Source organism: Rousettus aegyptiacus, unplaced genomic scaffold (assembly GCF_014176215.1).
Source record: "Rousettus aegyptiacus isolate mRouAeg1 unplaced genomic scaffold, mRouAeg1.p scaffold_m13_p_9, whole genome shotgun sequence".
In the NCBI taxonomy this organism is placed as follows: domain Eukaryota; kingdom Metazoa; phylum Chordata; class Mammalia; order Chiroptera; family Pteropodidae; genus Rousettus; species Rousettus aegyptiacus.
Window position 1 is genome coordinate 49,100,171 of NW_023416312.1, and position 72,089 is coordinate 49,172,259.

Consider the following 72,089-nt stretch of genomic DNA (forward strand, 5'->3'; position numbering starts at 1 on the left):
GGTGCTGAGATTTGCTGTGTTTGAAGTTTTTTGATTAAGAATTAAATCTCCTTACTTTTTACTGGTCTGTTTAAATTTTTGTTATCCTTTCTGATTGTTTTAGTAGATTATATGTTACTAGGAATTTATCCATTTTTTCTAGGTTATTCAATTTTTTGGCACATGATTATTTATAAACTTTTTATGATTCTTTGATTTCTGTAGTATGACTTATAATGTCCTCTCTTTCATTTTTGATTTTTTACACATATTTTCTCTTCTTTTTCCTTAGTCTTGTGAAAGGTTTGAAATTTTGTTTATCTTTTTGAAAAAATAACAGCTCTTAGGTTAATTTTTTTCTGGACTCTATTTTACTTATTTCTGCTCTGATCTTTGTTATTTTTTTTGTGCTAACTTTAGGCTTAATGTGTTTTTTGTTTACCTAGTTCCTCGGGTGAAAAATGGGTTGTTTGAGATCTTTCTATCTTCTTAATATATCAATTTATTACTATAAACTTCTCTATCAGAACTGATTTTGTAACATTCTATAAATTTTGGTATGTTGTGTTTTCATTTTCATTTATTTCAAGATAAAAAATGTTTTAATTTCTGCTTGGACTAATATATAATTACAATTATTATATTGTTATATTTTATTGATGAATTAACACCTTTATTATTATACGTTGACCTTCTCCATCTCTTGTTACTGGTTTGGCTTCAAATCTATTTTGTTTGCTATAACTATAGCTATCCCTGCTTTCTTTTAGTTTTATCTTACATGGAATATCTTTTCCCATCCCTTTACTTTGAGCCTATGTGTGTTCTTTAGGCTATCAGTGTATATCGTGACTGCCTTATCTCCATCTTAGTGCCTCAGTGAAGGCGATGAGTTCTGCCTTTTGAGCAGAAGTCCTATGGGGAAGGGCTTGTGACCAGATAGTGCCAGTTAGAGTTATGATCCCTGCCCCAGCATACCTCCTTCCTTCCTGCATGAAGCTGCTCCCGTCCATGAACAGAACTTCATTGGCCTCAGTCAGAGGGGAGTCTTTGAGGTCTGGCCGTGAGGAATACACAGCATCTGTGAAAGCTGTGCAGTCATAAACAGGGGTCTCGGGATCTGAGTCTGGCAACAGTTTGGCTGGGTTGATGACAGTAGCTTTGGATTTTAGCCATACGTTTCGGGTCATCTGGTGCCTCCCTGTTGTTGAACACCTTCTGGGTTTTCTCAACAAGTTGGGACAGGTTCATCCTTGCAAAACCTTCTAATTTTTTGGATATTAGGGGCTGCCTGAGTAGCAAAGGCTATATTAATTTCCTGCTGGTTCTCAGGGGCCTCAGGATCAATGGGGGTGTATACCCGGTACGCCTCATTCAAGAGAGGCTCCAGGGGATTCCTGAGGTCTCTCCCTGTATAACTTCATTTACCTTAGAAAGGTTAGTTGGCTGGCAAGCAGCCATCCTAATTCACCCAATTAGAATCTGGTGGTACCGATCTAATGCCGTTCTCCCTGCCTAAGAATTGTGTCCCTAGTCTGGGCGGGTAGAGAGAAATTTCTCTTTAATCTGTTCACCTGCTTCCCCAACTCTCCTCCCTCCCACAGCTATCTTTTGTGTTTCAGTCTGAATGCATCCACATTCTTCTGAGGGATCAAGGGGGTAATTAAAAGCTGTTGGCAATTGTCCCAGGTGGGGCAGTGAGTCTGAAAGACACTTTCTAAGAGTTCCATTAATGCCTGTGGTTTCTCAGAGAATGGCGGATTCTGTACCTTCCAGTTGTACAGGTCACTAGTCGAGAAAGGCACGTAAACCATAAAGGGCCTGTTAGTGTGATGACCTCGGGGTGGTGCTTCTCACAAGGGGAGGATGGCCAGAGTGGTGGTATCGGCTGATGCCTCACCCAGAGCAGGAGGCCCGTAGGGGTTACCTGCTGGCCATCTGAGGAGGTAAGGCAGTGCTATTTGGTCTCCATTGTCCTGAATTATAGAGTGGGGAAAGGTCACTGTCCTCCGGTGGAGATTGGAGGACTGAGGGACTGGGCTGTCTTGGAGATTTAGTTGATGCATGTTTCAGGGTGCCCACAACTACAACCTGCTCCCCCAGAAAAAGAGCACACCAGCGGAGTCAAGGAGGGGGATTCTGAACAAGGTTTAACCATTGATCAATGTAGGGAAACTGATCAGGATGTCCCAGGTCTCCCGTGACAACCTTCCAAATATTCCTCACCAAACCTTTGTCAAAAGAGCCCTCTGGAGGCCAGTTTACATCAGAAGACAGCCACTCAACTTTACACAATGTCCTTAGTCTGCCCGGAGAAAACTTTATGTCATAGTCAGCTCCCTCTACAAACCCTTTTCTGAAATGTCGCAGGAGACACCCCAAGGGTATCTTCTGTGAACTCAGGCTTCCCCCCATCGCTTGCGCAGAAAACACAAAACAGACAACACAAAATTGACACTCAGACAAGAACAATTACTGAGGTGCAGGTGGACCCAGAGAAATCTGCCACCTACAACCTAGACAGGACCAGAGACAATAAACAGAACCCACCAACAGGGCACAGGAGGCAGCGTCCCACGGCCTGGCCATGGTCCGGGAGATATGACTGTGTCCAGTCTCTCCACAGACCCCCAATAACTGGTCAACAGAACCAGGAAGGTACCTTTTATCCAGACGCCGAGGCCTCAGAGATTCCATATTTCCATCGGGACCAGGAACAAAGGGTGTGTCTTAAAAGTTGCATCCTTGACTACTGCATTAACCCCGCCACGGCATTCAAGGGCCCTGGAACGTCTCAGGTTGGCCACCCCTTTGAATCCGTAACAGGGACATCAGTTGCTTCGGAGGCCGGTCTGGTCTTAGATCTCAGGGCCCCTCCCAGAGATCTCGCTGGGGTCTCCAAATGTTGCGGCCACCAGCCCCTGAAAGACACACAGACCACAGGAACTCAGTGTGTTATAGGAAACACTCTTTATTCATCCAGCCAGGTCTGCCAGGGATATGCAGACCCCAAATTAAGCAGCCCCGAAATATAGAGGTACAGGGGTTTTAAGCCCAAAATCCTATTCTTCATTCTATCTAAACACAAAGGGCTATCTTTCTTCTATTCATTACCTGTCAACTCACAGGTCAGGTGTGTAAGTTGGGTTACAGAAGCAGAAAGCTCGTTTAGAATGTTATGTTCCTATGGGTAACAGCCTATGTTCCCATGGACACAGCCAAGCAGTAATTTTCCTGCAAGTAATAAATTTCTAGCAGTCATTGTTCAGCCAATATAGTTACAGGTAAATACTGTGGTCTACATGGGAACCCCTCCCAAGTGGATCCAGAAACAACACACCTACCTGAAGGCTAATGTCAGACCACAACAGAGCATAATATGATTAGCCCCACAAGTGACAGCCCCCACACAGCAGTTCACACATTGTAGGTGTGGCCAGTCCTCACAGCCAGTCAGCTTGAAAGACAATCCCATCCACTTATGTGCCTAAAGCAATCAAGGCTTAACTACAATAGGATAAAACATACAATCCGTTTAAGAGACACTCCTGGAGCACCAATTGCAAGTGACAAGAGAGACTGTATCACTGGGTCACATAAGGGTACCTACTACATAAGGTCACCCAGGGAAAACTGGGAGATGAAACAGATCTCCCTAATATATAGCAACAAACACAGAGAGGCAGCCAAAATGATAAAAAAAAATCTATCTCAAACAAAAGAACAGGAGATAATTCTAGAAAAATAACTAAATGAAATGGAAGCAAACAACCTACTAGATACAGTGTTCAAAACAATGGATACAAGGATGCTCAATAAACATAGGAAAAGTATAGATGAGCTCAGTGAGAATCTCAACAAAGAGATAGTAAGCATAAAAAAGGACATAGAAACCATAAAAACAAAACAGAAATGAAGAATACAATAACTGAAATGAAAAATATACTAGAAAAAATTAAGAGTACGTTAAATTAAGCAGAGCATAAAATTTGTGATTTTAAAGACAAGGTAGCAGGATATACTCAATCAGAACAGTAAAAAGAAAAGAAAGGCAAAAATATTTGAGGAAAGTTTAGATCTCTGGGACAACATCAAGCATAAAAACATTCTCATCATAGGAGTACCAGAAGGAGAAGAGAAAACAAGAGATTGAAAACCTATTTTAAAAAACAATGACTGAAAACTTCTCTAACCTGGTGGAAAAAAATAAACATACAAGCCCAGGAAGTACAGAGAGCCCCAAACAAGATGAACCCAAACAGACCCACACTGACACATTATCATTAAAATGCTAAAGATTAAGAACAAAGAGTGAATTCAAAATGCCGCAAGAGAAAAGCCATTAGTTACCTGAAAGGAAGCTCACAGAAGACTACCAGCTGATTTCACAACAGAAATTTTACAGGCCAGAAGAAATTGGCAAAAACTACTGAAAGTGATGAAAAAAAAAAAGAACCTACAACCAATACTACTCTACCTATCAAGGCTATCAATTAAGAGTAAAGGTGATATAAAGAGCTTCCCAGTCAGGAAAAAACTAAAGGAATTCACCACCACCAAGCAAAAATTACAAGAAAAGTTGAAGAGATTTCTTTAAAAAGAAGAAAAGGGAAATCATAACTATGAATAATACATGATGATAACTATGTAACTATTAATAATCACTTTAAATGTAAATTGATTAAATGTTCCAATCAAAAGACATAGGATAGCTGAATGGTTAAGAAAACAAGACCCATATGTATGCTATCTATAAGAGAGCCACTTCATATCAAAACACATGCACACGCTAAAAGTAAAGGAATGAAAAAATATATTTCATGCAAATGGAAATTTTAAAAAGCTGGAGTAGCAATGCTAATATCAGACAAAATAGACTTTAAAATGAAGGCTCTAATAAAAGACAAAGAATGACATTACATAATGAAAAAGAAGATCAATCCAACAAGAGAACATAAACCTAGCAAACATTTATGAATCCCACATAAGAGCACCAACATATATAAAACAAATATTGACAGACATAAAGAGAGAAATCAATAGTAATATAGTCAAAGTAGGGGGCATTAAGACCTCATTGACCCTAATGGGCAGATCTTCCAGAGAGAAAATTAACAAGGAAGCATCAACAGTGACATAAAAGTCACAATAGACCAGATAAATTTAGTTTATATTTTTAGAGCATTTTATCTCAAAGCAGCAGAATATATATTTTCTCAAGTGCATGTGAAATATTTTCCAAGATACACCATATGCTAGGCCACAAAACAAGTCTCAATAAATTTAAGAAGACTAAAATTGTATCAAGCGTCTTCTCAAAACACAATGATATGAAACTATAAATCGACTATAAAAATAAAACTAAAAAAACAAACATATGAAGGCTCAAAAACATGCTACTAAACAATAAACAGATTAACAATGAGATTAAGGAAGAAATCAAAAAATACCTAGAGACAAATGAAAAAAAAATACAATTGAAAATCTATAAAACATGACAAAAACAGTCCTAAGAGGGAAATTTATAGCAATACAGGTATGCCTCAAGAACACAAGAAAAATCTCAAACAAGCTAAGCTTACACTTTAAAGAATCTAGAAAAAGAACAACAAAGAAAGTCCTATGCAAGTAAAAGGAAGGAAATAATAAAGATCACAGTAGAAGTAAACAAAATACAATCTAAAAAAAAATTCAAAAATCAATAAAACCAAAAGCTGTTTTTTTTAAAAAAATAAACAAAAAACAATAAACCTTTATCAGCCTCAACAAGAAAAAAAGAGAAAGGACCCAAATAAATAAATCAGAAATGAAAGAGAATTGACAACTGATACTACAGAAATACAAAGAATTATAAAATTGAACAAACACTATGAACAATTATATGCCAACAAATTGGACAATCTGAAAAATATGGATAAATTCTTAGAAACATAATATCTCAAGATTGAGTAAAAAAAATAGAAAATCTGAACCAATAAATTACTAACAAAATTGAGTCAGTAATCAAAAAACTCCCAACGAACAAAATTCCTGGATTGGATGACTTCGCAGGTGAATTTTACCAAACATTCAAAGAATTAGTACCTATTCTTCTCAAACTATTTCAAAATATTTAAGAAGAGAGAAGTCTTCCAAGCTCATTCTATGAGATTACTGTTACTCTGATTCCCAAATCAGACACAGATATTACAAAAAATAAAAAACTATAAGCTAATATCCCTGATGAACATTAATGAAAAAAATCCTCAACAAAATATTAACAAACTGAATTCATCAATACATTTAAAAGATCAAACACCATGATCAACTGGACTATATTCCTGGGATTCAAGTTTGATTCAATATCAGCAAATCAATTAATGCGATACACCACATTAACAAATTAAAAAATAAAAGTCATACGATCATATAAATAGTTGCAGAAAAAACATTTGACAAAATTTGGTATCTATTTATAATAAAAATTCTCAGCAAAACAAGAATATAGGGAACATCCCTCAACATAATAAAGTCCATATATGACAAACCCACAGCTAACATTATACTAAATGACAAGAAGCTAAACATGTTTTCCTTAAGATCAGGAACAATACAAGGATGTTCACTTTACTACTCTTATTCAACATAGTATTGGAAGTGCTAGCCACGACAATCAGACAAGAAAAATAGATAAAAGGCATCTAAATTGGAAAGTAAGAAAAAAAAAATGTCATTATTTTCAGGTGACATGATACTATACACAGAGCACCCTAAAGATTCCACCAAAAAAAAATAAAAACAACAACCAAAAACACAGAACTGATAAGTAAAGTAAAATAGCAGGATACAAAAGTAATATTCAGAAATCAGTTGCATTTCTATACACTAATAATAAACTATCGGAGAATTTAAAAAAAATTTAATTTACAATTGCATCAAAAAAAAAATAGTAAAATATCTAGGAATAAATTTAACCAAGAAATTCAAGGACCTGTACTCAGAAAATTGTAAGGCATTGAAAAAAGAAATTGAAGATGATAAAAATAAATGGAAGCATATGCTGTGCTCATGGACAGGAAGAATTAACATCATTAAAATGGCCGCACTACCCAAAGCAATCTGTAGATTTAGTGCAATTCTTATAAAAATACCAATAGCATCTTTCACAGAATTAGAACAAACAATTCAAAAATTTATATGGAACCATAAAAGATCCTGAATAGCCATGGCAATCTCGAAAGTGAAGAACAAAATTAGAGGTATCACAATGTCTGATATCAAACTGTACTACATGGCCATAATAATCAAAAGAACACAGTACTGTCATAAAAACAAACACATAAACAATGGAACAGAAAAAGTAGCCCAGAAATAAATTCACAACTATATGGTGATTTGATCTATGACAAAGGAGGCAGGAATATATAATGGGGCAAAGACAGTCTATTCAATAAACAATGTTGGAAAAATTCAACAGATATATGCAAAAAAATAAAACTTTCTTACACTATAATAATAAACTCAAAATAGATTAAAGACTTAAATGTAAGATATTTTAAGGTAACAATTCCATTCAGTTGCAGCTCTGTATTTAAGATATGTGTTTAATAATAAAAAAAGTGTTTATTTTTGGTTTTCTTTTTATTTATTTGAAGCAGAGGTTAACCTGACTAAAAGTAAGACAAGATTGGATATTAGCTTTAAAAATGCCAGATCAATGGTCATTGATTTTTTCTTCAATACTTAACAAATATTTTCCTTTGTCAACAGAAATGCATTCTACATGTTATTTTAACAACTAACTTTACATGATTCTAAAAGAGCTAGTATTTTGGTGAGAAACAATCTTAAAATTTCAAATTCTGTTGAAACATGCAAGCAACTAGTTGTATTTGATTAAAATATATCTGGCCATCCATTTCAAGTATAGCCACCAATCCTATAATTAATTATACCATCTCTATTAAAAATTCAAATGGTAAATAGGAAACAGAAACACTAAAATAATACCAACAGGCACCGCAAAAATTCTGAATGAAACACACAGACGCACACACACACACAAAGATAAAATATAATTATCTACCAATAAATGCAGCCAAAATAGTGAGAAATAGATGTTATAGTAAAATATATCCATATATTTATATTTGTCTGAATATTTTTATTAAATGTAACATGGGATCTCAGTAGGAATGGGGAAGAAACCCAGAACTACTCTTCCATAGCATAAAAATAAACCAGAATTATAAGACAATGCCCAAATAAGATCATCTCTAATTAAAAATAAATTCTATGTCGATATAATTTTTTTTTTTGCCAAATCAATTAATCTTAAACTGGAATATTGATTTTGTCACCCTAAAGTAGCAATTATATTTTCAAGCGGCATTTTAAAACACACACGTAAATGCCAAAGTATATATTTTTTCTAAGAAGTATTATGCTATTCAATCATCTCTCTTATATTAACAATATTTATATATCTGAGTGAAAATCTAGACACTACTATTCCAATATTCTTGAAAAGAGTAGAAATCTAGACACTACCATTCAACTGTTCTTAAAAAGGTAAACTAATCTTTTGATTTATCACTCAACTTTCTGCTGCTGGGATAGGGGCAGGGAAGAAGAACACAAAATAAGAAAACCAGTCTACGGCCATGCTACCCTGAACAAGCCCGATCCTGTCTGATCTTGGAAACTAAGCAGAGTTGGGCCTGGTTAGTACTCGGATGGGAGACCACCTAGGAAGACCAGGTGCTGTAGGCATAAAAAATAAAAATATAAAAGATTGTAAGTTGACAAGGTCCTTGCAATCTGTGAGATCTACCAAGGGTTGCCTCGCCTAAAAAATAAAAAATAAAATAAATGAAAAAAATAAAAAGAAAACCAGCAAAAACAGGCCTTCTAATTTCAAAATTCCAAGCCTGTTATTTTGTGGATATTGCCAAACTGATCCTAAAGTTCATATAGAAAAGCAAAAGATCTGGGAGAGCCAACAAATTACTGAAGGAGAAGAAAGAAAAAAAAAAATCACAGGACTGTATTACCCAAACCTCAAACATTACTACAATATTATAGTTATCAAGACAGTATGGTAGTGGTTAAAAAAAAATAGACACAGAGATCCCTGAAATAAATTTTATACAAATATAGTCAACTGAATTTGATAAAAATAAAAATTAAAAAAAATAATAATGATAAATAAATAAAAGGGAATTTTATGAAGAAAGGATACTCTTTTCAACAAATGGTCTGGAAAACTGGAAATTCTCATTTAAAAAAAATGAATCCTGACATAGACCTTACACCTGTCACAAAACCAACTCAAAATGAAACATAGACCTAAATGTAAAAGATGTAAAATCCAAAAAATATAAAACTCTTAGAAGATAACAAAGGAGAAAATCTAGATGACCTTGGATTTGGTCATGACTTTTTTAGATACAACACAAAAAGCACAATGCATACAAGAAAAATGAAAAAGATAAAGTAAACTTTGTTTAAATTAAATACTTCTACTCTGCAAATTATATTATTTAGAGAATGAAAAGACAAGCCACAGAAGGGAGAAAAATCTTTGCAAAACACATATTGATAAAGGATGGGTATCCAAAATATACACTAAATTCTTAAAACCCAAAAATAAGAACACAACTCAGTTAAAAAATGGGCAAAATCTCTAAGCAGACACCTGACTAAAGAAGTTTTGCAAATGACAAATAAGCACTTATTAGAATGGCTAAAATAAAAAACTAACAATACCAAATTCTGATAAGAATGTGGAGTAACAAGTTCTCCACATTTCTGGCGGTAATATAAAATGGTACAGCTACTTTGGAAGGCAGTTTTTACTAAACTAAATATATTCTTACCATATGACACAGCAATGACACTCTAGGAATTGATAGTTTATGTTCACAAACAAATGAACAAACAAACAAAACACACACACAAATATTTATAAGTTTTCTTTATAACTGCCAAAACTTGGAAGCAACCAAAATATTCTGCACTCAGTTAAGGGATAATCAAACTGTACAATGGAGCATTATTCAGCAATAAAAATAAACAAACTGTCAAGCCACAAAAAGACATGGAGCAACAATAAATGCATATTTTTAAGTGAAAGAAGCCAACTGAAAATGCTGCATTCTGTATGATTCCTACTATGTCATATTCTGGAAAAGGCAAATCTATGAAAAGAGTTAAGATTTGTGCTTGCCAGGGACTTGGAGGCAGATAGGTAAGAATAAATAGGTAGAGCACAGGTAATTTTTAAATCAGTTTAATTGTTCTGTATGTTATTATAATTATGGATACAACTCATTATACATTGGTAAAAATCTATATGATGTACAATGCAGAGTGAACCATTTGTAAACTATGAACTTCACTTACTAATAATGTGTCATATTGGCTTATCCATTATAGCCAATATAGCACACTAGTGCAAGATATAGGGTAATAGGGTAAATTTCTGGTAAATGGTTATATGGTCTATTGACACTGTATTTTTCACTCAGTTTTTCTATAAACCTAAAACTGTTCAAAAAATATTCTATTAATTTTAGAAATTGCAATCTGTTATATCAGTGATTTCTGGTCACTGAATCAGTGGACTTCCTTGTCTACAATTGTGAAATAACATGTATATAACATTAATTTCATTTTTAATAATTATAAAAAGTCATCTATACTTGAAATAACTAATTGCTTATTAATGAATATATTTGGGGGATCTGCAAACATAACATTTTGTTCTCAATGTTTTGAGGGACTGTATGTACTTGAATATTATTAAATATTTCCATCTTCTTATTTTGTGAATTAAGATTTGTTTACCAATTATTGATCTCTGTTAGGTACTCTGATGATGTATTTGGGCATTTTTATATTCTAGATAGTGTTTCTAAAAACACCATTTTTCACAGTTGGATCATGAAAGTTATTTAAATAACTCAAGATTTGATCTAAAAGTTTAAATATTTTTTCTCATATTTAAAAGAAAATGATGCATAATTTTATAAATTTTATATTTTGTCACATGACTAAAGACTAAAATAATTAATTAAGGTTAATTCAGTGTAACTTCCAAAAATAGCTTTAACATTTTTACAAAAAGCACTTTACCTACCATTCAATTTCTGTATTTAGTAAAAAGTTGGCTGCTATGAAGGACTTGACTATATTTTAAAGCTCCTACTGAATATGTTGCCCATAGATAGTGTAAGTCCCCACTATTTTTGGATGTTTCCACCATATTTGTTATCACTGTATTTTTAAATTGGTTATGTTTGTCAATTTCTATTATTTTTATTTTTATGTTGACATTCTTTTTTGTTATTTATTTTTTTATTTTTCAACTATAGTTGACATATAATATATTAGTTTCAGGTGCATAACATAGTGATTAGACATTTATATAACTTATCAAGTGATCACCCTGATAAGTCTAGTACCCATCTGACATTATAAATAGTTATTAGAATATTACCGACTATATTCTTTATGCTGTACTTTATATCCCCACGACTGTATTTATAACTTGAAATTTGTACTTCTTAATCCTTTCTCCTTTTTCACCCATTCCCCAAGTCCACCTCCAATCTAGCAACCATCAGGATATTCTCTGTATAGATGAGATTGTTTCTGTTTTGTTTATTCATTTATTTTGCCTTTTTATATTCCACACATAAGTGAAGTCATATGATATTTGACTTTCTCTGTCTGACTTATTTCAGTGAGCATAATACCCGCTAGGTCCATCCACATTGGTGAAATGGCATGATTTCATTCTTTTTTATGGCCAAGTAATATTCCATTGTATATATGTACCAATTCTTCATTTATCTATCTTTTGATGGACACTTTACATTGCTTCCATATCTTGGCTATTGTAAATAATGCTGCAATGAGTATAGGGGTGCATATATCTTGTTGAAATAGTGTTTTGGATTTCTTCAGGTGACTACCCAGAAGTGGAATTGCTGGGTCATAGGGCAATTCTATTTTTATTTTTTTAGAAATCTCAATACTGTTTTTCATAATGGTGGCACCAATGTACAATCCCACCCACAGTACCAAAGGGTACCCTTTTCTTCACATTCTTTCCAACACCTGTTGTTTGTTGATTTATTAATAATAGCCATTATGACAGATGTGAGGTGATATTTCACTGTAGTTTTAATTTACATTTCCCTTATGATTAGTGATGTTGAGCATATTTTCACATATTTATTGAATATTTATGCATTTTTATATAACTAGAACAAATAATTGTAAAATTTATATGGAACCGCGAAAGACCTCAAATCCCCAAAGCAATCTTAAGAAAAAAGAACAAAATTGGAGGTATCATGCTTCCTGATATTAAACTATACCACAAGGCTATAATAATTAAAATAGCATGGCACTGGTCTGATAACACACATAGATCAATGGAACAGAATAGAGAGTCCAGAAATAAACTCACACCTATATGGTAAATTAATCTCTGACCAAAAAAGGCAAGAATACAAGGAGGTTAAGACAGTTTCTTCAATAAATGATGTTTGGAAAACTGGACAGATAGATGCAAAAGAATAAAACTGGATCACTTTTTATGTTGACATTGAATTCTATAAGGTTTTACTTTTATTTTTATGCCATTGTGTTGGCACTATTTTTATTAATATTTTTTTAAATTTTCCAATTCTTTGCTACCTACCTTTTTTGTTTGTTTGTTTGTTTGTTATTTGTTTGTTTTCTATGTGAAGTGGCAATAAAAGCGTGGATTAACCTTGAGACTCATGATTGTAGGCTTCCTTGGATTATTTTCAATTTATTAGCCCAAACTCAAATTTAATTAAGGCTTTGGAATTTTTTAATAAAACATCTTATTCATCTTTTTCTGTCTTTAATAGTGCAGCATAATTTAATTTGATTTGATTTGATCTTAATTTTCTTCAGACTATTCTAACTTCTGTGTTTTTATCAAAGGTATCATAAATCTCTCAGCCAACTTTATTTTATTAAATATTAGATGATACTACTCTTCTCTCATATTATTTTGCTAATCTTTCTCTGTTTTCTGATTTGCTCTTTTACTCATTCTGACCCACAAACAAAATAGAATGATTTAACTAGTTGATAAAATGGCTAAGAATAACTTAGCTTCAAATTATTTTCTGCGTGGAACTTTATTACTTTTCCAGAATAGTACCTATTTTATGCATATCAGAAATTCTCTAATCTAATACTGCCTACCACTGGCTGGGTAAATCTCTGTAATTCTGAGTTTCAATAGGTTACCATTCTAGATTTTATGCTAAACTGCATCCACCACTTTGTGATTTTTCAGCTATAAAAAATCATATTTGATTATTAAACAGCAATGTCTATATTTCTCAATGTGTTCAGAAATTAGACAGAGGAATATAGGTGTAATTTATGGGGGCCTTACTGAGACTCCTCTGAAAGGTCTCCTGGTGAAACTAAACAATTTATTTTCTAAGAAAACTATTTCTTTTACATTTTAAACGAAAAGTCACAGATTCCCCCACCACACACACTTTTCTCAAAATTTAATATTAGAATAATGGAAGGGGGCATTCAAGAAATCCAATATTTCCTATGGTAACATTGGTAAATGATCTGATGTTCTAAATCTGGTAGTAGGTGTTGTTCATAGACAAGAGCTGGTGAAGACTTGTTCACACTGGCTGAAGGACTTTCTACAATTTGGATTACAACACTTAATAACTATTTTAGATTTTACTCTAACATGCTGATTTTATTCATAATCATCTTGAAAATACTACCCATAGCTTACTATTTTTCTTACCACTTTTTACTTTTCTTTCCCAAATATTCTAATACAGCATTTTCTTTTACACTATAAAAAGAACCAAAATAATTTTACTTATATTTGACAATTACCAGAATGCTTTCAAATAATCATCTTCTTTAGAGACTACTGACGTGAATCAATGAATGTTAGTGCATTCACTGTATCTAAGACCCAGAAGAAACTACCAATTTTTATGCCAAAAGAAAAAGAAATTCACTGGTATTTTAGGATACAAGAATTAAATATTTAACTATACAATGTATGTTCTTTTTTATAGTAATTCTTGATGAAAGCAATTTACTTCTGATGTACATTGGTAGTCATCTAATTTTCTACTATGCGATTTTTGTTTATCTGTATAGATGAGCATATGCAATGAAAGACTGCTCTTAATTAGATTTAAGACATAGCAAACTGTTGTTCAGGCAACTTTTCCATTAACTTCTTAACATATTTATGGGCAGCAGGGGAGTATAAGTTATTTCTAACTAGGAGCCATTAAAAATAGAAGTTTACAAAATCAATTCTTTAATGCTACAATTATATCAAATTACCTTTCTTGACTATTAGATGTCAGGACCCAGGTATGTGCCTTTAATGCCAGTGATGAAAGACATGCTTGTGTGAGTAAAGCTGTTTATCTTTCAGGAAGGCCTTAGAGTACAGACAACTGCTTCTACAATTTAGTGTCCACTTGCTTTACCTATTTCCTTACTCTTCTTTATCAATCTCATCCTTAGCTCCAGATACTAGCTTTGCCAAACTGCGTGCATTTTCCCTGGAATATTTTCAACTTCATAGCTCCCATATAAATGCTACTAACCCAAGCGGATATCACCTGATAAATATAATATAGCATACCAATTATGTTTCCTTTACTCTTTCAGCTCAATCTTCCTTATAGAAAAATCACCTGATTAAAATTTGAATCTGGAATTTTCTGATATCAGTTCATGATAGTATTTAGGTTAGTGCTTATATTACTACAGATGGGCCTTCTTTGTAGAATATATATACATCTTGAAAATTGTGTGTAGTTTGCGTAATGTTACATATCTTTAAAACATACCCAGATATCTTAAGACACTCATTAGTAAATGCTTTTGCACAGTTAACAGTCCTATAAATGAAAAATAACTCCCAATTTTCTTCTCATTATCTCTAAATTTAGATACTTGAATATGAGATGTCCTAAGAAAAATATACTTGTGTTGTGTTTCAGTGTTCATACAGAGTTAATACCAAAATTCTAAGCAATTTAGGCTAAATTTTGAATATATATCTTTATTTCAGAGTTGACGGGAGCACTGATATAGCCGCCATTGTTCTAAACATCTCTTAGAATAAGCCTGGAAAATATTTGCCATAAATAAAATAGACAAATGGTAGACAGTAGAGTGTGGCAATACCCTCAGTTATTTTTTAATAGCACTTTACGCTGATAAGTGCATATACGATTAGTCTCTGCTCCACACCTAACTCCGTCTATCAATGGCAAATACTCATTTTTCTACAGCTCTGGGCCCTGCGATGATAAATCTAGCACAGGACTCTCTATAGGGATACCTAAAACTACAAAGAACTAGCCCTTATTTTGCTACAAATCAGACCAGACAAAATTACATTTAGAGATACTGCAAAGTCAGTGTGAAAGATAAGTCAAATTAAATTTTTAGAGCTTTGTTGCTAATTGCCAGCTCACATCATTATTATTATTTTTTATTTGTGACCCAGTTCCTAATTATACTTTTCTCTTGTACACATAGTAGGAACTCTATAAATACTATTGATTAACGTCAGTCTCTACCCTTATCTTGGGTTATGACAAACTCAGTCCTGATATATACTTTCCCTCTCTCTTAACTCTAATAAAGTATTCCTGTTGTAAACTTTTTATTCTCTAGAAGCTTAATATTTTCCAATCTAGCCTTCTCTAATCTAATAGTGCCGCTCTTCACCAACCCTAATTGCTCTCTCCAATCCTTTGCTGACTGATCTCATTTCATCATTCTTCTAGCCTCATTCATTTCACCTAGGCCTTAAATAGGAATTTCTTTGATCTCATAGGAAGGCCTTATAGGCTATTTTAGATTTCCCTACATACTTTTTTAGTTTAATAATTACGCTCTTTGAGGAAAGACTATTCACTGCAAGAGCAGCACAGTGAACCTAGTGTCTATCATAGTGTCGATCATAAGACTTCATTAAATTATGCATTCATTACTAACTCATTCACTAGTTCTGCTTTCAGACATTTACTAAGCAACGACTACTTGTCAGCCATGCTGATGAATGCTCCAGGGAATATAAAAATGACTAGAATTGCATCCTTTCTCTCTAGTAGCTCTATCTTAAAGAGATACACGTCCACAGATAACTAGAGTATGTAAAATTCTATAATAAAGATATGAAAAAAGTCCATGGCAAGGTAACTTTCACTCTTTGAAGGAATGAGGGAAAACATGTCAAAAGAAATATTTAGTTTATCTGAAATATCACAAACTGTAATACATAAGCATCAGGGAAGGGCTTATCAGCCAAAGAAATTGCATGTGCAAAGATTAGGTCATTAAAAATATGACTTTTGAATATACTCAGCCATAAGAAGAGTTGAAATACTACCATTTACAACGACATGGATGGACCTTGAAATAATCATACTAAGCAAAATAAGCCAGACAGAAAAAGTTGAAAATCACATGATATCACTTATATGTGGAATATAAACCTAAAAGCAACAAATGAATGGGACAAACAAACAGAGACTCGTAGACATGGACAATAGCCTAGTGGTTATCAAAGGGTAGGAAGAGAATGGGGAGGTGGAAGGAGATGGGGGAAAAATTAAATCATTTCTTCAATTTAATTAATTAATTAATTTTTAAAAAGAATGCAACTTTTTTAGGAAACCAGGAAAAAATATTGGTAGCTGCAGCATGAGGTAAAAAGAAACAGTATTTGTAGATAAGGCAAATAAGTCAGCTTTTGACATTATTACAGGGATCTTCTATGGCACTGAAATAATTTGACCTTTATGCTATAGATTACAGATAAGCAATGGAAGTTGATTTGTTGCTTGCCTTTTAAATTTTTTTATATTTTTATTTTTTTTAATTACAGTTGGCATACAATATTATACTGGTTTCAGGTGTACAACACAGTTATTAGACATTTATGTAACTTATGACTCTAAAGTTTAGTACAGAGGATAATTTAAATTAGGAAGAGATATTTTTTTAGAAAAAAAATAAGATAAAATAATTTTGATCTTTCTCAAGCAGGAGACTACGGGCAAATGCCAAGTTCCAAAGTTTGTCCTAATAATACTTTTATTATGCAAATAAAAATAATGGTGATTAAGCAGCAATAGGGAATTTTGTTTAGAAACATTCACTGTGGGGATAATGTGAGCAGAAACGAAGAGGGAAAGCAGCAACCAGAAATAATGAATTAAATGATAGCAAAAAAGGAAAGAAGATCAAAATGATCAAAGGAGATATGATGATTTCCCATGTTCTGATTTTTATTTGTTTTCTATCCTTAAGTCTGGAATGTTTCTAAAAAAGACTCAAGTATTTCATATTGTTAGAGCAAATGCCCCAAAATGTTAAGAAATATCCTTATGTCTCCCTCTATTTGCCTAATGGCATTCCACCAACAACCAGTATAACTTTTATATTTTAATGAATACTTCTAAAATAATAATTACTGTTATTACAGGTATTTATGGAAGACAATACATTAGGTACTTTGCTTACATTATTTCAGTTAATTTTTATACTAACACATCAAAGTAGTTTTTGAGCTCTTTACCTTCTTATCTAATTGGTTACCAAGTGCTCTGGGTGAAATCTTAAACATGTCTATTGACTCTCATTCTTCTTTTCACTCCCACTGTCATTTTTGTTGTTTTTGTTGTTCATGTTATTCTATTTTTTTCTCATAAACTATTATAACAACTTCACAAATTATCTTTCTACTACCAATTATTTTTTTTTGTTTGTCTCAGTCTACTTTTTATATAACTGTAGTATTATTCTTGTAACAAAAGTTTGACCACTGCTTAACAGACCTATGTTAACAAGCCTTTTACTAGGCCCTTTCAGCCTATGTCAATAAAAAATGTAATATTAACATTCAAAAATATAATTTCTTTGGTTCTATAACTCAAATTTAATGCAAGACATTGAGATTCTGGAAAGTAACTTTCACCCAGTATTTTTAAGAATTCTCTAAGGAAAGCTCACATGATAGCTCACAAATATTTTATCCTCATGCAAGCTTTACTATTTTACCAGATTATGCTTCTGTAGCAAGCATAATAGGCTCTTCTCTTAAATTTTCCTGTAGGCTTAGTTTCCTTACAGAAGACTAATCCACAGTGCCTGGTTACTTCATTAATTTTCTAGGTATGCAGAATCCCCAGTACAGTAAACTTCAATACATGAATTGTTTACCCATCATACAATAATTGTTTATAGAATTAATAAGTGGCACATGATGGTTAAAAGCACTAAAAATAAATGCATTAAAAAAATATATATATCTTTATATCCTATGGTGTATGTATTATATATACATATATTAAAATTATCTATCTTTAATGCATTTCACCAAAATTTATATAATATCATTAACCAATGTTTCTATTAATTAATTAATTAGTTAATTAATTAATAATAGAAAATCCCACAACATTTGGGAAGCTGGAAAGTAGATGGATTTAGCACTGTCCTTAAGTTAGCAGAGTAGAAAGAGCTGAAACATAATTGCTACCAGTGGGAACCTAATAACACACAAGTTATTTGTACATGATGACCACAGAAAAGTTCAATATTTGGGAGCATCTAGCCCTTGGGAAAATATGAAACAGAAGCAATTTCAAGTCAGCCTAATAAGCAATTGACTATCTAAATCACTTTCTTCACCCAAGTGACTTCACTCCCTAGTTTGGTGAAATATAGTTTTCTGTCTGAAGAGGTTGAATCATAGGGCTTATGGGTATGGGAAAACTAGGCATAGCTAAGAAAATGAGTATCATTCTGAATATAGAACACAGGTGGATGTGAAATTCTTGGAACTGGCTGCTTATACGGCTTTGGGAACAATACCCATGGATGAAAGAAACTTGTGGAAGTCCAGCCCTTCTGAGGAGAAATTCCAGCATGCTACTGGAGGGGAAAAAAATGAGCTTGGATGTACTGGAGACAGTAGGAAGAACTTTACTAATGCTACTCTTCTTCCCCAAGACAACAATGCACCAGGCTGAACCATCAAATGACAGCAACCTGTCCCACAGGGGAATAGAAGTGCATTGAGTAAGTACCCAGGTACAGGAGGCAACTGGAGAAATTATTTTCTCTCCAGCATCATCCAGAGTACTAAAGCAGACCTGGATGTCTGGGAGAAGGAAGGAGATCAAGAAAGAAACAGATAAGGGAATTAAAAGGACTATGCTCAACAGGAAGTCCGCCCAGAGACCGCTGTGTGTGTACAACACCAAGGGACCTCACCATCAGGTCTGTAGTCACCACTTCCAATGCCTGGAGTGCTAAACCATACCCAGAAATCCCTTGTGGCTGGCTCCTAGTGAGTGCTCCTGAATGCGGCGGAGATGAGGTGTTTTAAGAAAACTCAGAACAGCAATTCATTTAAAATACATATTTTTAAATACAAGTTTAAATTGAGATAGTACCAAAGAGAAACCATAAAAAAGAGTCAAGCAGAAATTCCAGACCTGAAGAACAAAAGAATAACATGAAAAATGCAATGGAGAAAAACTGAAGGGTAGAGCAAATGAAAACAGAATGACTAAGAAGATAAGAATTTTGAAATATTCTAGTTAGAGAACAAAGAAAAAGAATTTTAAAAACAAACAAACAAAAAGCCTACATAATCTATGGTAATTCATCAAAAGAATAAATAGAATAATTAATATTCCAAAAGAAGAAGAGTGAGAGAAGGGCGCAGAGAGTTTATTTAAAGAAATAATAGTTGAGAACTTCCCAAACCTGGGCTGAGACTTAGATGTTCAAGTTTACAAAGCTAATAGATCACCTTATCATCTCAATGCTAAAATAGCGTCACCAAGACACACTGCAATAAAAATGTAAAAATTTTAGGATAAAAAATAATTCTAAAAAATGCTAGGGAAAAAAATGATTGTAACCTACAAAGGAACACCCATAGGCTATCAGTTGATTTCTCAATAGAAACCCTACGGGGCAGGAGATAGTGGAATGACATATTCAAAGTATTGAAATGAACAAACAAAAATGCTCCCCTGAAGTGCTCTATCTAGCAAAGCTATTTTTCAGATTGAAGAAGAAATAAAAATTTCCTAGACAAACAAAAGCTAAGGGTGTTTGTCGCGACTACCTCTGCGTTTTAAAAAATGTTGACTTCTTAAGGCAGAAATAAAAGGCCCAAACAGTAACATGAAAACATATAAAAGTATACAATATATTGGTAAAGGTAAATTCACACCAGACTTAGAAAACTCTAATTGTCACAAGATTGCATGTTAACCACTTTACTATAGTATAAAGGTCAAAGGAAATAGTATTAAAAATAATTATAGCTACTATAATTTGCTAATGAATATGCAATATAAAATAGGTAAATAATGGCATCAAAAATATTAAGTGGGGGATAAATTAGTGAAGCTTTTGTAGATAATAAAAGTTATGTTTCTATCAATTTAAAATGGACTGTTTTGTTTAAGAGATATCTTTATGTAATCTTCATGGTAACCACAAAGCCAAAATCTAAAGTAGATACCCAAAGATTGAAAAATGAGCATACCACCATTAAAAATCACCAATTTGTTTTTTAACGCAGAAACAAAAGGAAAAAGAAACAAGAGAAATACAAAATGACAAGACACAATTAATTGGATAACATTAGTAAGTCCTTATATATAAACAATAACTTTAAATAAAAATAGATTGAAATCATCAATCAAAAGGCACAAAGTGACGCCTTTGCCACTGCACATGTACACGGAGCCATTTACAAGGAAAGAGAGCTTCTGACTTCAGCTAGGAAGGACTTTAAGAACAAAGAAGAGATCTTAGCCTTACTTGAAGCCACATAGATGCCTAAGGCTCTGGCTATTGTTCATTGTAAAGGGCATCAAAAAAAGAAAATAGTCCTGAGACTGAGGAAAACCATTGAGCAGATGCAGAGGCAATAAGGCCATAAGGCCAGTGGGGCCCCCACCACATCTACTGACTGTTATCCTTTACCCAGAACTGCCTCTGTCTCAAGATAAGAGAGCCACTAGGGTTGGTGGACGACCCCAGATAGAAATATTGGGCTCTCACAGGCCCTTGGAAATACTCTCCTCCACCAACTACACCAGACCACACACCTCGGGCAGACTAATATGCTGAAGAAGGGAGAAGAACTGCAGAAGAGATTGCCTCACGATGCCCAACTTGTGCCCAAGTTAATCCAAAGAAGGGGAAGATAGAAGAACCTAGGCATAGAGAAAGAAGAACTTATCCGGGGGACCACTGGGAGGTCGATTTCACTGAGGTAACCCCAACTGTGGGGGGCTACAAATATTTACTTGTTTTTACAGACACTTTTTTCAGGATGGGTAGAGGCCTTCCCTACCAGAAAAGAGACTATCTTAGTAGTTACTAAGAAACTACTACAAGAAATCCTCCCTTGATTTGGTCTCCCCAGAACTTTAGGGTCGGATGACGGGGCGGCCTTCTTAGCAAAGGTATCACAGCAATTGGCTAGCTACCTAACTTTGCAATGGAAACTCCATTGTGCCTACCAGCCCCAAAGTTTGGGCCAAGTAGAGAGAATGAATTGGACCCTAAAAGAGACATTAGTCAAGTTAAGATTAGAAACTGGTGGGACCTGGGTAGAACTCCCCTTTGTTCTTCTCCGAGCAAGTGTACTTTTTATATTAATAGATTCTCCCCATTTGAAATTTTCTTTGGAAACCCCCACCTTTAATATTTAGAATAGAAGATGAAAAAAAGGCAGAACTGCATAATCTTGTCTTACTTGAGTGTTTACAGGCCCTTCAAAGTGTACAGAAGGAGATTTGGTCCCAGTTTTGTGCTGTCCACTTGGCTCTGAGGGATGGACTTCCCCATCAGTTTCAGCCTGGGGACTCCGTTTGGATCTGGAAGTTCACTTCCAAAGGACTAGAACCCAAATGGAAAGGACCCTTCACTACCTGACAACGCCCACTGCAGTTAAAGTAGACAGCATCCCATCATGGATTTATCACTCCCATGTAAAGGCAGCATGAGAGCGAACAGCTCAAGAAGATGGACCCTTAAGACTAAGACTCAAGCATACATAAGTATAACCCTCTGTTTCTTCCTTTTTTTCTCTTTAGCCCAGGTATTCGACCAGCCATAACCAGAACTACAAGGAGCATTAATAACTGCTAATGATAATACACAAGGTCTTAAATAAGACCACACCAGACATAGGACAAGATTGCTGGTTGTGCCTTAACTCCAAAACCCCCTTACTATGTTAGGGCAGGAACTCCCCTAAACTTAACTGACTTTAGCAGGCTAGAATTTTGGGTTGATTCACTAGCAGAAGTAGTCTTTCAGAATAAAAGAGGTTTAAATTTATTATTCTTAAAACAAGATAGATTATATACAGCTTTAGGTGAAACCTGTTGCTTCTATGCCAATAACTCTAGAGTAATTAGAAAAAGCTTACTACTAGTACAGAGAAATTTAGATACCAGAGAAAAACAGAGACTAGAATCAACGACTGGTTTCATAGGATGTTCAATTGGTCACCACGGCTAACAATCTTTTTCTCTGCTGTAGCTAGACCTGTAATCATCCTCCTCCTCTTGTTAACTTTTGGCCCATGTTTCCTTAATTTTTTGTTTACATATATAAAAAAGAGAGTTAATTCTATTAGACTTTTAGCATTACAGAATAGAGCTATGAACAAATTCCATATAAAGAATCAAAGATTTGATTGTCTGCTAAGGCCAGTGGGGAATGTATTGGCTGAAAAATGACTGCTAGAAATTTATTACTTGCAGGAAAATTACTGCTTGGCTGTGTCCATGGGAACATGGCTATGTCCATGGGAACATAGGTTGTTACCCATAGAAACATAACATTCTAAACAAGCTTTCTGCTTCTGTAACCCAACTTATGCACCTGACCTGTGAGTTGACAGGTAATGAATAGAAGAAAGATAGCCCTTTGTGTTTAGATAGAATGAAGAATAGGATTTTGGGCTTAAAACCCCTGTACCTCTACATTTTGGGGCTGCTTAATTTGGGGTCTGCGTATCCCTGGCAGACCCAGCTGGCGGAATAAAGAGTGTTTCCTATAACTCACTGAGTTCCTGTGGTCCGTGTGTCTTTCGGGGGCTGGCAGCCACAACATAACCACCCGGGGATACCGGGTAGGAGCCACAAAGTGATCCATGTTTGGTCTCTGCCTGTGCTGGTCCCGAAGGCATTTGGGAGAGGCCTTGCATTGATATGAGGCAGGCTGCTCCCAGTACTGGGCCTGGGGCAGCTTAGCAAAAGGTTTGGGGCATCCCAAGGCCTGAGACTACTAAGAATTACCAGCTTAAGAAGGCTTGGGTGGCATGTGAGTTGGGCAAAGCAGGCTCACAGGGAGTCATCAGGGTGGAGCCAGTGGTGTTCTTCAGGTTAGTGCACGTTAAGATTTGGTACTAGAACTGAGCTTGTGGCCATTTGCAAAAGCCTCAGATCATACCAAGGCTAGATGGTGCCCACCTTGGGTATGAAGACCCCTGAGATTTGTTCAGGAAATACTGCAACTAAATACAGGGCTGATTTCCCACCACTTAAATTGTCTCTGAACCTCTTGCCAAGAGGGTGGGGTAGGGCTGGTTGCCTAGCCATGAATGTGCCTCTGGCAATTTACAAGTTGGTTGGGATAAGGTCTCAGTTAGTCACCAGGGTGAAGCAAGCAGATTTCACCAGGCCAGTGAAGATTCATATTTGACCATTGGAGGGGGGGGGGGTGAGTTCAACACAGGCAAGATGGCTCCCACCTGTAGGCGGCATGGGAGGAGGACAATGGTGCTATCCCTCTAGCCCTCAGCCTGAAGCCACAGAACTCAGTCTTTCTTTCTATATTTCTGGTACTTCCTGAGATGCAGTCTTTCTGCCAGAGCCCAGTGAAAGAATGAGTCTGTGCATGGTTCCTTAAAGGGACATCTGGGTTTCTAGTTTTTTTCCATCTCATCCATGGTCAAAATATTTACTGATTTTTACAGCCAGATTTTGTGGAGACTCCCATTTCCAGTACTGGAACTCTGGGCTGCAGAGCCCCAGTGTATGGTTGGGGCCCTTCACTCCTCCATGGGAACCTCTGTGGCTGAGATATCTTTTCCGATGCTCAACTGTCACATGTGGGTGTGGGGCGAGTTCATTTTGTATCTCCATTCCTTCTACACATCTTGATATGGTTTCTTCTTTATGGCCTTAGTTATAGGACTTCTGTTCAGCTAATTTGCAGATGGTTCTCCAGGTCGATCTATAATTTAGCTGTAATTTTAATGTGGTCATGGGAGGGGGGCAAACATAGCATTTACTTACACTGCCATCTTGACAGAAACCTAATCATGTATAACTTTTGATGTAAAGTGAGATATGTGGGACTCTTTCATTTGAACACTTAGTGGTTAATAATTGACCAAATTTTAATATTGTTGTGTCTAGGGAATAGGGAGACCTCAGAAGAGGGAGATAGAGATAGACAGTGGAAGGTCAGTCATGGAGCAATCAGAACACACAGAACATTTATCAGTTAAGTTTGCCCTCTTATATAAACGTGATTTGTGGTGTTCCCAAACAATTCCAATAGTAACATCAAATATTACTAATAAGGGCGTGGCTCCATAGTGTACTAGTTAGCATGTCTGCTTTACACACAGAAGGTCCTGGGTTCGCGCCCCAGGTGGAGCCACGGACCATACCCCAGGTGCGCCAGGGCCCCCAGGTGTGCCAGGTCCCCCAAGTGCACCAGGGGAGCCAGGCCCTGGGTGTTCCAGGCCCTGGGTACTTGCTGCGAGTCTGTGGGAAGAGATACACAGCCTTCAGAGATCCAGTTCTTAAGGGGAAACGGCAACATCCATAGGTCAGGGGTGGAAGTGGTGGTGGGGGAATTCAAGAGGAGAAAATAATAGAAAAGTTCAATAAAACTAAAAGCTGGTTCTTTGAAAAGATAAATAAAATAGGCAAACAATTTAAAAATATTACTAATGAGATCACCATAACAAATGTAGTAATAATGGAAAAGTTTGAAGTATTGTTAGAATTAATCAAAATGTGACACAGAAATACAAAATGAGCATATACAGTTTAAACAATGGCACCAATAGTCTTGCTTGCTAAAAAATGCAGTATTTGTGAAGCGCAAAAAAGTAAAGTGCAGTAAAATGAGGTATGCTTATATTAAAATGGCAGGTCAGTTTTATTATTAATTTTATCACTGCTATTAATTGGTTCATGGTCATCAATATAAAATCAACAGAACATTTGACTGTGAGGAACTATTCTAATCTAGAATCGTAATTAAAACTAATTTTTTAGCAGGAATATTTGGGACAAACATTTCTGTGATTATTATGTGATAACAAACAGGATATTTTATTAACCCTCCTTTATTTCCCAAAGGAGTTTTCTTTTTTCTAATTTAATTTTTTCTCTGAATAACTGTCTTGACCTTTTATTCTATATAAATCAACAATAGACATTTCATTCTTTATTAAAAGATTGATTTCCAGGAACTTGGGACTACACTGGAAAACAGGTGTTTAGTAAGAGAATATCCATGTCTCTGACATACATTTTTTTTGCCAGACAACAAATGGCATTTTACTTTGGTATTGAAAAGTAAGCAGGTCAACCTTGTTTCTAAGCTGCAAACACAAAGCAAGTGATAACATACTCTCCTTGGGATACCTTGAATGGGCTGAGCAAGCAGGGTCCAAGGTGAATTATTCTAGAACATTGCAAAGAAATCTTTTGGGGCTTAAAGATGAGCTGGTTCATTTTTCCCTCGATGCATAGCAAGCAGACACCAACTTTGTTTTCTTCTATAAATATTTTATAGATATTCGTATATTTGTACAATAAGCAGTCTAAAACACTGGTGAACAAAATTGTTCAGAGTCAAGCACTTATAAATTATGATTTATTTGAAAATTAAATTGCTTTTCTAAATATGAATTTGAGCACAAGAGAAAGAACTTCTCTATGTCTAGCAACAGACAAATATACCATGGAATATTACTTTTCACAGAAAATGAAAATTGAACATATCCTAATCTGTTTATATGTTTTTTTACTGTTATAATACTAAGTATCATTTTAAAATATATCTGAAGTGGAATAAGAATACGTCTGGATTGAATGGTAATGTGTTACTTTTCCTTACATCTATGATTGGTTCAGTTGATAAGAGCATGGTATTAGTGAACTTTTGTGAGAATTATTAAAATTCTTAAGGAAACTCAAATCTGGCTAATCATTTTGCAGGGAGATTGCAAAAATGAAGTAAGTAAGAATGGATCAGTGCAAACATATATAGCACTGAAAAATAACTCTCATTATTATGACAGTTTTGGGGTAGAGTCAGCTGGTTTTAATTTACATAATGTAGCTCTAACTAGAAAGTATATTTAAAAAATTCAACAATTAATGTATTCGTTTGAAGTCTCTACCTGAATCATTCATTATTAAAGCTAATACCTACAATTGAACTTTATTTGGGATTATATTTCTAAAGGCTTTGCGAATTAGAAAAGAAAAATGTAAAAAAAATACAATAGTATCATAATAGATTGAATGTGAATAATATGTATTTATTTGCTGGAACCACAACCTGTCACTTATAAAGCTTCATTTTATATAATATTTTCTCCTAAGGTACAAGATGTGGCTAGGAAAGATACATGTGGGAGTCTATATTCTTTTAAAATCCAAGCCTGCTACCCATAATGAAAAAGCAGTAATGATAGGACAGTGTCATATACTAGAACAATTTTTAAGCAATTAAGTGCTATGAGGCAACAATACAAGAACAAACTTAAAAGTAAATATTAATTTATTTGTTAATTTTTGCTCCCTGCTTAAAGGATATTTTCTTGAACCTTGGAATTGCCATGTTATATACAAAGCTGATGTTTATTCATCAGGAACAAGATCTATCCACTTAATCTCAGGACCTTAATATCCAAAGTGAAACTTTAATAATATAACTTATTCATTATTGATTCAATGAGGAAACATACATGTATCAATTCTTATGATAAGTACTAAAAACTCACTGAAAAGTGTTTTGCATTTTTCTTTTGTCTAAGCAGTTCATTTTTTTCAGAATATTATATAGGTAGAATATCATACAGGTAGAAATTTACATTAGTCCCTTGACTATGTTTGCAGTAATTTTTAAATAATTTAGAAAAAATCTCAAAATAGAATGCTATATGAAAAAGCAGGAAGAAAATGAATTCATTATATAATCAAACACACACACACACACACACATGCACACACACGCACGTGCACGCGCGTGCATACACACACACACAGATTTGTGTGACTGGAAATGAATGTACTTCTCAGCTCTTTCCTCCCTACCTAAATTTCATCTATTTTAATATGGAGTTATTTAACTAATTCTTTTGTTGTTTTGTACTTAATTAATCTATAATCTCAGGGTCTAAAATTTTTTCTTAATGCATTCTAAGACTCATCAAAAAAAAAACAAAACAAAGCAAAACAAAAACCTAACTGCTGAAACTGTTTTGTTTAAAAAGTTAGTTAACATAGAGAAAAATTTACCCTTTGTATTGAACAAATGCATAGAATCATATAACCATTACTACCATCAAAATAATATGGTAGTTTCATTGTCTCCCCAAATTTCTTTGTTCCTCATTTGTAATAATTACCTATCCCACTCCGAAGCCCTGTCAAACATTTATGTTTTCAGTTTTTAGAGCTTTGATTTTCCAGAATATTATATAGAGTTCTACAGTAAATATGTAGCCTTTTGAATAGCTTCTTCTGCTTACTTTAATGCATTTGAAATTTCTCCATGTTGTTGAGAGTATCAGTAGTTCATTTTTAGTTCTGAGTGATATACTATTGTATGGATGTAATACAGTTGGTTTTATTCATCCACAAGATGAGGGACATTTAGATTTTTTATGGGTACTTATAAACAAAACAACTAAAATATTTGCATACAGGTTTTTGTGTACATGTTAATTTTCATTTTTTATGGAGTAAATATCTATAGGTGAGGTTATTGAATCAGATGGTAAGAGTATCTTTAACTTACAAAATATTGAAACACTTTTTCAAACTAGCTCCACCATGTTTCATTTTCTTCACAATGTATAAGTTTCAGTTGTTCTGTATTATCACCAGTAATTGGAAGTGTAAGATCATCATTAGTATTATTTTGTAATATTAGCCATTTCATTAGGTACAAAGTGCTATCTTACTGTGGTTTTAGTTTGCGTTTCTCTAATGACAAATTATGTCGAGCATTTTTTTTTTATTTGATTATTTGCCATCCATATATCTTCTTTACTTAGGTCTCTCTCAATTTTTTATTAAATTATTTTTTTTAATTTTCAAGTATTGAGATTTTCTTATATATTCTGAATACAAATTTTTAAATCAGATACTTGTTTGGAAATATTTTCTCCCTGTCTGTGGCTTCTATTTTCACTTTCTTAAAAGTGTCTTTTCAAAGCAGACATGTTAAATTTTCCTGAAGTGGAATTTATAAGGTCTTTAACGTAGATTGTTCTTTGTATCATTATATGAAATGTTTGTGTAACTGCAGATTATAAAGATTTTCTCCTATGAGTGCTAATCAAAAAAAATCCCCAAGAAACAAAAGCCAAAGAAAAAAATGGCTTCATAGGTGAATTCTACTAAACATTTAAGAAGACAATACATATTCCTCTCAAACTATTTTTTAAAAAAGTAATGCATCTAAACTCAATTTACAAGGCCAGTATTATCCTAATGCCAAAACCAGGCAAAGACACTACCAAAAGGGAGGGAGGGAGGGAGGGAGGGGGAGAGAGAGAGAGAGAGAAAGAGAGAGAGAGAGAGAGAGAGAGAGAGAATGAATTACAGACCAATATCCCTGATAAAAAAAAGATGAAAAAATTCTCAACATACTAGCAAACAAAATTTAACAGTACAGTAAAATGATTATATACAATAATTAAATGGGACTTACAGCAGAAATGCAAGGGATATTTGCAAAACATTAATGTGATTCATCACATCAACAAAACCAAGGGTAAGGATTATATGATTATCTCAATAAATGTAGAAAAACCATTTGACCAATTCCAACATAAATTTATGATAAAGCAATAAACAAAATGGGTATAGATGAAAATTACCTCAACTTGAAAAAGGCTATGTATATATAACAAGCCCACAACAGACATCTTATTCGATGGTGCAAAGTGGAATGCTTTTCCTCTACAATCGGGAACAAGAAAAAAAATGACTACTCTCATAAATATCATTTGATATAGTATTGGAAGTTCTAGCCATAGAAATCAGACAAAAATAAATAAATAAATAAATAATATATAAGTTATGATAAAAGTCATCCAAATTGAAAAGGAAGAAGTAAAACTGTAACTATTTGCAGATGACATGATACTATGTATAAAAATGTAAAGAATCTATCAAAAATTATAATTTTAAAAAAGTTATGAAATTAGCAAGATGCAAAATCAATATATAGAAATCCATTATGTTCCCATACACTAATAAAGAATATTCAGAAGGAGGAATTAAGATAACAATCCCATCTATAATTGCATCAAAAATAGTGAAATACCTAGGAATAAATTTTACCAAGGAAATGAAAGACCTGTACTCTGAAAACTATAAGACACTGAAGAAAGAAGTTGAAAAGGAGATAAATAAGTGTAAGGATATACCATACTCACAATTAGAAGTATTACTATTATTAAAATGACCAGACTATCCAAAGAAATCTACAGATTGAGTACAATTCCTGTCAAAATATCAATATTTTTCTTTGAACAAGAACAAATAATTCAAAATTGATATGGGGGAGATTCCCAAAAAACATGGTGGAGTGAGAGACATCCTCAGACCTCTCCCCTGGAAACAACAATAAGCTGAACATCTAAAACTCAAAAAAAACCCAAAAACACCCAAACCGTACACCAGCACGTCTGAGTATGGGATTTGCGCATAAGAGCTACCACAGGTCAGAACCCTGGGCGTAGGTTGGTGGACTGTGAGAAAAAAAGAAGCTGCCTCTCACAGCCCCCTGAGCTCCCTGTAGGGACAGGGGAATGGGAGAAGGTGCAGCAACTTCTCTGAACAGCTCTGTCTGGGAGAGTTTGTGAGTTCCATTCAGCCAGTAGCAGGACTCAGTCATTAGGGCAGAAAGCAGAGAAGCAGACAACAGAGAAAAACAGTTGATATTTACCAGCCATGGATGCAAAACTGAGGCTGAGTTGCAACCTTCCCCCATACCTTCTGAGAATGATCACCGTGGAGCCCCAGAGGAATCTGAAAAAATGATGCTGAAATTGTTGCTAATACGAACAGGGACTGAGACTGAGGGTAGTGAGAGTGAATAAATATATATTTTTTTAAAAAGCATTGTACAAAGGCATTATTAAGGCTTTATATAAAGCAAGGATCAAATAGGCTTTGACATCACTTACCAGAAACCAAAAGAAAACTGCCTTCTTTGCAACAGACTAAAGAGAGACCTTTATATAGTAAATCTTTCTGGAGAAATAGCAGAATACATTTCTATTAATACTCAGGTGGAGAAATAGTCCATTAAACACCAGGAACAACTAAGGTGACAAGGCATCTCAGAAAGAAAGAGAAAAATCTCCAGAAAATAAGCTTACAGACATAGAAATATGTGACTTAAATGATAGAGAATTCAGGATGGTAATTCCAAAAAAACTCAATGAGATATGAATGGATCACATCGACAATTCAGGAATTGAAAAAACAACTAGATGAATTGAATGAGTTCTTTAGCAAGGAGATTGAAACCCTCAAAAAGAACAGAATAGAACTTCTGGAGATGAAGAACACACTGCAAGAGTTGAAAAATGAAATATCAAGCTTGGGAAATAGAGTCAACCAAATGAAGGAAAGAATCAGTGATATCGAAGACAGAAATCTAGAAATTCATCAGAAGGAATAAGAGAGAAACCGAAGAATGAAAAGTAATGAAAGAGAAATACAAGAACTAGCTGATACCATCAGGAGAGGAAACATAGAAATAATGGGCATTAACAAAGGAGAGGAAAAGCAGCAGGAAATAAAAAGCATTTTCAGACAAAGAGTTAACAAGAATTTCTCAAATCTAAGGAATGAGCTTGAGCTTGGAATTCAAGAAGTCAACAGAACACCCAATTATCTCAACCCAAAAAGGCCTTCACCAAGACACATTATATTAAAATTATCAAAAAAGCAATGACAAAGAGAATTCTCAGGGCAGCCGGGGAGAATGGTAACTTATAAAGAAAATCTCATGAGATTATCCTCAGACTTCTCAGCACAAACCTGAAAAGCAAGAAAGGAGTGTGATCAAATATGTAAACTATTAAGTGAAAGGAACTACAAGCCTAGAATAATGTATCCAGTTAAGCTCTTTTTTTAGATATGAAGAAATAATAAAGCTCTTTCCAGACATACAAAAATTGAGAGAATTCTCCACTATGAGACCTGCACTATATGAAACACTGAAAGGAGTCAGCTTACCTAAAAAAAAAATGACAATGAATAAATAAATGAATTAATTAATTAATTATGAGTAAAGTTACTATCAAATAGTAGGAGCGGAGGGCAACTTTTACTAAGAAGAGAGCATTATAAACTTAAACCATAAGAAAATAATTGCTATAGCAGGATGGTAATGAACAATCAGTATACATAGGGATAAATTGAGACAAAATCACTGAAAAGGGGAGGGTTTAAAGATCGAAATCCACAAAGGGGAATGGAGATAAGGCACACACAGAATAAAATGGACGATTTATATATGTATAAATATTTATTACATGTTTGTAATAGTAACCACATACCAAAGATTCAGAACTGAAGTATATAACATCGACAAGAACCAGAGGTAAAACCCACAAAAGCCAACCAAAATAAAAAAAAAATTAATTGAAAAAAAAAATTAAAATAACCTCACAAAGACAAGGAAGCAATGGAAACATTGAACTACCAGAAAGTAAAAGATAAAATGGTAATAAGAAGACCTCATATTTCAACAATCACCCTAAATGTAAATGGAGTGCACTCACCAATAAAAAGGCACAGAGTTGCAGAATGGAAAAAAGAAAAAAAAAAACAAAGAAAACAAAACAACAACAACAACAACAACAAAACAACCATATGCTGCCTCCGGGAAACACATCTCAGCTCCAAAGACAAATCTAGACTCAAAGTGAAAGAGTGGGAAATGATATTTCAAGAAAATGACATTCAGAGAAACGTGGGAATAGTGGTACTAATATCAGACAAAATTACTTCAAAATAAAAAAGTCAAAAAAGATACTGAGGGACACTTCAGAATGATAAAAGAAATCATGAACCAAGAACATATAACATTTCTTAGTATCTATGATCCCAATTAGGGAGCTCAAAATGTATAAAGCAATTACGAAGAGAACTAAGGAGAAACAGACCAAAACACAATCATAGCAGGGGACCTAAAGAGCCTACTGTCAGATATGAACAGATCATCCAAACAGGAAATCAATAAGGAAATAATGTCCTTAAATGACACATTAGACCAACTGGACATAAATAACATTTACAGAGCCTTCCATCCCCAAACAGCTGCTTATACATTCTTCTCTAGTGCACATGGAACATTCTCAAGAATCGACCACATACTGGGACACAGAAATAGCCTCAACAAAGATAAGATGGTTGAAATCATACCAACCATATTTTCTGATCATAATGCTTTGAAACAAGAGATCAACTGCAAAAAGAAAGCAGGAAGAACAACAAATACATGAAGATTAAACAACATGCTACTGAAGCATAAGTAGGTCAGAGAAGAAATTTAAAAAAAAAAAGAGATCAAGAGATACATAGAAACAAATGATAATGACAGTACGACATATCCAAACTTTGGGGACACGGCAAAAGCAGTCATGAGAGGACAGTTCATATCGTTACAGGCCTACATCCAAAAATAAGAATAAGCCCAAATAAACAACATAATGCTTCATCTTAAAAAAAAACTAGAAAAGAAAGAAGAAATTAAGCCTAAAGTCAGCAGAAGGAAAGAAATGATCAAAATTAGAGCAGAAATAAATGAAATTAAAACACACACACACACACAAATAAAAAGAAGCAATAGAAAAAATAAAAGCAACAAAGAGCTGATTCTTTGAGAAGGTTAATAAAATTGTCAAACCCCTGGTTAGACTCACTAAAGAAAAAGAGAAATAAGACAAATAAAATCGGGGATGAAAGAGAAGATTATGACTGACATCACAGAAATACAAAGGGTCAAGCAAGAATACTATAAAAAGGTACGTAACACCAAATTTCAAAACCTATAAGAAATGGACCAATATTACAAAAATACAGCCTTCCTAGACTGAATCAAGAAGAACTTGAAAATCTAAAAAGAGCAATCAGCAGTATGGAAATAGAAACAATCATCAAAAACCTACCAAGAAGTAAAAGTCCAGGACCAGATGGCTTCACCAGTGTATTCTACCAAACTTTCTAGGAAGATTTAACATGTATTCTCCTCAAACTCTTCCAAAAAATCGAGGAAGAGGCAATACTTTCCAACTCATTTTATGAGGCCAATATTACTATGATACCGAAACCTGGTAAAGATAACAAGAAAGAAAACTATAGACCAATATCTATTATGAACACAGATGCAAAAATTCTAAATAAGATACAAGTGAACCGAATACAGCAACATATTAAAAAGATTACACAACACAATCAAGTGGGCTTCATCCCAGGGGCACAGGGATGGTTCAACATATGCAAATCGATTAATGTGATACACCACACAAACATATTAAAAAAATAAGAACCATATGATCATATCAGTACCTGCAGAAAAAGCCTTTGACAAGATACAGCATCAATTTATGATCAAAACACTTCACAAAATCGATATGGAAGGAAAGCACCTTAACATAATAAAGGCCATCTATGACAAACCCTCAGTTAACATTATACTTAGTGGTGAAAAACTAAACACCTTCTCTCTAAGATTAGGAACAAGAACAAGGCAAGGCTGTCCACTATCACCACTGTTTTTCAATATAATATTGGAAGTCCTAGCAAGTGCAATCAGGCAAGAGAAAGCTATAAAAGGCATCCAAATAAGAAACGAAGAAATCAAATTGTCACTATTCGCGGATGTCATGATTCTCTATATAGAAAATCCTAAAGACTCCACAAGAACACTACTAGAGACAAGCAAATACGGTAAAGTCTCTGGATACAAAATCATTGTTCAAAAATCCACAGCTTTTCTACACTCTAATAACGAAGTATCAGAGAAAAAAGTGGAAAAAATCATTCACTTTGCAATTGCAACACAAAGAATAAAATACGCAGGGATAAATTTAATGAAACATGACAAGGGCTTATATAATGAAAACTACAAGACCCTATTAAAAGAAATTGAAGAAGATACTAAGAAATGGAAGGATGTTCCGTGTTTTTGGATTGGAAGTTAAAATGACCTTATTACCTAAAGCATTATACAGATTTAATGCAAACCCATCAAAACTTCGTTGGCATTTTTTAAAGAAATAGAACAAAAAATCATCAGATTTGTATGGAAGCACAAAAGACCCTGAATTACTAAAGCCTTCTTGAGAAAAAGGGACGAGGCCAGAGGCATCACTCTGCCCAACTTCAAATTATACTACAAAGTGACAGTAATCAAAACGGCGTGGTACTGGCAGCAAAACAGACACATGGACCAGTGGAATAGAATCGAGAGTCCAGAAGTAAACCCATATGTATATGGGCAAATAATTTGCGACAAAAAAATCCAAAAATGTACGGTGGAGAAAGGAAAGCCTCTTCAATAAATAGTGCTGGGAAAACTGGAAAGCCACCTGCAAAAAAAGGAAACTAGACTGTTGTCTATCGCCACACACCAAAATTAACTCAAAATGGATTAAGGACCTGAATATAAGACCAGAATCAATAAAATGCATAGAAGAAAACATAGGAATGAAACTGAAGGTCCTTGGACTTAAAGAGGATTTTATGAATTTGACCTCAAAGGCAAGGGAGGTAAAAGCGAAAATAAATGAATGGACTACATCAAACTAAAAAGCTTCTGTTCAGCAAAAGAAATCATCGGCAAGGTAAAGAGTCAACCATCTGAATGGGAAAATATATTTGTAAGCAACACCTCTGATAAGGGCCTAATATCCAAAATATACAAAAAAACCTCATACAACTCAACAACGACAACAGCAACAACAACAACAACAATCCAATCAAAAAATGAGCAGAGGAGCTGAACAGACACTTCTCCCTAGAGAACATACAAATGGCCTACAAACATATGAAAAGATGCTCAACATTGCTAGCTATTAGGAAAATGCAAATCAAAACCACAATGAGATACATCTCACACCTGTTAGAATAGCTATAACCAACAGGACAAATAATAACAAATATTGGAGAGGATGCGGAGAAAATGGAACCCTCATACATCGCTGGTGGGACTGCGAATTGGTACAGCCACTATGGAAAACAGTATGGAGATTCCTCAGAAAACTAAGAATGGATCTACCATATGATCCAGCAATCCCTCTACTGGGTGTTTACCCCAAAGACTTGAAAACCCATATCCGAAAAGATATTTGCACACCGATGTTCATAGCAGCACTATTTACAGTGGCCAGGACGTGGAAGCAGCTGAAGTGTCCTACGATAGGTAATTGACTGTAGAAGCTGTGGTACATCTATACAATGGAATATTACTCAGCCAGAAGAAGAGATGAAATACTGCCATTTTCAACAACCCGATGGACCTCGAGATAATCGTGCTAAGCGAAATAAGCCAGACAGAAAAAGTAGAAAATCGCATGATACCACTTATATGTGGGATACAAACCTAAAAGCAACAAATGAACAGGACAAACAAACATAGACTCAGGAACATGGACAATGAATGAACTAGTGGTTACCAGATGTTCAGGGCTGGGGAAGGAGGGGGAAAGGTAGGCTGGGTAAAGGGAGTCAAATATAGGTGGGTAGGGGGAGGTCGAAGTGGGTAAAGGGATCAAATATATGATAGCTGAAGGAAACTGGACTTTGGGTGGTAAACACACAATAGAATATAGAGATGTCGAATTATAATTTACACCTGAAATTTATATAATTGTATTAAATAATGTTACTCCAATAAACTTAATTAATTAAAATTATATGGATCCACAAAATACTGTGAATAGCCAAAACAATCTTGAGAATGGAATACAAAGTTGAAGGCATCATGCTCTCTGTTTTCTATACTACAATGCTAATATGATCAAAACAGTATAGTGCCAGCTCAAAAAGAGACACATTGATCAATGGAACAGAGCAGAAAGCTCCGACATAATCCCTCACTTATATGGTGAAATAATCTATGACAAAGGATTCAAAAATATACATTGTGAAATAACATGTTCCTCAACAAAGTGGTGTTGGAAAAACTAGACATATACATTCAAAAATAAAAACAAGAAATAAAAGTAAACCACTTTCTTAAACCATATACAAAAATAAACTCCAAATGAATTAAAGACTTACATATATGTCCTGAAAACATAGAACTACTAGAAGAAAACATATGTAGTAAACTATTTGTCATAAATCTGAGTAATATCTATTTGGCTATATCTCCTCAAGCAAGGAAAACAAAAGAGCATAAATAAACAAATGGGATTTTATCAAACTAAAAAGATTTTTCACGGTAAAAGAAACCATCAACAAAATGAAAAAACAACTTACTGAATGACACTATGTATTTGAAAATGATATATCCACTAAGGGGTTGATATTCAAAATATGTAAGGAACTCATACAACTCAGTAACAAAATAAATATACAATTTGATCAAAAAATGAGCGGAGGACACAAAAAAGCATTTCTCCAAAGAAGATGTACCTATGGCCATAGATATAGAAAAAGGTGCTCAGCATCACTAATCATCGGAGAAATGCAAATCAAAACCACAGTGTGATACCATTTCTTACCAGTCGGAATGGCTATTATCAGAAAGTCAACAAATAACGTGTTAATGAGGATGTGGAGAAAAGGGAACCCTTGTTCACTGTTGGTGGTGTTAGGTAGCTAGTCAGCCACTATAGAAAACAGTATGGAGAGTCCTCAGAAAACTAAAACTACTTCTGCTATATGACCTAGCAATTGCAAATCTAGGTATTTATTAAATTTAAAAAAAAACACTAATTAAAAGAAAAAACTTTATTGCAGCATTATTTACATTAGCAATGATATGGAAGCAACTTAGGTGTTTATTGATAAATGAATGGATAAAAATAAGTTATATATAATGGAATATTATGCAGCAATAAAAAATATAATTTTGCCATTCACGACAACCTGAATGAACCTAGAGGGTATTATGCTTAGCAAAATAAGTCAGACAAGGGCAAATACATATGATTTCACTTATATATGAAATCTAAAACATAAACAAACAAAACAAAACAAAAAACTCCTGGTAACAGAGACTAAAGGGATGGTTGCTAGAGGGAAGGGGATGGAGAGTTTGATGAAAAAGGTGAAGTGGAATATAGTAAATAATATTGTGATAAGTTTGCATGGTGACTGATGATTACTAGAATAAGTGAGGTGACCACATTGTAAGGTGTTAAAATGTCGAATCACTATACTGTACACTTGAGACAAATATAACTAATATAATATTATATACCATCTACACATAATCAATAAACAAAAATATTACCTCAGAAGATTAAAAACATAGATTTTCTCTTATGTTTTATTTTAGAAATTTTACAGTTTTGGATATAAATATTGAGATATGATCAATTTCAAGTCATTTTTTCTTTCTTTATTTAAATAATTTTTAATTTTTTAATTATGGTTGAATCTTTTTTCTAAATAGAATTTAGTTTTTGGAGCACTTTTAAGTACACAGAAATATTGAGTAAAATTTACAGAGATTTCCCCATATGCTTTCAGATGCTTCACATGCATAGTCTTCCCTATTATAAACATCCCCCACGGAAGTGGTTTATTTGTTACAATTAAATTAACCTTGACATATTGTTATCATTCTAAGTTAATAGTTTACATTAAGGTTTATTCTTTATGTTGTGCATTTTATGGGTTTGAAAAAAATTATAATGACACGTATCCACTATTATATTATCATACAGTGTAGTTTCATTGTCCTAAACACTCCTCAGGCTCTGTCTATTTATTCCTTTCTCTCCCTTAAACCCTGAAAAATAATGATCTTTTCACTGCATTCATAGTGTTACCTTTTCCAGAATATCATATAGTTTGAATTATACAGTATGACTGTGCCTTTTCAGATTGGTATCTTTCACTTAGTAATATGAATTTAACTTTCCTCCATGTCTTTGCATGGCTTGATTAATAATTTATTTTTAGTGCTGAATAATATTTCATTTTGCAGTTTGTTTATCTATTCACCTACTGAAAGACATCAATCTTAGTTGCTTCCAAGTTGGCAATTTTGAATAAGGCTACTATAAACATTTATGTGCAGATTTTTGTGTGAACATAAATTTTCAATTCTTTTGAGTAAACATCATGGAACACAATTGCTGGATCATATGGTAAGAATATTGAATTTTGTAAAAAACAACCCAAATTTCTTCAAAAAATAGCTCTACATTTTTACATTACCACCAGCAATAAATGAGAGTTTCTATTGCTTTACATCCTTGCAATCATTTCATGTTACCAGTGTCCTGAATTTTTGTCATTCTAATAAGTGTGTGGTGGTATCTTAGTGTTTTAATTTGCTATTCTCTAATGGCATATGATGTTGAACATTTTTCCATACATTTTTTTTTATCAACTGTAATATATATTTTTGGTGAGGTGTCTGTGAAGGTCTTTTGCCCATTTTTAATTAGGTTATTTTTCTATTATCAAGTTTTAAGAGTACTTTGTAAATTTTAGATAACAGTCCTTTATCAGACAAATATTTTGCAGTTTATCTCATTCTGCGGCTTATCTTCTCATTATCTTGATAGTGTCTTTCATAGAGAAGTTTTTAATTTTAATAAAGTACAGCTTCTTTTTTTCTTTTATGAATCATACCTTCAGTACTGTATTTAAGTTTAATTTTTATAGAAGGTATAACATAGGAGTGTAAGTTCATTTTCTTGCACATGGAAATCTAATGTTCATAGAACCACTTGTTGAAAAGTTTATAATTTCTTAATTGATTTGTCCTTCCTACTTTGTTGAAAATCAGTTTTTAATTATATTTGTAAAGGACAACCTCTGGCTTCTCTATTCTGTTCCATTGTTTAGTTCTTCATCAATAGTACAATGATAAAATTATTTTGACTTTATAATAATTTACAAGTATTGTGTGCTCTCTAAATTCTTTTCTTATTAAAACTGTTTTGGTTACTCCCTTACCTTTTTCATATAAATTTTATTAAAAAACTTGGCAAGTTTAAAAATATCATGCTATAATACTAATTGGAATTGCATTGAATCTATATATCTATTTAGGGAGAATTGACATAATAACAATAAAAAGCCGTCTAATCTACGAACATAATATGTCGATATATATTTCTCCATTTATGTAGATTAATTTCTTTTATCAGTGTTATGTGTTTTTTGGCATATAAGACCTGTACCTTATTTGTTAGATTTACATTTAAGTATTTTATATAATTTTTGAGAGGTATTGTATTTTAAATTTTGGTGTTCAGTTGTTAGTTGCTGGTATATACAATTGATTTTTATATGTTTAGTTTGTATCTAGAGACATTGCTAAACTCACTTATTAGTTCTAGAAGTTTGTTCTGTTTTGTGTTTGCAGATTCCTTGGCATGACAAAATATTAGTAACAAGTTTTGAATCCATTTACATTAAAATATACTATTTGAAATTGAGAGTTGAAATATAAATACCATTTAATATATTATATTGTAGTGTTAGATATATTTATGTTATAAATGAAAATAATGCTGTATATAAAGTTTATTCTCTTTTATATAACATTGCTGATAATTTTTCTTGTTTCATATTCTTTGTAAATATGACTGGCTGCATAATATTTCACCCAATTTGTTTCATAATATGTGTTTACTCTATTTTTGGATGCTTATTATTTTCTAATTTTGATTATTATAAACAATTTTGCGATAAATTTGTGTATGTGTGTTTATGCATATATCTGCATATAATCTTCAAACAATTTTTAAAGAATAGATTCTTAGAAGTGAAATTGCTATGCTAGGAATTAAAAGCAGTTTTAAGTTTCTTGCTTTTGTCAAGAAGCATGTGGCTAATTTTAAATGGAAATAAACTATTTTAATTGAAATCTTGAATAATATACACTGGTGAAAATCGGAGTTTGATTGATCCAAATTAAAATAGCAATATATATTTAAATTTTTTCTTATCTTCATGTCCATATTAGGTAAATATAAAATTCTTAAAATTATTTTATTATTATATTTTACTATCATAGTTAATTCCCATTATGTACTTTATAACAGTTTATGTTGAAATATCTATAAAATAACTGTTATAAGAAGAAGAAATTGAAAATATGTAAGAGAACAGATATACAAGCATGTATTATTCTATCATATTTTTTCCATTAGTTCATTCCCTAAAACATGATAGTGGTTGGGTATTAATAGTCGAACTCCTTTTGCTATATCAGTTTAGGCTTATATGTCTAGTTTATATAATTACACTTCCACTTATGTAGGTCTTTGAGGTGTTATCTATTTGACAGTAATCATAAATGAGAATAAAGGAAATGGTACATAAGGTAACTACTCATGGTTTAATTATTCTCATTAATCTACCTTATTGTTTGTGGTTTATGCCTGTTCTACCCAGTGATGTTTACAGCCCTGTTGTTCTTACCATCATCATATGCAGGCCTGTCGATCAATGACAATTATTACTTAATGAACATGTAATGAAGCATAGAACTAATGAGTAGTGAACTAATCACTCATTACAGTTTTTATTATAAGTTATCAGAATTTCCTTCAGTTTGGGTCTACCTATATCTTCAGCAGTAATCAGCTTCACCACTAGAAATCTTAAATAAAATTTTGAGTCTTACCTAAATGAATATTCTCAAGTACATAGGTAAGAGGGTAATTTCAAAGAACTATGTTAGAAAGTGGCAGAACACATGTCATGCACCTGAAACTAATATAACATTGTATGTCAACTGTAATTGAAAAAAATATATTAAAGAAAAAAAACTAGGATAACTGGATTAGTATTTTTCTCCAACGTTTATTATTTGAATTATCTTGGACTAGGGTATGAACTTTTCTAAAGTTTATTTTCCTTATTTGAAGTGGGGGGAAATTCCTGATTTATGGGTTTATGGTAAGAGTTAACCTAACACAAAGTGCCCAGTAAGTGGTAACTGCTGTTAGTATTACTACTTATACAAGACTTTATTTATTACCACTTGAACTTCTGTTTCATGTCAATCTTCTAACATATTTTGTTTCTCCATTTCATATTCTCTTCAATTTTATTGTGTATGTTTGTGTAAACACATACACAATTCAACATATTAGAATTTTAAATTTTTGAACAGATAATATTACAGCTAAAAAGTCACATTGTAATTAGTTTGTAATTTTAATTACATAAAGTTAAAACCTATTTTGTTATAGTGTTATTGGTCTTTTTGATGTCACATACTTGTATTACATTACCTCCTGAAGTTAAATGTTAGACTCAGCAAATCTTCCATGAGAAAGCTCTAGGTCAAGGTGATTGTAGGACATTCTATACTTCAGGCTAAATAACTTCCTTCGAGCAAATACAGAATTAAAATAAAACGCTGTATACGCTGGCATATTTCAACCAGGTGTATTGGCCAACTAAATATTTTGAAATTAAAAGTAGATTTTGAATTCTACATTCATAAAGTTGGAATATCCTACTGTTCACTGTGCAAGTAGATAATAATAGGCAGAGATCACCTGTTCTCTTTTAGCCAATTGTAGCTATTTGACAGAAGTACTGAACAGTGGGACAAGAGACCTATGGTTGTTCTCCTGGTGTATAAATTGACCTCACTTGGAAGATAATGTTCTTTTAAGTAGAGATTACAATGTTTTCTAGTAATGATAATATTATATATGCAAATCTAGGGAACACATTTTTTTTTTGAATTTTAAAATCAACATCAAATAGTATTACATAAAGTATACCTCTAATGGGCATTGCTTTGATAGAAAAGCATCAGAATACCAAATTTAGATGTATGATTCCTGAAAAAGTAAGTTTATTAACTTCCGGGTGAAAAAAATTATACAAATCTAAAGCTTCACATGCTTAAAATCATTGTAAGATGATGTGCATAAATAGCAAAAACACTTTCAATGAAAAGTGATTGTATTAATTTGCTTTACTATCAGTAAGATTCATTTTTAAACAATGGTATTACTAATTAATTGTGACTAAAATTTATAACTGGAAATGCTATTTTTCCTCTATGGCAAGACTAAACTTTAACATATTCTCCTACAACAATACCATTTTACAATCATTTTTTACCAGTGTCTAGCTGATAGTTCCAGGCCATGGGCTACCATGAAGACCTACTGTCTCAAATGGAAATTGTTTCTAGATCTAATTATTATTATATAAGATGAAACAACATAGTAAATTTTTAGTTTTCACACTCCTCTCATTTATATATTTTTTCTATAACCAATTTATCTTTAATGGATAGAATTTTTCTAATTGCAATCCTGTCTCTAATGTGCCTTATCTTCCACTTCAATTTCTATTCTTATCTGTCTCTTTACTGAGACCTCCATCTTATATTTAATTTTCTGTACCTGGTACCCAACTCTGAGCATGGTTGAATCTACATAATTCATGTTTTAAAAAAGTTCAAGAAGAGATCTGCCTTTGCTCAGAAAAACCAGATAGTCTCTGTACAAGATATTTTCTACAATTATGAACTTTAGGGTTTTCGCTTTTGGTGGAAAGAGAGAAAAATTATTGAGCAAAAATGTGGACTAATTTTAGGATTAATATGTTCTGTTGACTCAAATGCCCATGCTCACCTCTGAAAATCTCATTTTTGCTTGGAGTTATTTGAAAGTTGTTCATATATAGATGAATGTGCACATATTGTTTATATATATACACATATATACATACACACACACACACACATACACTTAAGAGAAGACAGAAACTTTTGACTTAGACAGAAGTGTAAAACATAATTTTCAACTTCTAACATTTAGAACTAGTATCACAGAGTACTATTAAATAAATGTAATAAATAATTTTACTTTTATATATTATGATGGCTAAAGAGAATGAACATGATTAAACAAAAAATAATCAAAAGAAATTATCATCCTAATATTTATTTGAGGGGTTCAGATATAACCAACACATGATAGATATGAAATGTCTAAACTTAGGGTGCTATAGGTAGAGACAAGTATTTAGTATTGTAAATGTGAATGTAAATAACAGCCTTTACTTTGCAGCCCTCTTTACTCTAATCATAAGTTACCTTTTTTTACAAAAGCAGTGATATGTGTTAGCAGTTTCTAATTACATAGCTGTTTTTATTATGAGGCAGCAGTTGGAGAATTAGACAATGAAAGTGTATATCGCATGTAGAAAGAATTTCTTGGGTAATAGGAAAAAGAGATCAGGCATTTAGCTCAATATAATGGAGGAAAACTACTCTTTTTATATATAGTTTCTGAAACTGGTATGAACTTTGAGAAATTGCTAATGAATACAATATTTTCTACAATTGTGAACAAGGGCTGAGCAGAATGATGTGGCATAAGTGTAACTTAAAAATCTTAATTAAGAAATCAACAGAATCTGGATGATTAAAATGAAATTTATATCAGATGAAGTAACTCCCTTAGCTAGATCGGAGTATGCTTTTACCAAGTTGTAGTGAGGAGAAATTAACAATTTAAAATTAGAACTTTAGTGTTTATTAATAATTTATTGCATATTGTTACACATATATAAGCTATTGTTTTTTTTTATTTCTGGTTTTTATCTCCCTGTCTTACTACACATATTCATGTATTTCTGTATTTATATACAGAGAACCAATAGTCACAAACACACAGCAGTCTAGTGTAGCAATTAAGAAAGAAAGTTTGGATAAAAATCTTCCTGGGGAGTTAATCTTGTTTTTACCACTTACTGCTGAGTGACCATGGTGATATATCAATTTTTTTCCTAATTTTCATTTTTTTAATTTGTGAAACAGGAATGGTAGTAACTACCTCATAAAAATTGTTCTGAAGATTAAATAAAACAAATCCACTAAAACTTGAGATCAATGGCTGAATCATAGTGAGTACTTAAAAAATGATGTAAGTTACTATTGTTACATAGATTTTTTTTTCTATTTTTATTCCATTTTTTTGTCATATATATAAAGTACTAAATTAAAGAAACATTTCATGGAGTGAAGGATGAAAGTGAGGGTGAAGGAGACAGGGAGGGAAGCAGGCAGTGAGGAAAAGAAGGAAACAAAGAAAGAAAACGAGAGAGACTGGGTACTTCCTAAAATCAAAGAGAGAGAGAGAGAGAGAGAGAGAAACAGATTGAGAGAGAGAAAGAAAGAAAAGTTTCCACTTCTGGAAAAATGGAGTAAACATAGATTATTTCTATTTCTTCTGTTAAATACGACTAAAAGTTCTGGGATGGATGAATGAATGAATGAATGAATGAATACACACACATGAAGTCTCTGCAAGGTGAAGAGAAGACTGACTGTCTAAGGACCTTGGGTCCCAAGGAATGACATGGCAGTGAGTTCCCTAGGTTTTCTTCAGGCTCATATTTCATACACAGAGCCAAATAAACCAGCAATCCAGAACTGCCAATGAAGACAGACAAATAAGCCCTAACAAAAGCTTGTTCTGTTTAGTCAAATGACCAGAAAAAGGCAGCCTAGTAAGATAGAAAATTTTCAGACAATAACCGCTCTACTCCAGCCATACATTACAAACACATAAATTCTGTGATCACATCACCACCCATAACAGCAAAGGCCAAGTGGGAGTTAAGATTTTCACTCTCATACCCCAAGTTCCTGATGGGGTAGTTTCAGAGAAGCTAGGAATTTCATTGCTGCTAAACAGCAATAAACCTCCTCCCAGCCAAAGTGTCTACTTTTAGAGACCACATTAGGAGCCTGGACTTTTACTCCCATTCATCAATAATTGGGTGTTCTGCCCTTCCACATTGGGGTGGTGCCAGAAGAGGCCTGACATAGAATAAAAACTTGTCATCACTGCCTAGTGGTCACAAGGTCACTTCTCACCCAAGTGCTGGAAGTGGAGGCCATAGGGTGAATGGTAATGAGGCACTACCCCTCCTAGCCAAGGAGATATTAACAGAGGCTTAGTGGGAGCCAGAATAATGAGTTCTCTATAGTGGGTATCAATGGAGACAACATATGGAACCTGGATTTCAATTCTCACATGGAATAATAAGGAAACAATTCCTTTTTTTCTGATTAGATTGGTGTTAAATGCAGTAGATAAAAGAGAAGATTTAAAGATCTAGAATTTCATAATACCCACAATTTCCAAGTTTTACTTGAATAGTACTTGTAATAGAAGGAACCAGAAAGATCTCAAAATGAATGAAAAAGACAGTAGATGACAACACTAAGATGACAAAGAGGTTAGTATTATCCAAAAAATATTTTAAAGCAGTTATGATAAAAATGTTTCAGTAAACAATTACTAACATGCTTTAAACATATAAAAAATATATGTAAATCCTCAGCAAGAGAGTATCAACCCAAAATAAAAAATATAAAGAAAAAGAAAATGGAATTTGTACAACCGTAAAATATAATAACCAAAGCAACAAATAAAAAAACTCAATGAATAAGCTCAACAGCAGAATGGGGGAAAAATAGAAGAGAGATAGATACAGAAAGAGAGAGAGAGCACCTCAAGGATTCCTGAAACTGTAACAGAAGACCTACCATTCATGTCACTGGAGTCCCAAAAAGAGATAAGAAAATGAGTGAAATTAAAGAGCATACAAAGAAATAATGACTGAAAACTTCCAAATTTTTCAAAAGACATAAATCTATGTATTCAAGAAGCTGAATGAACCCCAAACAGAATAAAGACACACACAAAAAATCCACACCAAGACACACTGTAGTGGAATAGCTAAAAAAATAAAGACAAAGAAAAATCATTCTAAGTAGCAAGAGTAAAATTATACCTCACCAATTCTTAGCATACAGGATTTCCCATCAGAAATCATGGGTGGCAAAAGAAGGTGCCACGTATTTTTTGAGTGTTAAAAAAAAAACTGTCAATTTAGAACTCTATATCTAGAGTAAAACACATTTCAGGAATTTAAAGAGAAATCAAGACAGTCTTAAATGAAAGAAAACCTATAGAGTCGACAGCCATGCCACCCCGAACAAGCCCAATCCTATGTGATCTTGGAAACTAAGCAGGGTTGGGCCTAGTTAGTACTTGGATGGGAGACCACCTAGGAAATCAGGTGCTGTAGGCATAAAAAATAAAAAATAAGGGATTGCAAGCTGACAAGGTGCTTGCAATCTGTGAGGTCAACCACAGGTTGCCTTGCCAAAAAAACAAAAACAAAAACAAAAACAAAAAAAAACATAGAGGATTTGTAGCCAACAGATCTCCTCTAAAAAAGTTGCTAAAGCAAGTTTGCTATACAAAAAGAAAACTAAAACAAATAAACGAAATTTTGCAGGAAGCAAAACTATGGGTGAAAACAATAAACCGTCTTTCTTCTTTCTCCTCTTGAGTTTTTAAAATCGTGTCTGATTTTTGAATAAAAATTATAATGCCGTATATGGTTCTAAATGTATACAGATAAAATATATAAGACAATTGTATTATACATGGAAGAGAGCAAAGAAATGTAAGGAGAGGGAAGGTTTGTATACTTTATTTGAACAGGTAAAATGACAATAACAGTAGACTGAGATAAGTTGTGCATATATAATACCTAAAACAACCACCGAAAGCTATACTTAAAGGTACACTCAAAAACATTAGAGATGGAATAAAGTACAACTCTAAAAGTTATCCATGTAATCTATAGGAAGGCAGAGATATGAATATAAATTCAAAATCTAGCAAGGCAAATTTTAAGGCTCAAGAATTATTCTCTTTGGATTAATACTCTGTTCTCCAGACCCACCAGAGTAGTCCTCATCTCTTGGCCCTGGGCATTAGTTCTGACCACTGGTCCCTAGCCCTGGCCCTTTAAAAACTAAGGACATGGCCCCATCCTCTGAAACTGAAGAGGAGACACTTTCACACTCACCCCTCAGACCTGTGCTCTCTGAGCCCATGGTGGTGGTGGAAGCTCTGTTGACTTCTGGACCTTTTGGATCATTCTTCCCTTTCTTGAAGGATCATGCATATCTTCAGCTAGATAGCTCTATTGTCCCATCCTAAAAATAACCAGAAATTTGATATCCTTCCTTCATTTCACTCCATCTCTTTTCCCTTCATTCCACTCTGAAATCGTTTCCTTCATTGTTTCCTCTGGTATGAAATTCTCAAAAACATTGTTGTCCTCCCATATAATTCATGAGGGTCCAAGCCACAAAACAAGAAAGACTCCAACAGATCTTTCCTAGATAACTGCATATCTAATCCATTCCATGAATCACACCCACAACTGCTGTAGCAAATGTGGCCACACCCTTGATGCTCTCTCTAGAATATGCTTTTTTCATCTTTTTTTCGGAATGGTTATACTGAGAATTTCCCAAATATTCAACTTCTGATTCCTTTTGGCTTAGCAATTGCATCTACAATTTATCTCCTTCCTTGTATGTTTTACTATAAGCAGCAAGAAGAAACAAAACCACACCTTTGACACTTTGCTTAAATACCCCCTCAGATAAACATCAACTTCCATCACTTACACATTCTACTTTACACACATTTGGTTAAGTTGTTTTCCATTATTACACCAAAAGCAACAAATCATTTTATAATAAAGACCTCCCCTTTTCTCTAGTTACCAATAACATGATCCTCATTTCTGTCTCTGACCTCACCAGAAATACCTTTGTTTATATTTGTATTTATCAACATCCTGTTCATAATGATATATATATTCTCTAAAATGATAAAAGCATTCTCTATAGCTCTTCTATTTTATTTCTGAGATCTCGCTAGAATCAATGTTCACATCTATATTTTAATAACAGTGTCTGCAAAAAAAATCTAGGCATTTTCTAACATGCACATCAAAACTCTTCCAGACTGTTCATTATTTAGTTCCAAAGCCACATTCACATTTTTGGATATTTGTTCAACAGCACCCAGTTCCCAGTACCAAAATCTGTATTCGATTACTATGGCTCCTATAACAAGGTAAAACAAACTGGTAGCTTAAAAACCAGAAATTTATTTTTTCATAATTCTTGAAGCTGGACGTCTAAGATTAAAAGTGTTGACAAGGATTCTTCTAAAGGTGATCTCCTTTGCTTAGAGATGGTTCACATCTCTCTATGTTTTCACAGAGTCATACCCCTGTACTGTGTTTGTCTAAGTTTGTTCTTCCTATACAGACAACAGTCAAATTGAATTAAGGCTTACCCCAATGAATTATTTTAACTAAATTGCCACTTTGTTGTATTTATTTCATTTATTTATTTTTTACGTTTATTGGGGTAACATTATTTAATACAATTATATAAATTTCAGGTGTAAATTATAATTCGACATCTCTATATTCTATTGTGTGTTTACCACCCAAAGTCCAGTTTCCTTCAGCTATCATATATTTGATCCCTTTACCCACTTCGACCTCCCCCTACCCACCTATATTTGACTCCCTTTACCCAGCCTACCTTTCCCCCTCCTTCCCCAGCCCTGAACATCTGGTAACCACTAGTTCATTCATTGTCCATGTTCCTGAGTCTATGTTTGTTTGTCCTGTTCATTTGTTGCTTTTAGGTTTGTATCCCACATATAAGTGGTATCATGCGATTTTCTACTTTTTCTGTCTGGCTTATTTCGCTTAGCACGATTATCTCGAGGTCCATCGGGTTGTTGAAAATGGCAGTATTTCATCTCTTCTTCTGGCTGAGTAATATTCCATTGTATAGATGTACCACAGCTTCTACAGTCAATTACCTATCGTAGGACACTTCAGCTGCTTCCACGTCCTGGCCACTGTAAATAGTGCTGCTATGAACATCGGTGTGCAAATATCTTTTCGGATATGGGTTTTCAAGTCTTTGGGGTAAACACCCAGTAGAGGGATTGCTGGATCATATGGTAGATCCATTCTTAGTTTTCTGAGGAATCTCCATACTGTTTTCCATAGTGGCTGTACCAATTCGCAGTCCCACCAGCGATGTATGAGGGTTCCATTTTCTCCGCATCCTCTCCAATATTTGTTATTATTTGTCCTGTTGGTTATAGCTATTCTAACAGGTGTGAGATGTATCTCATTGTGGTTTTGATTTGCATTTTCCTAATAGCTAGCAATGTTGAGCATCTTTTCATATGTTTGTAGGCCATTTGTATGTTCTCTAGGGAGAAGTGTCTGTTCAGCTCCTCTGCTCATTTTTTGATTGGATTGTTGTTGTTGTTGTTGCTGTTGTCGTTGTTGAGTTGTATGAGGTTTTTTTGTATATTTTGGATATTAGGCCCTTATCAGAGGTGTTGCTTACAAATATATTTTCCCATTCAGATGGTTGACTCTTTACCTTGCCGATGATTTCTTTTGCTGAACAGAAGCTTTTTAGTTTGATGTAGTCCATTCATTTATTTTCGCTTTTACCTCCCTTGCCTTTGAGGTCAAATTCATAAAATCCTCTTTAAGTCCAAGGACCTTCAGTTTCATTCCTATGTTTTCTTCTATGCATTTTATTGATTCTGGTCTTATATTCAGGTCCTTAATCCATTTTGAGTTAATTTTGGTGTGTGGCGATAGACAACAGTCTAGTTTCCTTTTTTTGCAGGTGGCTTTCCAGTTTTCCCAGCACTATTTATTGAAGAGGCTTTCCTTTCTCCACCGTACGTTTTTGGAATTTTTGTCGCAAATTATTTGCCCATATACATATGGGTTTACTTCTGGACTCTCGATTCTATTCCACTGGTCCATGTGTCTGTTTTGCTGCCAGTACCATGCCGTTTTGATTACTGTCACTTTGTAGTATAATTTGAAGTTGGGCAGAGTGATGCCTCCGGCCTCGTCCCTTTTTCTCAAGAAGGCTTTGGTAATTCAGGGTCTTTTGTGCTTCCATACAAATCTGATGATTTTTTGTTCTATTTCTTTAAAAAATGCCAACGAAGTTTTGATGGGTTTGCATTAAATCTGTATAATGCTTTAGGTAATAAGGTCATTTTAACTTCCAATCCAAAAACACGGAACATTCTTCCATTTCTTAGTATCTTCTTCAATTTTTTTTAATAGGGTCTTGTAGTTTTCATTATATAAGCCCTTGTCATGTTTCATTAAATTTATCCCTGCGTATTTTATTCTTTGTGTTGCAATTGCAAAGTGAATGATTTTTTCCACTTTTTTCTCTGATACTTCGTTATTAGAGTGTAGAAAAGCTGTGGATTTTTGAACAATGATTTTGTATCCAGAGACTTTACCGTATTTGCTTGTCTCTAGTAGTGTTCTTGTGGAGTCTTTAGGATTTTCTATATAGAGAATCATGACATCCGCGAATAGTGACAATTTGATTTCTTCGTTTCTTATTTGGATGCCTTTTATAGCTTTCTCTTGCCTGATTGCACTTGCTAGGACTTCCAATATTATATTGAAAAACAGTGGTGATAGTGGACAGCCTTGCCTTGTTCTTGTTCCTGATCTTAGAGAGAAGGTGTTTAGTTTTTCACCACTAAGTATAATGTTAACTGAGGGTTTGTCATAGATGGCCTTTATTATGTTAAGGTGCTTTCCTTCCATATCGATTTTGTGAAGTGTTTTGATCATAAATTGATGCTGTATCTTGTCAAAGGCTTTTTCTGCAGGTACTGATATGATCATATGGTTCTTATTTTTTAATATGTTTATGTGGTGTATCACATTAATCGATTTGCATATGTTGAACCATCCCTGTGCCCCTGGGATGAAGCCCACTTGATTGTGTTGTATAATCTTTTTAATATGTTGCTGTATTCGGTTCACTTGTATCTTATTTAGAATTTTTGCATCTGTGTTCATAATAGATATTGGTCTATAGTTTTCTTTCTTGTTATCTTTACCAGGTTTCGGTATCATAGTAATATTGGCCTCATAAAATGAGTTGGAAAGTATTGCCTCTTCCTCGATTTTTTAGAAGAGTTTGAGGAGAATACATGTTAAATCTTCGTAGAAAGTTTGGTAGAATACACTGGTGAAGCCATCTGGTCCTGGACTTTTACTTCTTGGTAGGTTTTTGATGATTGTTTCTATTTCCATACTGCTGATTGCTCTTTTTAGATTTTCAAGTTCTTCTTGATTCAGTCTAGGAAGGCTGTATTTTTGTAATATTGGTCCATTTCTTATAGGTTTTGAAATTATGTGTTACGTACTTTTTTATAGTATTCTTGCTTGATCCTTTGTATTTCTGTGATGTCAGTCATAATCTTCTCTTTCATCCCCGATTTTATTTGTCTTATTTCTCTTTTTCTTTAGTGAGTCTAACCAGGGGTTTGACAATTTTATTAACCTTCTCAGAGAATCAGCTCTTTGTTGCTTTTATTTTTTCTATTGCTTCTTTTTATTTGTGTGTGTGTGTGTTTTAATTTCATTTATTTCTGCTCTAATTTTGATCATTTCTTTCCTTCTGCTGACTTTAGGCTTAATTTCTTCTTTCTTTTCTAGTTTTTTTTTTTAAGATGAAGCATTATGTTGTTTATTTGGGCTTATTCTTATTTTTGGATGTAGGCTTGTAACGATATGAACTATCCTCTCATGACTGCTTTTGCCGTGTCCCCAAAGTTTGGATATGTCGTACTGTCATTATCATTTGTTTCTATGTATCTCTTGATCTCTTTTTTTTTTTAAATTTCTTCTCTGACCTACTTATGCTTCAGTAGCATGTTGTTTAATCTTCATGTATTTGTTGTTCTTCCTGCTTTCTTTTTGCAGTTGATCTCTTGTTTCGAAGTATTATGATCAGAAAATATGGTTGGTATGATTTCAACCATCTTATCTTTGTTGAGGCTATTTCTGTGTCCCAGTATGTGGTCGATTCTTGAGAATGTTCCATGTGCACTAGAGAAGAATGTATAAGCAGCTGTTTGGGGATGGAAGGCTCTGTAAATGTTATTTATGTCCAGTTGGTCTAATGTGTCATTTAAGGACATTATTTCCTTATTGATTTCCTGTTTGGATGATCTGTTCATATCTGACAGTAGGCTCTTTAGGTCCCCTGCTATGATTGTGTTTTGGTCTGTTTCTCCTTAGTTCTCTTAGTAATTGCTTTACAAAATCTCGTAATCTACAACAATATGGATGCACCTACAGGTTATTGTGCTGTGTGGAGTAAGTCAGACAGAGGAAAACAAATGTCTTTTGTGGAATCTGGAGAACAGGATAAACAAAGAACAGGAAAAAGCTTATAGACACTGAGAGCATTTTGGTGGTTGACAGATTAGTGGTGGGGAATGGTAGAAGTGGGGAGAGGATTAAGTTATAATTTGGTAGTTACAAAGCAGTCATAGAGATGTGAAGTGCAGCATGGGAATATAATCAGTGGTATTGTAATAATTATGTATGGTATCAGATACTGGATTTATCAGAGATCACTTCATAAGTTATATAAATGTGTAATCATTGTGTTGTATACGTGTAACTAATATAATATTGTATGTCAACTATAATTGAAAAAAATAAATATATGAAAATTAAAAAAAAAGATTGCTGAAACAAATTTATTTTTTTTGAAAAGAGATTATTAACAAATTTGGTTACCATTTAGCTAGACTAACTGAGAAAGAGTAGACATATAATTAGAAAAAAACATGGAAGATGTTAGAACTGATATTAAAGAAATACAAAGGATTATGACACTACTATGAACAGGTATATGCCAACAAATTGAATAACTCAGAAGAATTGAATGAATTTCTAGAAAATACAGCCTTCTAAGAACAAATGATGAAGAAGTAAAAAACCTAAATAGGTCAATAATGAGTAAGAAACTGAATCAGTAGTCATAAACCTCCAGACGCAGAAAAGCCGAGGCCCAATGGTTTCCATGGTGAATTCCACCTATTATTTAAAGAAGAATTAACACCAATCTTTTTGAAAAATCTTACAAAAAATTGAAAATGAGAGAACACTCCCAAATTCATTTTTACAGGCCAGCATTACCCTGATACCAAAGCCATACAAGGACACTGCAAGAAAAACAAAAGAAAACAAAACAAAATCTATAGGTCAATATCCCTGATGAATATAGATGGTAAAATTCTGAACAAAATATTAGCAAGCAGGATTCAACAGCATTTTAAAAGGATTCATCCACAAGATACCAGAATGATTCAACATACACAAATTGATAAATTGATATATCACGTTTGTAAGTTAAAATCATAATCATCTCAATAGATGCAAATATTTAATGTTCTCACCTTACACATGCACATACACAATAATTATGTGATGTGATGGAGGTGTTGGCTAACATTATATTAGTAATCATTTTGCAATATGTTAGTGTATCAAAATAACATATAATATACCTTAAACATACATAATATTATATGTTAATGATATCTTAATAAAATTTAAAAAATAAAATGAATCTCTTGTAGGCAACATATAGCTGGATTCTATTTTTTAAATATATTCTGACAATTTGTCTTTTAATTCGATAATTTAATTTGTTCGGATTCAAAGTAATTACAGATTCCCAAGGAACTAACTTTGCTATTTTGTTATCTATTTTTTATATGTCATATAGACATTTTGTCCCTCATCTTCTTCTTTACTACCTTCTTTTGTTTAGTTGGATTTTAGTAGTGACATATTTTGATTTACTTCTCTTTTTTTAAATATATTCTATATATATTTTTTTCTGAGGTTACCATAGGGAATACATAAAACATCCTAAAGTTATAACAGTATATATTACATTTATAACATCTTAACTTCGATTTTATTAAAAAAATCCTACAGTATGGTGACTATAGTTAATACTGTTTTATGCACTTGAGAGTTGCTAAAAGAACAAATCTTAAAAGTTCTTATCACAAGAAAAAAATGCATTTATATATTGTGATGAATGTTAACTATACTTATTGTAGTGATTATTTTGCAATGTATGAAAATACCAAATCATGTCATACAGCTGTAACTAATGTTGTATTATGTCAATTATACCTCAACAACAACAAAAAACTCGTTTATAGCTCTGATGTCTCCAACATGTTATTGATCTGTCAATGTCACAAATTAACCCTTTTATATATTGTATACTCAATATAAATTTATAATTATTTTAAAAATTTTGTCTTTTAAATCCTATACAATAATAGTGAGTGGAGTTATGAACCAAAATTATAGTAATACAAGAATTTATATTTGCCTATATATTTACCTCTAGCAGAGAACTTTATATCTTCATACATTTTGTGTTACTTGTAGTATCTATTTAATTCAACCTGAAAGACTTTGTATAGCATTTCTTATAGTGCAAGTCCATTTTATTGTATTGTATTGTTATTTGTTTGTTTTTAATCAACACTTTATAGCATGTCACTGCCTTCTGGCCTGCCATGCTTCTAATCAGAAATATACTGATAATCTTATTGGGACTACCTTGCATGCGACAAGTCATTTTTGTCTTTCCACTTTCAAGATTCTCTTTTTGTCTTTTAATAGTTCGGTAATATGACTCCAGGTGTTTTTTTTTCCCCTCCTTGGTTTCAGTTGAGCTTCTCATATTTGTATATTCTCAATTTGAGGACTTTGGCTTTTTCCATTATCTATCGTTCTTCTGGGACTCCAATAGTGCATATGTGTATTGATTGACTTAATGATGTTTCATAAGTCTCTCAGGATCTGTTCACTATTCTTCATTCTCTTTTTTTCTTTTTTGCTTTTTATACTTAATAATTCCAAATAATCTGTCTTTAAATTTGCTGATTTCTTCTGCTGCCTGTTTGAGTCTACTTTGAACACCCATAGTAAATTTTTCAATTCATTTACCGTGTGTGTGTTTTTTTTTCATCTCCAGAATTTTTGTATGGTTCATTTGTATAATCTCTATCTTTCTTGCTATTTTCATTTTGTTCATATATTATTTTCCTGATTCTGCTTAACTACCTATCTCTGTTCCCATTCAGTTCATTGAGTATATTTAAGACGAATGTTTTAAAATAATCGAGTAAGTCCTAGATCTTTGTTTCTTTTGGTTTATTTACTAGATATTTATTTTTTTCTTTGAATGGGTTATTCTTTTTTTTAAAAAAATATTTTCTGATCTTTTGTTGAAAACTGGACATTTAAAAAAGCAGCCATTTCTCACAGTCATAGTAAATTGACTTTGTATAAGGGAATACCTTCGATGATCAGAATGGTGTGAAAGTTTAAGGACCTCGCAGACCTTTTCTAGGCATACCTTTTTTGGGGATCCATGCATATGCTTTTTTCCCCAAAATCACTTCATAAGCATGGCTGCTTTTAAATGCCTTTATTTTCCCTGTGTCTATTTGGAAACTTAGGTGGTCCAATGTATTTCTCTGCTAATAATCTTTTCCACTCAGCATACTCAGATCTGAAGTGTTCCTATACCTCTTTTACATCATGATACTCACTACTCTTTTTAGTGCCCCCAACCATATAACTGAACTATGCACTCCACATGAGATGAGACAGAACCAGTCCTTTGGGTAGCGCCTCCAAAAATCAAAAGGTTGCAAGCAAGTTCTCCTCTCCTTTCATCCCAATGGAAGAACCAGGAATTGGCCAACTTTTTCCCTCCTGTGCTACACTGTTTGAGGGAAATTCTAGGAAAAAGGCAAGCAAAAATGCAATAACATTTCCTATCATTATGAGTGTGGCTTTTTTCTTTGTTACATGTTAACTTGGTAGGTGCATCTTCTTAACTGGTTTCTAAAGTTCCCACAAATCCCCTTTGCTCTGTATGTCATTGCCTATTTGTTTCCATGAGGTAAAAAGGTACTTTAGCTTCCTAATCTGCCATCATTGTCCATGGGTAAAATTGAAAAAGCTTTTCTCTGCAATTATTTTGCTGAGAGTTTTTGTGATCAATAGTTTTAGATTTTTTCGATTACTTTTTCTTTATATACTCATAGTTTTTTTTTTTTTAGCCTGTTGATAAGATTGATAACAAAAATTGTTTTGGGGATGTTGAACCAGTGTGTATACCTGCAATAAATTCCACATGGTCATAGCAAATAATTTTTATATATTTTAGAATTCAATTTGGTTATATTTTATAGAAAATTTTGCATCCCTGTTCCTGAAAGCTATCAGTCTGTTGTTTTTCATTCTTGTAATGTCTGCCTGGTTTTGATCATAGTGTAGTGCCAGCCTCATAGAATAAGACAGATTGTATTTCCTCTGCTTGTTTTAGCTGAAAGAAATTATAAGGAATTGGTTTATTTTTTCTAAATATTTGGTGGAATTCACTAATGAAGCCACCAGGCTCTGGTGTTCTCAGCTTTAAAAAGTTATTAATTATGGTGTGAATTTTTGTAGATTGTCTTTCAAGGAATTTATCTGCTTTCTCTAGGTTGTTATTTGTGGGCATAAAATTGTTCATAATAGTTCCTTTTTATCCTTTTAATGTCCATAGGATCAGAAGTGATGGTCCTTATTTATTCTCTGATATTAACTTGTATCTGCTCTCTTTTTTATTAGTTATCCTGGTTAGAGGTTTATAAATTTTATTACTTTTTCAAAGAACCAGTTTTTCTTTTGTTGATTTTCTATCCTGATTACCCTGTTTTCAATTTTATTGATTTCTGGTATAATTTTTATTTTTTCAAATTTATTTTGCTTACTTTGAATTTAACTGACTATTGTATTTATAGTTTTATAAAATAGAAACTTAGGTTATTGATTTTAGATCTTTCGTCCTTTATAGTTCATACATTAAAAGCTATAAATTTTTCTGTAAGCACTAATTTATGGTGTTCCGCAAATATGGATAAATTGTATTTTAATTTTCATTTAGTTCAAAATGTTTTACTTTCTCTTGAGACTTTTTCTTTGACCAAAGTTTTATCTTAAAGCATATTATTTAATCTCTAAATATTTGGGGATTTACCAAGTGTCTTTTATTGATTTCTAGTTGAGTTCCATGTAGTTTGAAAGCATACTGCATATGATGTCTATTCTTTTACATTTGTTAAGATATGTTTTATATGTCAGAATATTTCTATCTTGGTGAATGTAAAATGTGAGCTTGATAAAAATGTATACTCTGGATAAAGTATTCTATATATGGAATTAGATGTAGTTGATTGATGCTATTTTTCAATTCAAGTATATTCTGATTTTCTACTCACTAGATCTGTCTATTTCAGACAGGGGGTATTGAAGATTCCAGTTATAGTAGTAAATTAATATTAATTTCTATCAGTTTTTGCCTCATGTTATTCTAACACTCTTTTACTAGGCATGTAATCAATAAGTATTGCTACCTTTTTGTTGTTTGTTTGAGAATTGACATCTTTAGTATTACATAAAATCCTTTCGGAAAATTTCTCTTACTCTGATTTACTTTGTATGAAATTAAAGTATTTCATTTTTTAACTGATATTAGCATGTTATATTTATCTCTATTCCTTTAATCTATCTGTTTCTCTATATTTTAAATGAATTTATTTTAGATAACCGTAATGCAGGAGCTCCAGGCCAGGAACCTACATCTGGGCCTTACATATTCTGAAAAAAACACCAGGAGGGCCACCAGAGTGAGACATGCCGTTTATTACTCACAATACAGCAAGGCTTCAGCATTTGGTTGGAGCTGCAGGAAAAGGTATCTGGCCAAGAGCAGGCATTGTTTTGTATGTGAGCAGAGGGGAGAGGCATTGCTTCATCCAGAGGAACAAGGGTCCCCTCCTCCGTGAGAGCCAGAGTGCTGCCTAGCTAGTGTCAGGGAGGACCAAACCAGCCTTATTATAGAGTGGAGCAGGGAGATAATGTCCATGGGAATAGCCAAAGGGGCAGATAGTGCCCGTGGGAGCAATGGGAAGTGTCCTTGGAGGCAAGCACAGCCCAGGGAAGCCTCATTCATTGTCTTCCTTGGTGCTGCTGATACAGTGGTCTTCTTTGCCTCCCCCGTCTGTGGAAGAGCTATGTTTGAATTAACCTCACAGCAACATACAATTAGGTTTTGTTTTTTGTTGTCCACTCTGATAGTCTCTGTCTTTAATTGATTCATTTAGATCATTGACATTTAAAATTATTATTGATGTAATTGAAATAGTATACCATACTTGTTACTGTTTTTTGTTTATTTCCCTTGTTCTTTGATTCTTTTTCTTCTACTCTTTTTTCTGCTTTTAATGGTTTTAATTTGGCATTTTTAATGATTTTATGTTTTCTCCTCTCTTAACATTTTATCTTCTTTTTTTTTAGTGGCTTCCCTAGAATTTGACATATATATTGCAACTAGTTCACGTTCACATCTAAATATTATATTGCTTCATGGGTTACGTAATTGCCTTATAACAGTATTTCCAATCCTTTCCTCTCATCTAATTTGCTGTCATTCATTTTATTTATCCATAAGCTCTACTCACTGAATATGTTGCTGCTATTATTATTTTGAATAAAGTGTCATCTGTGAGGCCAATTAAAAATAAGAAAAATGAAAGATTTGTTTAGCTTTATTTCTTTTCTGTCATTCATCCTTCATCATTGTGATCCACATTCCACATTTTTGACATATCATTCCCCTTCTTTTTGAAGAACTTCAATTAGTATTTGTTGCAAAGCAGATTCGCTAACATCATATTTCTTCAGTTTTGTTTGTCTTAACGACTATGTTTCTCTACTTTTTGACATATATTTTTCATTCTCTTTTTTTTCTGTATGCCATATTGCATAAATTCTACCAATCTATTTTAAGTTTGCTTATTCTTTATTCTATCAATTTAAAATTACTTATCCACTCTAGTAATTTTGAGGGGTTATTGTACTTTTTAGCTCCACAATCTCCGTTGGTTATTATAGTTTGTCTCTTTCAGTTTGTATTACCTATATAAGACATTGTCTTCATACCATCTTTTGCTTTATTAGCATGTTTTCTTTTAGCCTTTGATTATATTTATAATGACTATTTTGATTCTTTGTCTGGTACACTGACATCTAGCTCTCTTCACACACTATTTCTGTTGTGTGCTTTATATTTTTTCTGTGTAGCATTCACACATTCCTATTCCTATTTGTTCGCGTGTCTTATATATTTTTTTAATTAAAAACTTAACATTCTAGGTAACATATTGTAGCAAATCTAGATCATAGTTCTGCTCTTCCCTCTTAGGGGTTTATTTTTGTTATTTGTTTGGCTATTTTTTTTTTAACTTGGCTAGTCGATGTTAGTAAATTCTATTGCCCCCACAATATAAAACTTTTGCTGTTTCTTTTTGGAAGGCATTTTCTTGGGTGTGTGTACAATCAGCCTGGGGTTGATGATTTTATAAGAGCTCTCTTTGCTGTCTCTTTCTATGATCTCTCTATTAAGGTCTCTGCTTCATTTGGTATTATGCCCTTCCCATTAGGCTCTACTAATTACTAGCTGATTTCTGTATTGTTTTTGATACTACTGTGAGGCAAAAATTGCTCATCAGATTTAATTAAGTTAGGGCAAATATAGTATCTCAGGCCAGATTTTGAACTTTATTCTGACCCCAAGGAAGCAATTCTTAGCTGTCTTTTTTGTACATTCTCTCTTTGAGCTATCTGCCCTATGATTTAGGTTGTTGATTTTAATTAAGAAGGATATTGATTTTTAGAACACTCTTAATCTTGCATTTTACCATATTTTGTATCAAAATATGTCAGTTTTTCAGAAGGTAGAACTTGAGTATGTTTTTCTTCTTCTTCTTCTTCTTCTTCTTCTTCTTCTTCTTCTTCTTCTTCTTCTTCTTCTTCCTTCTTCTTCTTTCTTCTTCTTCTTTCTTCTTTCTTCTTCATTCTTCTAGGCTTGACTCTGTTTGTACAGAACTCCTTCCATATGAATGAGAAACAGCAAGGGCATTTTGGGACCTCAGTATTCTTGACTTGCCACACCAGGGGTAGAGCCTTCATTCCAGGTATAAAGGCTGGTTGCAAGCACAAAAAAAAAAATCATATATTTGCCACATGCACCCAACACTTAATTTCTTTAACTTGGAGCTTGTAGGGATAAGAAATTCTGGTACTTTGACTCCCAGGTGAGATACGATGGCCCTTGATTCTGAGCTAAGGCTAGAGGGAGCTCATGTTATTGGTAACATTCACCCAGGGTAAATTATCAGTTGAGCTGGGATGGGAGTAGGTGAAGAAGGAGTTTTAGAATATTTGAGTTTGTTTAGTATGTTTTAGTGTTAGTATATTTTCTTGAATTAATGTTTATTCTTAATATAATTTCCAATTATATTGAATAGTTGGTGTCTGTGGAGCTTCTTATGCTGTCATCCTTGAAGTAGAATACTATTTCTAATTTATTAAGGTATGTACACAAAGGAGGCAAGTTTCTGATTGAAGAAGCATTATGAGTAGTTGTAATTGCATTAGTAGAAGTATTTTTTGTTCGTTGGTTTTCTTTTGTTTATGGTTCAGTCATATAATGAATGAGAATTATTATTTCACTTCTTAGTAAGCAAAGGAAAATATCCAGCAACATATAGTGGGGGAGGATCTTTCTTTTGAATAACTTTTGAGTTGAAGAGTAAATTAAAATCAGTACTTAATGGTATGCAAAAAATAATTTCAAAAGCGTCAAAATCTGTGAGATAAACAGAGTAAGTGATGGCTTTCAGATTCCTCACTTAACAATGTGAGAGGAGAAATAAAATTATCCTACTTAAGATTTTTAAAAAATAATAAAATATACCTAAGTAAAATTGAAGAAATATGCATAAAACATGTTTTAATGTATTCAACAAAGTAAATTGTAGACTTAATAAATTATTCTAAGTGATACCTTTGATAAACTAATAAAATTTATGAATCATCCATTAACATTTTCCAGAATAAAGAAAATCTCACAATAATAATATAATAGAAAAGATAATAGAAAAATACTTCAAAAAAACCCAGAGGAAATTAAAATAAAATGGATTACTCTGTGACATTATTTTGTATAAATTTAAATGAAATTATTAACTTCTAGGACAATTATAATTACAAAAAATACAAAAGAAGCAATAGAAACACTAAGCAGAATACTGTTAAGTAGGAAATATTCAACGGCTTATAGCATAAAAATTATCTGCCTCATGGAATTTTTCAGGCAGCTTTTGAAAACTACTGAAGAACAGAAAATACTGGAGCTACATAAACGATTTCTAACTATAGATTTAAAAGATAAATCATACAATTAATTTAAAAAATCAAAATTAAGTCAAATAATGAGTGTAAATGATTATCACATTGCTTGAGTACAATGAGTATATTTAAAAGTGTCTGTTAAAACTTTGTTAAATTAACATTTGTTAAGGGGAGCACATGATACTAGATGATAAGCCCTGGTTCAAAAACAAACAACAAGAGAAATTGAAGTAGAGATGTCTATTATTCACAAGTCCTAGAAGAAACATGCCTTGAGGGGCTACATGGAGAGGTCAAGGCAGAGTGCCAAGAAAATGTGATGGAACCTTGGGCCCATGTATTTATTAGGGTCCATGTGCGGAGTACTTTAAGGTTCCTGGGTTAGGGCCAGAATGTTATATTTAAAGCAAAGAGCAGCATTTTGGTAAGCTCCGCCAAGGATCTTATTTAATTGCCACCCAAAGACTATAGGCACTGAGAAGCAGAAGAGACTGTTAATCACAAGAGCTGTTGGAGAAGACATATCAGGAACTTATATTTTCTTTTGACTCTTGAGGTTGCTATGTAGAGCATGCTGTTGCATGAAGGGTCTAGTGTCAGTTTAAGGTCCCTACAGGGCAGCTAGCTAAACAAAATGGTTGTCAAGGGAGCAATACTATTGAATAGCTTAGCTAAACTCTTCATAGTACCACTTACTACTTTTGTTAATATCATTGTTATTAAACCATTTTAACATTGAAACTAATATCTGAAAAAAAATTAGGAGCAAAAAACATAAAAGACCAACCTCACTGGTAGACAATGATGCATATGTTTTGGATAATATGCAACTGAACTGAATACAGTAATATATGTATTAAAAGGTATACTATGATCAACTGAGATTAATTCTATAAATATAGAGATCATTCAATCATAGTATATCTGTTTATATAACTTAACATTTTAATAAATGAAAATATAAGTTAATATAATTTATAACTGTATTTATAATCACAACCCTTAACAAATTAAATCCACAAAACTAACTACCTTCTGGAAATATCAAGATATATCTAAATTTATAAAATCAGCATTTAATTATATTTAAGAAGTATTAATCTATCAATCTAAAATATTTAATACTTGAAAAACATATGTTTTTCTGCTTCTGTAATACCTGTTTTTCAACTCTGAGACTGTTTCTTATAATACTGCCTCTGATTTCTGGTTTTGCTGAGATTTTGTGTAGCACAACATTTTATGGTTGTACTGGTAATTGTCCATTTGCCCTTTGACATCCATCCATTCTCCACCCATCTGAATAATTGATCCCCTTTGTTACCCTATGTGTTTTATCAATTAAAAAATTGTATTCTGAGAGTGGCACTAGCAAGATGGTAGATTAGGAATTCCATGACCTTTCTTTACCCAACAAATACACAGATTCAGGAAGAGATCTCCTAGCTCCCAGCTTTTCTCAAGGAAAGGAAAGAGCTGGTTCATATGTCCACTTCTCCAATTTTCCAAGTACTCAAGGAACTGTCCTTTGTCTTTTCAATCTTGGAGCTCTGAAAGGTTTGGCATTATCTATCTATCAGAAGGTGAGAATGGAGATGGCACTTGAACTATGAGACACCATAACTTTTTTTTCCAGGTCATAGAACAGTGAGAAAAACAACAATCACAACAACAAGCCTCAAACTTTTCGTTTTCCACTGGGGAGGAAAAGATTTAATGCATGTATCTAATGTCCCAGAAGAGTTCAACAGCAGACCAGTTCATGCAGAAGAAAGAATTAGCAAAATTAAAAATGAGTTACTGAAAAATTGCATTCAGATGAAGAAAAAAGTAAAAAAGAGTGAAGAAGCTTAAGAGACTCCATAGAGCCACTTGTAACATGCATTATGAGAGTCCCAGAGGGTGTGTGTGTGTGTATGTATGAGAGAGAGAGAGACAGAGAGACCAAAAAGTTTATTAAAAACAATAATGACTAAAAACATCTCAAATCTAGAGACAGAAATGATTAATATTCAAGGAACTCAAAGGATTTCAAGTAAGAAGGACTAAGAGAAAACCACAGCGAGACAACTATCATCAGTTTTTTAAGAGTCGAAGACAGAATTTTGAAAACTGCGAGAGAAAACTGACTTATGTACAAGGGAAATGCCATAAATTTTCAAAAATTTTTCAGCAGAAATCTGGGAGGCCAGAAAGAAATAGTATAATATATCTAAAGTGCTAAACAAACAAAAAATAAACAAATAATCTTAGTTTACTCAATAAAATTCCTCCAAAAAATAAGGGGTGATAAAGATTTTCTAAAACAAAAACTGAGGGAGTTCAACAGTAATAGAGTTGCCTTATAAAAATGCAAAAGTGAGTTCTTCGAGTTGAAATTACAATATGCTAAACTTTCAACACAAGAAAGTATGGAACTCATTGATAAAAGTAAATATATAGAGAATACAGAATACTGTGATATTGTAATGGTGGTTAGTATATTACTTTTAATTCTAGAATGAAAGTTAAAAAAAGGAAATTATTATAACTATAGCTAAAAATATATTAAAATAATGCAATATGAGTAGATGTAAATTATGACAATGATGACATAAAATGTGTGTCGAGGGTTGTTAAAGTGTAGTGTTTTTAAAAAATAGAATTAAATATCATTAAATAAAGTTGCTATTGGCTTTAAAATGACTGCTATAGCAATATGATATTTTATGTAAGTCCCAAGGTAACAACACAAAAAAATACTTATAGAAGTTTCACAGAAGAGAAAAAATTATCAAAGTATATCAATACAAAAATTAACCAAAGACACTATCTGGTCAGAAACATGGCGGAGTGAGAGAAGTCCCCACTTCTGGAGTGAGTGAGATATGGAGTGAGATATCTCCCCTTGAAACAATAAGCTGAACATCTGAAACTCAACAAAAAACACACAAAATGCACATTAGCAAATCTGAGCATGGGATCTGCACATAAAAGCTACCACAGGTCAGAACCCTGGATGTCCCTGTAGAAGGAGGGAGAGGGGAGAATGTGCGGCAACTTCCCTGAACAGCCCTACCTGGGAGTGTTGCGAGTTCCATGCAGCTGACGGCGGGGCCCGGTCACCAGAACAGAAAGCAGAGACGTGGGTTGGCAGAGAAACAATACTTGATTTTTACCAGTCGCACTTGAAAAAGAAAGGCTGAGCTGCAGCCCCCATTCCCCAACTTAGAGGACCCATTCCCCATAAACTTCAAGATTAAATGCTGTGGAGCAACAGAGGAATCTGAGCTAATGCTGCCAAAACTGTCACTAACACTGACAGGAACTGAGACTGAGGGTAGTGAGTGTAATTAAATATCTATAAGAAAAAAAAGACATTATTAAGATTTTATATAAAGCAAAGATCCAAGAGGTTTAGGGACCACCTACTGGAAACAAAAAGAAAACATCCTCTTTGTAAAAGGCTAGGGACAAATATATGATAAATCTTTCTGGAAAATAAAATCAGAATACACTTCCATTAATGCCCAAGTGGAGAAATAGTCCATTAAACACCATGAACAACTAAGGTGACAAGACAACTCAGAAAGAAAGAGAAAAATCTTCAGAAAATAAGCCTACAGGCATAGAAATATGTAACTTAAATGACAGAGAAGTCAGGGTGGTACTTCTGAAAAAATTCAATGAGATCTGAAATGAATCATATCAACAATTTTAGGAAATTACAAAACAACTAGATGAGTAGAATGAGTATTTAGCAAGGAGATCAAAACCCTCAAAAAGAACTGAATACACCTTTGAGAGATAAGGAACACACTGCAAAATATGAAAAATGAAATAACAAGCTTTGGAAATAGAGTCCACCAAATGGAGGAAAGGATCCATGATAACAAAGACAAAAATCTAGAAAGAAATCAGAAGGAAGAAGAGAGAAACCAAAGAAAGAAAAATAATGAAAAAGAAATACAAAAACTAGCTGATATCAATAAGAGAGAAAAAAACAAACATAAGAATAATGGGAATTCTCAAAGGGGAAGAAAAGAAGGAGGGACTAGAAAGCATTTTCAGACAAATAGTGGATGAGAATTTCCCAAATCTAAGGAAAGAGCTGGAGCTTGAAATTCAAGAAGGCAATAGAACACCCAATGATCTCAACGCAAAAAGGCCTTCACCAAGAAATATTGTATTAAAATTATCAAAAATCAACGACAAAGACAGAATTCTCAGGGCAGCAAGGGGAAAGAAGATGGTAACCTATAAAGAAAGAACAATTAGATTATTGTCCGACTTCTTAGCACAGACCTTACAAGCCAGAAAGGAGAAGAACCAAAGATTCAAACTATTAAATGACAGGAACTACCAGCCAAGAACAATGTATTCATCTAAGCTCTCTTTTAGATATGAAGGAGAAATAAAGACAATTCCAGACATACAAAAATTGAGGGAATTCTCCACTACAAGCCCTGCAGTACAGGGAATACTGAAAAGTGTCAGCTCATCTAAAACAAGATGACAAAAAAAAATACACATTTAGGAGTAAGGTGACTAGCAGGCTGATAGAAGCAGAGGAGTACGCTTACTAGGAACAGGGCATTATAAGCTCAAAAATAAGAAGAGATTTGTTACAGCAAGATAGTAATGAACATTCAGCATACATAGGGACAAATTAAGACAACGATGACTAAAAAGGAGAGGATTTGAAGATCTAAATTCGTAAAGGGGAATGGTGATAAGGCAAATACAGAAGAAAGGGACAACTGTATATATATAACTATCTTCTACATATTCATAATGGTAACCACGTGCCAAAGATTCAGAATGGAAGTATACAACATAAAACAAGAAGGACCAGAGGGAAAACCCACAAGAGCCAACCAAAATAAAGAAAACAGATGCACAAGGACAAGCATGCAATGGAAAAACCGAGTTACTAGAAAGCAAAAGATGCAATGGCTACAAGAAGACCTCATATTTTAATAATCACCCTAAATGCAAATAGACTGATCTCACCAATAAAAAGGTACAGAATTGCAGATTGGATCAAAAAAACAAAACCCAATCATATGCTACCTCCAGGAGACACATCTCAGTTTCAAAGACAAATATAGAAAAAAAATAAAAGGGTGGAAAATGATATTTCAAGCAAATGGAATTCAGAGAAAAGCTGGAGTAGTGGAACTAATATCGAATGAAACAGACTTCGAAATAAAAAAATGTAAAGAAAGATACTGAAGGACAATTCATAATGATAAAGGGAATCATGCATCAGAAGACATAACACTTATTACTATCTATGCTCCCAATATGGAAGCCCTGAAATATGTTAAGCAATTACTAACAGAACTAAAGGGGGAAACAGACCGAAACACTATTGCAGTAGGGGACCTGAAGACCCCACTGTCAGATATGGACAGATCATCCAAATAGAAAATCAATAAGGAAATAACATCCTTAAATGACACATTAGACCAACTGGACATAAATGTTATTCATAGAGCCTTTAATCCCAAAACAGCTGCTTATACATTCTGCTCCAGTGCACATGAAACATTCTTAAGGATTGACCACATACTGCGACTCAGAAATAGACTCAACAAATATGAGGGTTGAAATCATACCAACCATATTCTCTGATCATAATGCTTTGAAATTAGATATCAACTGTAAAAAAAAATCAGGAAGAACCACAGATACATGAAGATTATATAACATGCTACTGAGGAACAATTGGGTCAGAGGAGAAATAATAAGAGAGATCAAGAAATACATAGAGACAAATCATAATGATAATACAACATATAAAATATTTTGGGACATGGAAAAAGTGGTCACAAGAAGAGTTCATATCATTATAGGCCTATCTCCAAAAAGAAGAATAAGCCCACATAAACGACCTAATGCTTCATCTTTAAAAAACTAGAAAAGGAATAACAAATGAAGCCCTAAGTCAGTAGAAGAAAAGAAATAATCAAAATTAGAGCAAAAATAAATGAAATTGAAAAAAAATAGAAAAAATAAATGCAATAAAGGGCTGATTCTTTGAGAAGGTTAATAAAATTGACAAACCCCTGGCTAGACTCACTAAAAAAAAATATCAGCATGAAAGAGGTGAAAGTATGACAGACACTGCAGATATACAAAGGACCATACAAGAATACTGTGAAAAAGTATATAAAACCAAATTAAAAACCTATAAGAAATGGACTGGTACTTAAAAAAATAGAACATTCTTAGACTAAATTGAGAAGACCTGGAAAATCTAAATAGAGCATTCAGCAGTATGGAAATTGAAACAATCATCAACAACTTACCAAAAAGTAAAAATCCAGGACCAGATGGCTTCACCAGTGAATTAATTCTACCCAACATTCAAAGAAGATTTAATACCTATCCTCCTCAAATTCTTCCAAAAAAATCAAAGAGGAGGAAATACTTCCCAGCTCATTTTATGAGGCTAATATCACACTGATACCAAAACTTGATTAAGATAACAAAAAAAGAAAACTACAGACCAATATCTCTTATGAACACAGATGCAAAAATCCTACATAAGATACTAGCGAACAGAACACAGCAACATATTAAAAAGACTATACATCGCGATCAAGTGGGCTTCATCCTAGGGGCACAAGGATGGTTCAACATATGCAAATTGATGAATTTGATACACCACATAAACAACTTAAAAATAAGAATCATATGATCACATCAATAGATGCAGAAAAAACCTTTGACAAGACACAGCACCTGTTTGTGATTAAAACACTTAACAAAATTGGTATAGAAGAAAAATACCTTAATATAATAAGATCATATATGACAAGCACTCAGTCAACATTATACTTAATGGTGAAAAACTAAAAACTTTCCCTCTAATATTAAGAACAAGGCAAGGGCATCCACTAATGCCATGGTTATTCAATATAACATTGGAGGTCCTAGCAAGTGCAGTCAGGCAAAGGAAGATATAAAAGGTACCTAAATAGGAAAAAAAGTCAAACTGTCACTATTTGCAGATTTCATGATTCTTTATATAGAAAAGTCTAAAGAATCAATAAGAACACTATTAGAAACAATAAGCAAATACAGTAAAGTTTCTGAATACAAATCAATGTTCAAAAATCCATAGCATTCCTATATACTCTAATAACAAAGTGTCAGAAAAAGAAGTGGAAAAAAATAATTCCTTTTGCAATTGCAACAAAAAGAACAAAATACTTAGGAATAAATTTAACAAAATATGTGAAGGACCTATATAATGAAAATTATAAGACTCTATTAAAGAAATCAAAACGATACAAAGAAATGGAAAGATATTTTATATTCTTGGATTGGAAGAATCAACATAGTTAAAATGACCTTATTGACTAAATCATTATACAGATTTAATATAATCCCCATCAAAATCCCATTGGCATTTTTTAAAGATAGAAAAGAAATCAGATTTGTATGGAAGCACCAAAGACTCCAAATTACCAAAGCCTTCCTGTGAAAAAGGGATGAGGCTGGAGGCATCACTCTACCCAACTTCAAATTATACTACAAAGTGACAGTAATCAAAACAGCATGGTACTGGCAGCAAAATAGACACACAGACCAGTGGAACAGAATTAAGAGTCCAGAACTAAACCCATATATATATGGGCAAATAATTTGTGACAAAAAAAGCCAAAAACATACAGTGGAGAAAGAAAAGCCTCTTCGATAAATGGTGCTGGGAAAATTGGAAGGCTACCTGCAAAAAAAGGAAACTAGACTGTTGTCTATCACCACACACCAAAGTTAACTCACAACGAATTGAGGACCTGAATGTAAGACCAGAATCAATAAAATGCATAGAAGAAAACATAGGAATGAAACTGAAGGTCCTTGGACTTAAAGAGGATTTTATGAATTTGAACTCAAAGGCAAGGGAAGTAAAAGCTAAAATAAATGAATGGACTACATCAAACTAAAAAGCTTTTGCTCAGCAAAAGAAATCACCAGCAAGGTAAAGAGACAACCATCTGAATGGAAAAATATATTTGTAAGCAACACCTCTGATAAGGGCCTAATATCCAAAATATACAAAGTACTCATACGACTCAATAAAAAAAAACAAGCGATACAATCAAAAAATGAGCAGAGGAGCTGAACAGACGTACAAATGGCCAACAAATATATGAAAAGAGGTTACCGACAGGAAGTGGGGAGGGGGAGGTGGGAAGTGGATAGTGGAAAAAAATGTAAATAATTTCTTCAATTAAAAAATTAATTAATTAAAGAAAGAAAGAAACAAATTCTATCTGGCAAAAAAAAAGCAAAGGAACAGCAAGGGAGAGAACAACACAAATTAAATACAAGACAAATGGAAAATAATGAACAGAATGGCAATAGTATATTCTACTGTATCAATGATTGCTTTTAATGTAAATGTATTAAACTCTACAATAAAAAGTCTGAGAATGACTTCATGATAAAATGAGACCCAACTATGTACTCACCAAAAAAATTTATTGTAGATTTAAAGACAGATATAGGCTGAAAGTGAAGGGATGGAAAATGATTTTCCATAATTGGAAACAAAAGAAAAGGGAAGTGGCTATACTTATATCAGACAAAATATACTTTCAGTCAAAAACTGTCATAAGACACAAAGACTTTATTTGATAATAGAAGGGCCAATCCACCAGGAACATATGACAATTACAAATATATTTGTTTTAAATATCAGAATATCTAAATTCATAAAACAAACTGATAGAACTGAAGGCAGAAATGAAAAACAATTATAGTAGGAGGCTTTAATACCTCACTTTCAATAACAGACAAAACAACTAGACAGAAGATCAACAAGTAAATAGATAACTTGAACAACATGATAAGCCAAATAAACCTAACAATTATATACAGAACATTCTACCCAAGAGCGGCAGAATACAGATTCTTCTCAAGTGCATGTGAAACTTTCTTCAGAATGTATTATATGTTAAACCACAAAACAAATCAACAAATTTAAAAAAGACTGAAATTATAACAAGTATCTTTTTTGACCATCGTGTAATAAAACTAAAAATTAATAGAAGAAAGAAAAGTGGAATATTTTTACATAATTGTTAACTAATGTTACCCCAATAAACCTAATTTAAAAAAATAAAAAATAAATTTAAAAATCAATCAATCAATTAATTAATTTTTAAAAAGTCAGCTAGTTGGTCCCCTTTTGCATTCCTAATTTAAAAAAAATAAGTGAAAAATTTATAAATATACGGAAATTAAATAACACATTCTTGAATAACCATTGAGTCAAAGAAAGAATTAAAGATACAACATACAAAAATTTATGTAATGGTCTAAAAGTAATACTAAGAAGGAAGGTTACTTCCATAAATGCCTACATTAAAAAGAAGTTAATTTTAAAATTAAAAAAAAACACTAATTTTACACCTTATGGGTCTAAAAAGTGAAGGAAAAACTAAGCCCAGTGTTTGAAGAAAGTTGAAAATAACAAAAGAGCAGTAATAAAATAGAAATAGAAAAAAACAATATACAAATTAAACTAAGACTTTTTTTAAAGATGAACAAACTTAACAATTGTTTACCTACACTAGGAAAAGGAAATGAAGACTCAAATAAATAAAATAAGAACTGAAAAAGGATATTTATATATAACATTTTAACATTGGGTGAAGGGTATACAAGAACTCTGTACCATCTTTGAACTTTTCTATATTTCTAAAATTAATTTGGAATAAAAATTAAAAAGTTATGCAACACAAAAACAGACACATTTCAGCACAACAAACTGGTGGGGAATCACTAAAGGCATTCCTGTTGAGTCAGGAATAATATAAGAATGTCCATATTGCCGCTATTATTTAAACATTTTATTAGTTAATGAAATTAGAAAAAAGAAAATTTGAGGTTTAAAAATTATAAAGAGAGAGAAAAAAATTATTCTGTTTGCAGTGTCTATTCGCAGGATGTATAACTGCAAAAAGAAAGAAAATTGAGAAAAATGAAAAACGATGAGAAGATCGTATAAGGTAGTATGATAAAAAAGTCAATAGATTTCAAATATGTATGCAAAAATTGGTTAGAATTTATGAGCATTCCTTTTACAGTAGCAATGAAAAAGAATATACTCTCTCTGACACAGCCAGGGCCTTCATGGCTGTTGATACCTGAGCCAGAAGATGGGATATTTGGTCAGTGTGGCAGGGATATTGGTTGTATACAGGAGGGTTGAACAAGTAAATATTGAGGATAATAAGGGCCAAGTTTTGTAAATGTTAGAGAAAGGAGCTATAAGTACAGAAAATAAAAATTCTAGAATAAATCCGACAGTGTTGAATTGAAATAGGAGATATCATTGCAAACGCATAGTGTTTAAAAGAGATAGGTGGATATAGAAATAGACATAAATTTATGTATGTGTATATGTGTGTCTGCACATACATGTATTTCCTAGATCTTCCTTTGGGAAGGTTTTGAAAAATGACATTCTGGAGCAGACTGAGCACCAGATTTTAGTTTCTGAATGCTGAATTTTTAAAC

At 33.2% G+C, this 72,089-nt stretch overlaps 2 pseudogenes; both read left to right on the forward strand.

The window, feature by feature from the left end:
• The first annotated feature begins 8,611 nt into the window (after positions 1-8,611).
• On the forward strand, positions 8,612-8,730 carry LOC118608078 (annotated as a pseudogene).
• A 37,780-nt stretch (positions 8,731-46,510) lies between these two features.
• Positions 46,511-46,628, forward strand: LOC118608345 (annotated as a pseudogene).
• Positions 46,629-72,089: the final 25,461 nt, after the last annotated feature.